At 33.7% G+C, this 71,639-nt stretch overlaps 6 protein-coding genes across 7 annotated transcripts in view; 4 read left to right on the top strand and 2 right to left on the bottom strand.

Moving 5' to 3' along the window:
• The window catches only part of LOC132609776 (RGG repeats nuclear RNA binding protein A-like), a 6,955-nt gene extending 2,076 nt beyond the window's left edge, over positions 1 to 4,879 (top strand). The window contains exons 2-7 of the mRNA XM_060323926.1: positions 243 to 576; positions 1,358 to 1,426; positions 1,528 to 1,660; positions 3,177 to 3,338; positions 3,419 to 3,466; positions 4,465 to 4,879. Coding sequence (XP_060179909.1) covers positions 243 to 576; positions 1,358 to 1,426; positions 1,528 to 1,660; positions 3,177 to 3,338; positions 3,419 to 3,466; positions 4,465 to 4,647 — 929 coding nt within the window. The 3' untranslated portion in view covers positions 4,648 to 4,879. The remainder of the gene's footprint in view (positions 1 to 242; positions 577 to 1,357; positions 1,427 to 1,527; positions 1,661 to 3,176; positions 3,339 to 3,418; positions 3,467 to 4,464) is intronic.
• A 23,390-nt stretch (positions 4,880 to 28,269) lies between these two features.
• On the top strand, positions 28,270 to 31,312 carry LOC132609774 (shikimate O-hydroxycinnamoyltransferase-like). Its single transcript, XM_060323924.1, has 2 exons — positions 28,270 to 28,775; positions 30,398 to 31,312. The coding sequence occupies exons 1-2, from the start codon at positions 28,305 to 28,307 to the stop codon at positions 31,022 to 31,024; spliced, it is 1,098 nt and encodes a 365-aa protein (XP_060179907.1). The 5' UTR covers positions 28,270 to 28,304; the 3' UTR covers positions 31,025 to 31,312.
• A 2,514-nt stretch (positions 31,313 to 33,826) lies between these two features.
• Positions 33,827 to 34,524, bottom strand: LOC132612290 (uncharacterized). Its single transcript, XM_060326587.1, has 3 exons — positions 34,419 to 34,524; positions 34,277 to 34,362; positions 33,827 to 34,144 (listed from the first exon to the last, which is right to left on the bottom strand). Exons 1-3 carry the CDS (start codon positions 34,522 to 34,524, stop codon positions 33,827 to 33,829), a joined length of 510 nt encoding a protein of 169 aa, XP_060182570.1.
• A 112-nt stretch (positions 34,525 to 34,636) lies between these two features.
• On the bottom strand, positions 34,637 to 36,015 carry LOC132612288 (uncharacterized). Its single transcript, XM_060326586.1, has 3 exons — positions 35,765 to 36,015; positions 35,465 to 35,585; positions 34,637 to 35,029 (listed from the first exon to the last, which is right to left on the bottom strand). Exons 1-3 carry the CDS (start codon positions 36,013 to 36,015, stop codon positions 34,637 to 34,639), a joined length of 765 nt encoding a protein of 254 aa, XP_060182569.1.
• A 6,468-nt stretch (positions 36,016 to 42,483) lies between these two features.
• On the top strand, positions 42,484 to 49,475 carry LOC132609773 (vesicle-associated protein 2-1-like). Of its 2 annotated transcripts, none has more exons than XM_060323922.1 (8): positions 42,484 to 42,621; positions 43,734 to 43,805; positions 45,080 to 45,150; positions 45,249 to 45,330; positions 46,035 to 46,144; positions 46,247 to 46,366; positions 48,032 to 48,106; positions 49,178 to 49,475. In XM_060323922.1, the coding sequence occupies exons 2-8, from the start codon at positions 43,748 to 43,750 to the stop codon at positions 49,331 to 49,333; spliced, it is 672 nt and encodes a 223-aa protein (XP_060179905.1). In that variant the 5' UTR covers positions 42,484 to 42,621; positions 43,734 to 43,747; the 3' UTR covers positions 49,334 to 49,475. The 2 variants fall into 2 exon arrangements, with proteins under 2 accessions (XP_060179905.1, XP_060179906.1); XM_060323923.1 differs by having other exon boundaries at positions 42,573 to 42,621; positions 43,706 to 43,805.
• A 1,923-nt stretch (positions 49,476 to 51,398) lies between these two features.
• Positions 51,399 to 58,874, top strand: LOC132609772 (bax inhibitor 1-like). Its single transcript, XM_060323921.1, has 6 exons — positions 51,399 to 51,619; positions 56,803 to 56,946; positions 57,077 to 57,168; positions 58,030 to 58,216; positions 58,313 to 58,468; positions 58,570 to 58,874. Exons 1-6 carry the CDS (start codon positions 51,509 to 51,511, stop codon positions 58,618 to 58,620), a joined length of 741 nt encoding a protein of 246 aa, XP_060179904.1. The 5' UTR covers positions 51,399 to 51,508; the 3' UTR covers positions 58,621 to 58,874.
• Positions 58,875 to 71,639: the final 12,765 nt, after the last annotated feature.

Below are 71,639 nucleotides of genomic sequence, written 5' to 3'. Positions count from 1 at the left end.
TGAGGCTATATAAATACATGGAATTAATGGTTGTTTCCTCAACATTTGTGGAATTATTTTTCCAGTCGGTTATTTAGTAAGTATATGATAGCTTGCAAGTGGATGGGAAGATAATGTCCTATGTGAATTAACTTCTAGGTCACGTATTGAGTTTCTCTTTACCTAATTCTGTGTTGTACTACGGATTGTTTTTCTAGTAGTATATCTTTCCTTTGCTTATTTGTCTGTTAATTTTTGAGTAGTGAGGGAAGCCAGGAGTGATGGCCAGCGAGGAGGAGGCCGCGGGGGTCCACGTGGTGGAGCCCGCGGAGGAGGGCGTGGTCGTGGACGTGGGTTTAACCAAGAATTTGCTGATGAAGAGAATACGTTTGGCAGCAACAGTGGATTCTCTGGGCGGTCCAGAGCTCCAGAAGATGGAGAGTCAGGAAAGGTCTCTGATAGGAGAGGTGGATATGGTGGACCCCGTGGGGGGTTCCGTGGAGGTCGTCGTGGTGGTTTCAATAACGGGGATTCTGCAGAAGGAGAAGGAGAACGGCCACGGAGAGTGTTTGATCGAAGAAGTGGAACTGGCCGTGGGTAAGTGATTCTGCTATTTTTGAAACGGAAAAGGGCCAAAATTACCCCTGAACTTTGAAAAATAGTTCATCCATGCCCTTCGTTATACTTTAGGGCCAATTATACCTTTACAGTTATACTATGGGGTCAATTATACCCTTCTGTCTAACTGTTGCCACGTGACATCATCCCAGCCCTTCAAAATTATTTTACCCTCAAATAATTTTTTACTCACTAATATAACTCAATCCGACCCGATTTTTTTTTCCAGCAAAAATAATACGGATAATTTTTCCAGAAAAATATAAAAATTATCGTATTATTTTTGCTGAAAAAAAAATTTCGGGTAGGATTGAGTTATTTAGTGAGTAAAAAATTATTTGAGGGTAAAATAATTTTGAAGGGCTGGGATGATGTCACGTGGCAACAGTTAGACAGAAGGGTATAATTGACCCCATAGTATAACTGTAAGGGTATAATTGGCCCTAAAGTATAACGAAGGGTATGGATGAACTATTTTTCAAAGTTCAGGGGTAATTTTGGCCCTTTTCCGTTTTTGAAATCGTACAAATGCATCTCATACGGTGTACTAACATTTTGGACCTCTCAAAGTATAAATATACATAATTAGTATATAGGTTTTGCATATTTTGGCTAGCGTCCGTAATTAATTTCGGCCGGATAAAACCCGTCACTATTCCCTTTGTCGGGCTGCTCAACAGGTCTAAGTTGTGCTTATCGTGGTTGTCTTTGTTTCTGAGGCATATGATGTGTATCTTAGTTGATCTGTTCTATTGTACAGGAATGAGTTTGTTAAACGAGAGGGTTCCGGTCGTGGGAATTGGGGAACTCCTGAAGATGATATTGCACCGTAAGACTGTCATCTCAATTTTTTGTTTCCTTATTCCCCTTGGCTTAATGTATTTTAATTTTTGCTTATAGTTTAATGTTGGTTTTTTAATCCAAATTAAGGGAGACTGAAGAGCCTGTTGTTGATGGCGAGAAGATTGTTGAGGCTGAGAAACAAGCTGGACAGGAAGATGCTGGAGACACCAATAAGGATTCTGCTGTTGCTGAGCCAGAAGAGAAGGAACCTGAGGAGAAGGTAACTGTCATTTTCTGTTGTAAACCGTTATTTGTTTTGGTTTGGTACCTTTTTGGTCCGTTAATTATTGATATATTTTAATTTTGATCCATGTGATATTTGATTGGGCACATGTTGCCTTCGGTTAATTGGAACGTGCACTTTTTGGTCCCTTTGCTTGTTTATCATTACAAATTTACCATAATTATTAGTCGCTGTATCACCTAATTACCCATATGTTACGTTTGTACTGTTACTCAATGTTTGACGGTAATATAGTTCTAAAAGTACTTCAAATACAATGTACTTCTTACATTTAAGGATTAAAAACACGCATTTCGATTAATTGACTGTGTCAAATGTGTTCCGTCAGATATCACAAGGACCAAAATCAAAATGTACCTATAATTTGGGGACCAAAATTGCTATTATCCCGTTATTGTTCCCTCCCTCTTTTCCAACTGCCAAATGGCCTTGCAGTCAGTGTGAAATAGCAGGGAAAGCAAACTTGGGGAAGTACAATGTGTAGACCTTGAAGTTTCTGTTCACTGCTTTTCCATTTGGGATCACCATTTATTTTGGTTGGATTTAATCTCTTGTTCTTGACTAAATTGTTATAACCATTCACTGGTCTGGTTGATTTCTTTTACTACTCACAGTTTCTTTCTAAATGGAGTCACACTGTTATCAATGTTACCTGCAGCAGATATTTCTATGAACTAGCTATGAACTTGAACTGCCCTTTTTTTCTGGTAGACCAGATACTTCTTAACCTTGATTCATAACAACCTTTTGGTAGCTACTCCCTTCTTCCCAATCAGTGTTATCAAAGGCGCGCTTCTTAAGCCCTGAAGCGAGGCTCAAACATGTTGAGCGCTTCGCCTCGCTTTGTGTGCGCTTTAGTGTCGTCATCAAGGCTCTAAGACATACTTTTCCTTGCCTATTAGCCTCTCTTGATGAGGTGACACTAGATGATTGATATTTCACTTTATGGTAATATTTTTACAATCTCTCTGTCCATATATTTGTTATTCATACTTATTATTATTAATCTTGGGATAAACATACATATGTATGTATTTTTGCACAATTGCGCTTTTTTCAATTAAAGCCCATGCTTTATTTGCGCGTTGCGCTTAAAGGCCCAACTGACCTTAGAGCTTTTTTGCGCTTTTTCGCTTTTGATAACACTGTTCCCAATTTATGTAAAGTTGTTTGTCTGGGCACACAGTTTAAGAATGAAAGCAAGACTTTTGAAACTTGTGGTTTAAAACAAGCCATAGATATTTGTGTGGCCTCGACTCATCTCATTAGGGGTAAAATGGGATGTTTAATGTTAAATTATTACTAAATGTAGAAAGGTGCCGTTCTTTATGGTACTGACTAGAAAGGAAAGAATGTCACATAAATTGGGACAGAGGGAGTATTTACTTACACTGTTGTAGCTAGTGTTATTTGCACGATTTCAGTTATTATTCATATGTATCTATGATCATTATCCGGAACTAACTAGTATTCATCTCTCCTTGTTTTGTAGGAGATGACCCTAGAGGAGTATGAGAAGGTAATGGAAGAGAAGAGGAAGGCTTTGTTGGCTCTAAAGCAAGAGGAGAGAAAGGTTAATTTGGACAAAGAACTTGAATCCATGCAGCTTCTCTCAAACAAGAAGAAGAATGATGATGAGATCTTCATCAAATTGGTCAGTATTTATTTTAGTTCTTGTATTAAGAACTTGATTGCCAGTATATTCATCATGCTTGTATTTTTTTGTCTGGGCAGGGTTCTGATAAAGATAAGAGAAAAGAGGCAGTGGAGAAAACCAAAAAGGTACTTCAGTTTTTTTTTTTTTTTGAAAGTGCTATATTGGTATTATAGCATATGGAGACATGATTTCTTATTCATCTCTTGGGGATCCCTTCCATTTCATATACATACTGTTATATGTGCATGTCTTTTTTATTTGTCAAAAGTTATGTACCTATTAGATTCTTTTCTTTAGCGAGAGCAATCTATTCTACCACCTGGAATGATAGAGATTTTTTTATTTTTTATTTTGAACTTCAAGAATTTCCAGGAAATAAAATTGCAGTAAACGCATTTTAAGAAAATCATTAAATGCTTCTGTAGACAGGAATCTGTCTGTTATGTGGGGTGCTTAAGTCTAGATTAATATATTGTTACTCCGTTCATCCAAATTTATGTAAAGGTGTTTGACTGGGCACAAGGTTTTAAGAATAAAAGGAAAACTTTTGAAACTTGTGGTCTATAATAAGCCATAGATATTTTTGTGGCTATAAATCATCTCATTAAGGTTAAAATGAGAAGTTTAAAGTTAAATTGTTACTAAATATATAAATGTTTCATTCTTTTCCGGACTGACTAAAAAGAAAAGAGAGTCGCATAAATTGGGACGGCGGGAGTAATGGAAGTGCCTCTTAACTTGGTTGTCAGGGGGCATAAGTGGATAGGGAAGTAATATTTTCTATACAGTTGTGCAGGTGCAAGTATTATAATTATTCACAATATTGTGTATGCAGTTATGCAGGTTCAGTACTATTAATTTCCCTAATATTTATGCAAGTGTCAGTATTATAATGTCCCCCAATATTGTGTTTACAGTCTTGTAGTGTCTGAATTATAGTTGGTTGTTTCACCGCAATATCATTTAATTTTGAAAATCATTGCATACTGGTTTCTTTGTCACATGAAGAGCATGAAAGTATAGTAGGACTCCTAAAGTACAATATCTGGAGACAAGATGTTAATCTGCAAATGAATTTAATTATTGCTTCGATTGTGAGGTTGATACATTTGATAACTTGCAGTCTCAAAGCATAAACGAGTTTCTGAAGCCTGCTGAAGGAGAAAGTTACTACCGACCTGGTGGTCGTGGTAGGGGACGTGGCCGTGGAAGAGGCAGTTTTGGTGGTGGTGATGGTAGAAACTACAGTGTTTCCGCCCCATCCATTGAAGATGTTGGCCAATTCCCCTCCTTGGCTGCCAAGTGAGGGAGTAATTCTTGCTGTCTGAGCCGTGTTCCCTTTTCCGTCATTTATGATATTTGGGCTTTTTGATGATAGCAGAATATTTCCCGTAACCTTTGGGCATTCCTGTATTAGATTTGTTTTGAAAAACTTTATCATTGTTCTTTAGAGTGTAAATTTAGATGTTTTTGGTGAAGGTGTAATGCCCTTGGGTTTTTGTTGACCTTTTTTACATGCATGAAAACCCTTACCTTCATATTTAGTTGTCAGAAATCTGGTTTTATGTTTCTTGTTTACTCGTCAAATCAGTTTTGGTTAGTTATGTTTATTTTTCATAATTTTTTTTTTGTTGGTTACACTTCTCCTGTTATTACAGCGTATAATTCGTTCTCCCTCCTAATTTATGTGGCACCATTTAACTATGCACGGAGTTAAATGAAATTTATGGTTCAAAACAAGTTTCAGATAAATGTGTAGCTGTAAACTATCTCATAAAATTAAATTATTTCTAAATAAAGAAAAATTACATTCTTGTGGGACAAATTAAAAATGAAAGTGTGTCACATAAATTGAGAAAAAGGAAGTTATGCTATTGTATAGAATCTCAAAATTTTGAATATCGAATTGAAACTGATCCAAATGGAGTAACTCCATTAAGAGGATTCATATAGTTGATTCTAGCTAGTTTGAAATTGAGACGGTAATTCTACCTTTTTCCTCTTATGCGTTGCTATTGTGTAGGATAAATATCGATCTGCCCGAGCTAATAGTTGATGGATGCTAGTTTCTACATTTGTAACATTGTGGTTATTGGTGTTGAATGTTGATCATGGTGTAATAACATTATTTATTAACTTCGGAGCAAATGAGAAACATGTTACAAGAATGGGTCACGAAAAAGCCTCTTTTTTGTGTGTGTGTGTGTTTCTGGTAGTTGTAAGAATTCAAAATTGTCAAAGGAAGAATATGTGGTCCTTTTGTTATCAGTAACACGTGTTTTTTCTAGCAGGAACTTAGAGCAAACGTGAAGAGTAATATCTGCAAGTGATTAGCAAAATCAAACTAATTGGACAATCATTAGCCATTATAGAACACAAGCAGGATCCATATGATGATTAAAAAAATAGAGCAAACATGATAAGCAGTATCCATCACGAGGGTTGCAACTTGCAAGTCTACCTTGAAAATGTGCATAGTTCGGGTGAGATTCAATGCAGATCTAATTTATGAATCGTCGGATCTACTCGGCTCTGAGGGACTGTCACAATCACTATCTTCTCGAGAATTCTATATCCCTTATCAACATATGGACAGGGGCGGACCCAATGTGTTGGGTGGGGGGACACGTGCCCCCACTCCCAACTTTGAAAAAAACCCTATATATATATATACCTTGAAAAACTATGATATATTTTAAAAGGACCCTCAAACACAATTCCAAAAGTAGTTCAGTTGGTAGGAGTGCCCCTGTGTGCTCACTGGTCACCACTCGAGATCAAATCTCGGCTCCAACACAATTGTTTTCACCTATATACTTATATTTTCGCTACTGCTATGCTATTAGTGATCGGTTTGACGCGATATTATCCCTCAATTGTCATTAAATTTTTTGTTGCCGTGTATGTTAAGATAATGGTGCCTCAGCTATCTATTAATTTTTGATTCAGTTGTTGGTATCTAATTGGTCCGGAGAGACCATCACAATTTATCTTCTGGAGAATTCTAAATTCTTTGTCAACCCATCTCTTAATTTTTGATTTACTCATTAAATCTAAGCAGCCCAGAGAGACCATCACAACTTCTCTCTTCTCGAGAATCCTATATCCTTTGTCAATGTATGGACAACTCTCTCTTCACATTGTTTATGATTGACCTTGATGGGTAATTAAAGTCGAAATCCAACCACACATGCAATTTAAGTTTGGCCTCAATGGAAAATTAAAATGAACACCTAATCATGCATCTTCATAGACGAAGAACTATGATATCACCTTTTTTGTTCTGGGGCCACTGAGTGTCCTCAAGAGAACACTACAACTTATCTCTTCCCTAAAATCTTATACTCCTAATCCGTGTATGGATAGCTATCTCTGGAGCGCAAATTCAACCTTGATGAATATGCCAAAATTTATCACACATCTTCATAGACGAAGAATTACGATATACTAACTTCTTTAATTATGGGTGACAGAGGAATCATACCATTTTTACTAGTCTAAATTAAAATTTTTGACAGCTAAAGTCAATCTAGGATGGCAGTTCAAAGAAATGAAGGCAGGCAAATATTAGCTTAACCAATAATACTCCTAGTTTTTCTAAAAATGTGTATGGTCCAAAACATAAAAAGAATGTTTAATTTGGGAAATACATTAACAAAATATAAAAAAAGAACAAATAATGCTGAATTTATTTTCTTCACATCTAACCACTTGAGATCATTTTTTCTCACACAAAGTTGTCCTCTCAAATTGAGTAGCAACTACACTTTTGGTTGACAGGTTGCAGAGGCGAATCTAGAATTTCATGAGGATGGGATCACCATTGCTTTAAGATAAGATATAAAATTTTATAGTGACATCGACTTCTTGTTGTAGATTATCCGATGCAGTTTTTATTTTTATTTTTGGGACTTGGTATAATTATAAATAAAGGAAAAAAAAAGTCATCTGATACAATATAAAATAAAAACACATTTTTTACTTGGTTAATAATATAAAAAGGAAGGTCAAAAGGCAGCTTTAGAAAATAATAGATATATTAGATATATTTTCAGAATTATACACATAATATATCGAGTCTAGTCGAATGATCATGTGTTCACATGACCCAAAATTTATGCATAAATTCGCCTCTCACAAGTTGTCCATAATTCTGTACAGAATGGGTGATAGTAATAATGTTTTGTCTGACCAAACCAAATTTATTATCTCCCGTCAATGATATTTGTCGTTTTGACAAAATTCAATTTGTTTAAAATATGTGCAGATTCAGAATTTAGAGTTTATGAATTCTAACGACCCTCACAAAATTCATAAATCATTTATTTTATTGGTTCATAATTTATTATATATAGATGTTCCGTGAATTTCTGAATACATATATAAAATACGAGTCAAAGCTATTCGGTTCAGTTGAACCAGTACCAAGCATTTATTAATGTTCTTTTCAAGTCACCCCTTAGCGCGTGTTAATTGAATGAGATATTTATGATAGAGGATTAGTCTGGACAAGTATTTCAACATCTATGCTGTTAAATGTCTTTTTTAAAAGCGTGCAATTTTTTTAAAAGATAGATTAGATAATATTAGGGGTTGTTGTACCTAGAAGACAAGACAACTTAAGGGTTTAGCTAAATCCAATAGGTCAGGACAAACATGTACTCCCTCCTTTCACTTTTAATTATCACATTTGAGTTTTTACAGTATTTAAAAAATAATAATTAAAATAAGTATTTTATCACGATAAGCCTATTAAATGATGTATAATTGTATTGAAGTTGAAAAAATGATTTGAAATGAGTAATAAATACTAAGAGTAAAATAATAATTTTTTTATGTCTTATCTTTATATGTAAAAATTAACGAGTAAAAATGAAAATCTATAAAGAAAATAGTGGACAAGTAAAAGTGAACGGAGGGAGTATTTATGTTATGAAATTCACTAATTAAATATAGTATGTTTGTCCTAAATCATGTGCTTCCTCCGTTCTTTTTTACTTGTCGCATTTTGACTTTTCACGCTGTCTAAAAAAATAATTAAGATAGGTATTGTACCACAATACCTCTATTAAATGGTGTATAATTGTATTGGAGTTGAGAAAATGATTTGAAATGAGTAATAAATGTTAAGGGTAAAATAGGATTTTTTTTTGTCTTACCCTGATATATGAAAATTGACAAGTAAAAAATAAAAATCTATAAAGAAAATAGTGGACAAGTAAAAGTGAACGGAAGGAGTATTTGTTTTATGGAAGTCACTAATTAAATATGTATAAATTTTAAATTTAAAAGCATACTATTATTAACACATGAAGTCATCGTTGTAGAATTCAGAACCGATAAAGTTCAATTCCTGAATCCGTCTTTGAATAATATTAATATGAAGTGAAAGTGTCTTTTTTAAGGATGCACAAACGTTTAAAAGACAACTAGGGGTAGCAAAATTAGCGCATGAGAATATGATCTTCCTAGCACGTCTATCCCTTTGTCTCGCTCAAATTCAATTTAATCCGTCCATTTTAACCTGCTCAAATTTAATCGAACCCGCTTATTTGAGGTCTCTTGATCCCTCATTCCACTAATCCGTTGTTACTGATTCATTCAAGGCATAGGCTCTCCACTTCTTTGTCTTATTAGCACAGGTGTTCGTCAATGATGAAAGCCGCTGAACTTCAGACTCGGGTAGAGTTTCAAGTTTAAGGTTTTCACTTCCACGTCCCAGCTCGTCGAAGCCACCTATCGATTGAAATTTCCCTCCTCACCCGGAGGCTATAATCCTTGAGCGAATTGTTAGATTTCCGCTCCTGTGTCGTAGGACTTGTAGCTCGGCAGTCCACCGGGTGGGTTTGTTTATCCTTTCAGTTTCAAGTCACTAGTGCCCAAATTTTCTATCTCTGCCAGCTCGTAACCTTGCTCCTGATTATTCATATTCACGACTTATTCATAACAAGGCTCTAACTTACTAATCAAGGAATGGAATTCTCTGCTCCGAGCAGATAACATGCATAAGAAGGAATAATAATATCTTAAGAGGACCAATCATATTTCCCATCAGCAAAGCAGCACATTAACTGCATGCAGTTGGCAAGACTTTTTTTGGTAGTTCACATCAATAATTGGTTTTCTGCAAGTCCTATTTACTGTTTGGGTTAAAAATACATCTTTAGTCATTAAAGTTTTCAAATTTATCGCTATTTTAACGGAAATCCTCAACATAATTCGATTTCATTTTTAAATCCACTTTATTTAAATCCAACTCAACTAAATAAAAAACTTATATGGGTTACCTATTCCTATGCCTAGTGGCTCCAGATGTAAGACTCGAGAACAAATTGATCGCATATAGTTTTTTATCTAGTTGGGTCGGGTTTAAATAGAGCAAGATTAAAAATAAAATCTGGTTATATTGGATATTTCCGTTAAGACAGGGGTAGATTTAAAAACTTTAATGACAAGAGGAATATTTTTGATCCAAATTTGTAATGAAAGATATTTTTAGCTCTTTTCCCAAAATAGAGAGATCTTTTTTACCCTCTACCCACTAATATTCACATTCAACTGTCTCCAACCATATACTTAATTACATATTTAAAACAAAACAAAAAAAAGTAGTACTGCAGGGGAATTGATTGTTCGTTGGACCCTTCTAGTACAAAGGAAGGTGAATTTTAAAGAGGATTGCATGCTAAAGCTTTGACTCTTAGTAAATCATATTTTTTGATTGGTGAACAATTTATTTTGGAATTAGAACATCGGGATTAAATATTAATGAAATTATTCAGTGGATTAGCAATTTCAGAATTGTTATCTCACATTAAATATGGTATAAAAATAATACAACAATTATGGTATGAATAATCTCGTGATTGCTAATTCCGAAATCAAAATGTGAGATAAAATAATCTAGTATTTTATACGAGAATTTTTATCCCGTATTTCACAAACCAAACGATTCCAGAAAGTAAGAGCTGGTGTCAAATATCACACTTTACATCATCAGATAATGAAGTAATTTTATCCAGAAACCTCCGTAGCCCACCCTCGCCCGTTAGGAAAATCAAGTGAATGATCTTAACGATCATTTAAAAAGTAGTACTTTACTAACCTGACGACTCAAATCAAGGTCGAAGTCCATCTCCTTTTTACTAGAAAATAATAAAAATGAGCACAAATAGGAATATACTAGTAGATCAAAGCTTCAATAGTTAATAGAAAAAAGGATCAAATTTACCTTTTTACTTTTTGAAAAAAGTTTAAATTTGGCTTCTATTATACTATTCGGATAAATAAAACTGATATTATCTGAAGGTTTAAATATAACGGATTCAAAATAGAGATTGATTCAGAATTTGAAGTTTATGAGATGTGGATGTTAGGTGTGGAATTGGCCAAACAAGTCAATTCTTTTGTTCACATAGTCGTGATGTAAGCGCTTACCTCATAATAGTCGTGATGTAAGCGCTTACCTCATCATAGGAAATTCATTCCTATAAATAGGTAGCTTATGGTTCATTTGTAAGAGATCATTAAGATCATTTGCTATACACATCCCAAGAGAGAAAAAATCTAAGAGAAATACTCTTAGTGAAAGGCCTAAGTAAGAGAAGGTCTTTGAGAGAATTTTCTGTGGTAAAATTCTTGAGTGTAATTGGGATTGGGGTTGTGAGGTTGAGTGTTGTAAACACTTGTAATATTTCTTCTTTAATAAGATCTGCAGCAGCAACGTGGACGTAGCTCTCACATTGAGGGTGAACCACTATAAATCTGTGTGTGCTATTTATTCTTCGCTTATATCACGGCGTAAGTAGGTTCTGTCTAAGGAGGTTGGTATTTAAGTGGTCCAGCTGTGACCCTCCAATCTTTCCTGGGAACCTGCTTACAAAGGTCGGATTTGGGATTTAAATCCTAACAACTGGTATCAGAGCAACAGGTTGTGTTGTGATTTAGAAACGATGGGAGGCGAAGATGGTACGACGCACGGCATCGGTAAATTCGATGGTACAGATTTTGCGTTCTGGAGAATGCAAATTGAAGATTATTTATATGGCAGAAAGCTTCATGAACCTCTGAGTCCGAAACCAGAGGAGATGAAGCAAGCAGATTGGGATCTCCTCGACAGACAAGTTCTGGGAGTCATTCGACTGACGCTGTCGAAGAACGTTGCTCACAACGTGGCAAAGGAGAAGACCACCGCAGATATGATGAAGGTATTGTCTGACATGTATGAGAAACCTTCGGCAAATAATAAGGTATTTCTCATGAAGAAACTATTTCATCTAAAGATGATGGAAAATGCTCATGTTGCTGCACACATAAATGAATTCAATACCATTGTAAATCAATTGTCATCGGTAAAAATTGATTTCGATGATGAAGTACAAGCTCTAATTTTGTTGGCATCCCTACCAAATAGTTGGGAGCCAATGAGAGCAGCGGTTAGTAATTCTGTCGGCAGTGACAAACTAAAGTTCAACGATGTTAGGGATCGTATCCTTGCTGAGGAGGTGCGCATGACAGATTCGGGAGAGGCATCGACGAGTTCTGCTTTTAATGTTGAAAACAGAAGCAGAAATTATGACAGAAACTACAACCGAAATAGGGGCAGATCGAAGTCAAGGAATGGCAGGGGTCAATCCAGACCAGGACGAACATTTGAGTGTTGGAACTGTGGAAAACCAGGTCACTTCAAGAAGAACTGCAGGGCGCCAAAGAAGGAGGACAACAAGGGGGCTGGAATCAATGCTGCTACGGAAGACATTGGTGATGCGTTGTTGCTATCGGTTGACAGCCCGATAGACTCTTGGGTGCTTGACTCAGGAGCATCCTTTCATACCACCCCACATCATGATATAATGACAAACTACGTGGCTGGGAATCTCGACAAAGTTTATTTAGCCGATGGAGAGCCGCTAGATGTTGTTGGCACGGGAGACATTAATTTGAAGATGTCAAATGGATCCTCGTGGAAGATTAAAAAAGTTAGACATGTTCCAAAGCTGATGCGAAACCTGATCTCAGTAGGTCAGCTTGATGATGAGGGATATGATCTCAACTTTGGTAATGGGTCTTGGAAGGTGGCGAAAGGTGCTATGGTAGTTGGCCGAGGAAAGAAGATTGGCACTCTCTACATGACGACTAGCTGTCGTGATACTGTTGCTGTGGTTGACAACACAAAGAAGACAGATTTGTGGCATTGTCGGTTAGGACATATCAGCCAGAAGGGGATGAAGCTGTTGGTGACAAATGGCTTAATTCCGGAGCTGAAGACGGTGGACCTTCATACGTGTGAGAGTTGCATTCTCGGAAAACAAAAGCGAGTAAGCTTCTCAAATGCAGGCAGGGAGTTGAAGGTCGAGAAGTTGGAATTGGTGCACACAGACGTGTGGGGACCTACCACTATCCCCTCCCTTGGAGGATCACACTACTACGTGACCTTCATTGATGATTCAACCAGGAAGGTATGGGTTTATTTTATGAAAAATAAATCCGATGTGTTTAGTGTATTCAAAAGATGGAAAGCCATGGTCGAGAATGAAACAAACCTCAAGTTGAAGTGTTTGAGGTCCGACAACGGCGGAGAATACATTGATGGTGATTTCAAACGGTACTGTGCCGATAATGGGATCAAGATGATGAAGACTATTCCTGGAACGCCGCAACAAAATGGAATAGCCGAAAGAATGAACCGAACGTTGAACGAGCGTGCTCGGAGTATGAGAATACACTCTGGACTGCCCAAGACATTCTGGGCAGATGCAGTCAATACCGCGGCCTTCTTAATTAACCGAGGACCGTCAGTTCCCTTGGATTTCAGAATTCCAGAAGAAGTCTGGAGTGGCAAGAAGGTAAATCTTTCATTTCTGAAAGTGTTCGGTTGCTTATCATATGTTCATAATGATGATACGGCTAGAAGCAAGCTTGATCCAAAATCAAAGAAGTGTTACTTTATTGGCTATGGTGACACCGAGCTTGGGTACCGATTTTGGGATGAACAAAATCGGAAGATCATCCGAAGCAGGAATGTTGTCTTTAACGAAGAGGTACTGTACAAAGACAAGCTGCAAAAGAATTCAGAATGTCAGGACAAGGAATCGGAAATAGTCGATTTGAGGGACTTTCCGGCACCTGAGCCGCAGCCAGGTACAACCGAGGCAGAGGAACAAACAATCCGAGAAGGTGCTGATGAAAGTGCTGATTCTGAAACAAATGAACAGACGCCAATCACAGAGCTGCGTAGATCATCCAGGATCAGGAAGCCGCTTCACAGGTACTCTCCATCCCTCAACTACATTCTACTCACTGATAGAGGGGAGCCGGAATGTTATGAAGAAGCAATGCAAGTCGATGAATCGACTAAGTGGGAGCTGGCAATGAAGGATGAAATGGATTCACTATCGGCAAATCATACATGGGAATTATCCGAGTTGCCAAAGGATAAAAAGGCATTGCAAAACAAATGGGTTTATCGGATAAAGGAAGAACCCAATGGAAGCAAGCGTTATAAAGCAAGGCTGGTTGCAAAGGGATTTCAACAGAAAGAAGGCATTGACTATACGGAGATCTTCTCTCCCGTAGTCAAGATGGTGACTATCAGAACTGTTCTTGGGCTGGTAGCAAAGGAAAATCTACATCTGCAACAGATGGACGTGAAAACTGCATTTCTTCACGGTGATCTAGACGAGGAAATCTACATGCGACGGCCGGAGGGATTCAAAATCAAAGGAAAGGAGAATCTGGTGTGCAAACTTCAAAAGAGTCTGTACGGACTAAAACAGGCTCCAAGACAGTGGTATTTAAAGTTTGACAGCTTTATGAAGAAAGCTGATTTTTCAAGGTGCGAGGCAGATCACTGCTGTTACTTCAAAAAATTTGAAGACTCGTACATGATACTGCTACTCTATGTCGACGACATGCTAATCGTAGGAGCAAACCTACAGGAGATTGATCGGTTGAAAAAAGGGTTATCGGAAGAGTTTGCAATGAAGGATTTGGGAGCTGCAAAGCAAATCCTTGGGATGAGAATCGACCGAAGCAAGGAGGGCATCAAACTCTCACAAGAAGAATATGTGAGGAAAGTTATCAAAAGGTTCAACATGCATGATGCCAAGACAGTCAGCACTCCGTTGGCTGGACACTTTCGGTTGTCAAAGGATCAGTCGCCGACAACCGAGGATGAGAAGAAGCAGATGGACAAGATACCTTATGCATCTGCAATCGGTAGTCTTATGTATGCAATGATATGTACAAGGCCAGACATTGCACATGCAGTGGGAGTTGTCAGCCGATTTATGAGCAATCCGGGAAAGCAACACTGGGAGGCTGTGAAGTGGATATTCAGATATCTGAAAGGCAGCTCGAGTTCAGCTCTGTATTTCCGAAAATCAAAAACAGGATTGCAAGAGTATGTTGATGCTGACAACGGTGGTGATATTGATAGCAGAAAGAGCACATCCGGGTATGTTTACACCTTCGGAGGTACTGCAATCTCTTGGGTTTCCAAGTTGCAAAAGATAGTAGCTCTCTCTAGTTGTGAGGCTGAGTACGTTGCTGTGACGGAGGCCACAAAGGAAATGATGTGGCTACAATCTTTTCTGCGGGAATTGGATCAGGACCACGAGGGAAGTGTGCTATATTGTGATAGCCAAAGTGCCATTCATTTGGCAAAGAACCCGGTTTACCATGCTCGAACGAAGCACATACAACTCCGGTACCATTTCATTAGATCAGCTTTGGAAGATGGAGCGCTGGTGCTTGAGAAGATCGCAGGGAGTCAGAATCCAGCAGACATGCTGACAAAGGCTGTGACGATAGACAAACTGAAGCTATGCTCAACTTCAGTTGGCCTGCACGAAGTATGAAAGTAGGAAAGAGCTGCTGCATCGATCAAAGTGTGAAGAGAAATTAAAATTAGTCTTCAAGTGGGAGATTTGTTAGGTGTGGAATTGGCCAAACAAGTCAATTCTTTTGTTCACATAGTCGTGATGTAAGCGCTTACCTCATAATAGTCGTGATGTAAGCGCTTACCTCATCATAGGAAATTCATTCCTATAAATAGGTAGCTTATGGTTCATTTGTAAGAGATCATTAAGATCATTTGCTATACACATCCCAAGAGAGAAAAAATCTAAGAGAAATACTCTTAGTGAAAGGCCTAAGTAAGAGAAGGTCTTTGAGAGAATTTTCTGTGGTAAAATTCTTGAGTGTAATTGGGATTGGGGTTGTGAGGTTGAGTGTTGTAAACACTTGTAATATTTCTTCTTTAATAAGATTTGCAGCAGCAACGTGGACGTAGCTCTCACATTGAGGGTGAACCACTATAAATCTGTGTGTGCTATTTATTCTTCGCTTATATCACGGCGTAAGTAGGTTCTGTCTAAGGAGGTTGGTATTTAAGTGGTCCAGCTGTGACCCTCCAATCTTTCCTGGGAACCTGCTTACAAAGGTCGGATTTGGGATTTAAATCCTAACAGTGGATTCAAAATTTATGAGTTCAAAAGTTTATTATATGACATATTAAGTAGATTTCTCAACAAATACATCCGATTTAGACCAAAATTACTGAATTTTGTCCAACGCGTATTTTCTATGCTAGCTTCGCCCGACTGTGAAACATGGAAAACGATTCTGACAATTTAGTTTTGGCCAGTAATCAGTACAATTCAAAATTTTAAAATAGTCATGCATGATGCAACTTAAAGATCATGAATAAATATACAGCTAATGCAAATTATGGTTGTACTAGAGAAACATTGAATTAAATGTTATAGGTGCATCATTTTTAGAGCCACCTCCAATAGCTATGTTCCCTTAGAAGACAACTAATGTTTCTTTAGGATCGAATGGACAACAAGTGACTCTATATAGAAAACATAGCTATTGGAGGTGGCTCTAAAAATGGAGCACCGATCGATAACATTTGATTCAATGTTTCTCTGGTACACCTATAATTTGAATGTACTTTTGTTAAAAAAAATATATATTGCATATATATATTGAGTATAACGAGTTTTTTTTTAATTATCAGTATAATACTATAATATAACTTGTTACATCATATTACTTATTATTAATTTTAGGTTACTAATTAATATTATTAAATTACGTTACATGCAATTACTTTTTACGTGATCTAATTATATAAAGTTTTTTTTATAGTAACGGTACATACAACTTAAACTCTATAAAAAAAAAAAAGATAAAAATTGATCATAGATAACTAGTAGGAACAACAATTAGCTTTGTTCGTGATTATATTAGGAGTACGGGGTGTACAAAGAAAATCTACAAACCGCACAAAATTGATAATCCGAACTAAATCGAGAAAAAAACCCGACTAGTGATTTGGTATTCGAAAAAAAAATCCGATCATAATTGGTTTGATTTGGTAAACACGTCCTTGCGTAAGATATGAAGAAGATTTTGAATATGACTTAAAACTTCTGAAATACTCCTAGACACACTTTTCGAGGCAATGACTTAAAAGCAAGTTTTTGGCAAGTACACCCTAGTCTGGTGATCATTTCGGTCACCGGATATCTCATTTACTTCCTTTTTTTTAGTCATCTCTTGGAATTCATGGAAGACTACATTTATTTTGCGGTGGGTTTTAAGTCTTATGAGGTTATGAGAACAAATGGCTCAGCAGAAACTTGGTACGAATGGACAGAGAGAAGCAAAAATTTCAATAGGAGAACAACTTTTAGAAGGAACTATATGGATTGGGAAGACCTTGAAAGAGACATCTAAGGCGAATGGAAACTTGGTAAGGAGATGGAAGAGAAAAGACAGACTTTTTGAGATATTTTGTTCAAGAAATCTCAACATATTTGGTAGGTACATCAGCATCATCAATGTACAAGGCAGGAGGAGGTCAGTAATAATCATCCCAGAATTGATGTTCAACTCAGGGTAGGTTTTCATAGCAGACAAGTTGGAGAGGTTCATTAATAGCCAAGTTCAGAAGGAGGTATCAGTTCAACCGAGACTGGCTTAGAAGAATTTCAAATATGCAGGCAGTTAAGATTTTTAAATAGTCCAGCAGGGAGGTGAAGGGAGTTAATGTTATTCCAGCAGTGAAGGGGGGGGGGGGGGGATTTTATGCATTAATGAAGAAACAGACTCTGAGAGTGAAACTCTTAATAGATGTCTTCTGGGCTCCTTCTCTGAATATGCTATAGAAAAGCCTATACTTTCAGAAATCAGAAGATGGGCATGCAATATTTGGAAGCAGACACATGGCCTGAATGTTTCTGAAATGGGTAACAATATTTTTCTCTTTGAATTTGCATCTAAAGCCACAGTAGAGCAAGTGATGAAAGGTGTTTGGGTTTGGAAAAAGACACAATGTAAACTTCAATGGTGAAGCCCGACTGTTGGAGCCATTCATCATGATGAGAGACCTGAAACAATGTGGATTAGGATTGTCAGTGTTTCATTGCATATATGGTCACAAAAAGTCTTCAAGGCAATCGGTGATTTTTGTGGCGGATCGGTGGAGACAGAGAAAGAAAATCATCTTCATAATCATCTAAAATGGGCCAGAATCAGGGTCCATGGTGATAGCAGTAAGATTCCGAAGGAAGTCAAGATTGAAAAAGGTGGAATTCTTTTCACGATCCAAATTTGGGTTGAATAACCGGCGACATTCATTATCGGCGAAAAAGAAGGAGGGCATGCTTGTCCAGCAGGTATTGAGTTTTAATCCAAAGGTTAAAAGGGTGGAGGAGTACGACTGTAGCAGAGCAGAGTCTGTTCAGCCGACACAGGCACGTGAGTTTGCATTGATAGGATCTGAAGCAGTGGTACCTGGAAGCGAAGTGGGCTTCGACATTTTAAGTGAAAGAAACCAAGTTGAATTGGGCCTAATAAAGTTGGGCCAGAGTTTAGTAGAAGTTAGTGAATCCTCAAGTTACAAAATTAATGAGGCATGTGAAAAGCAAGCTGATTTGGGCCTAATAAAGTTGGGCCAGGGTTTAGTAGAAGTCAGTGAATCCTCAAGTTATAAAATTATTGAGGCACGTAAGAAGCATGAGGGACAAAATTTTAAGCACAAAATGGGGCTAAAAGCTACTGACGAGTCTCTTAAAATATTAAAAGACTTGGCATCAAAATTTCTCGAATCCTTCAAGCAGTGGGAAGAAAGACTGGAGTTATCACAAGATAGAGTCTATGCGACTACTGCAAATCCAAGAAGAAAATCCATACAATCAGTCGAGACAGTGAAAGTGAAGGATGTTGCAAAAAATATATGCCACGCATTGATGATAAACCTCGAAAATAACAAAAATCAATCGAACCCAAATTCTCAAGACATGCAGATACAACAAATTCATGAAGCGGAGCCAATAGTTATGCAAAATCAGGGAGATCACGTAACCGAGATTGAAACTTCAAATTGGGTTAATGGTAATATTCTGGAATTGAGTAATAATTATGGAGCTGCTTTTGAAGGATGTGAGGAGGCAACTAGAGCTCTTCTAACTAAATTAGATGACAGAAAGGAATTTATGGAGAAACAAGAGCAGATAGAAAAGGTGAAGACACCTAAAAGTAGAGGTATTGGGAAGAATGAACTGAAAAATCTAGCTTCAGATTTAAATGAAGAAATTAGAGGAGTCAGGAGCAGGGGGAGAGTTCAAAATTTGATTTATCAATGAAAGTCAATTTAATTTCATGGAATATGAGGGGGCTTAACAACATCTATAAAAGACAGCTTGTTAAGAGTCTTATGCAAGAGTAGAGGGCTGATGTTTACTGTTTTCAAGAGACAAAGTTGGAAAAATATGTGGAGGCATATGTTAAACAATTATGGTCTTATAAGTGGATGAGAGGTGATTTTATTGAGGTTGTAGGAAGTAGAGGTGGTATCTTGATTATATGGGATAGCAAACTTTGGGTTGGGAAACAAGTGGATGTAGGAATTTTTTTTGTTTCCTATAGATTCGATTCTGTGCACCATTCTTTCAGTTGATATCTTACAGGTGTGTATGCTCCTCACACTAGATATGACAAACTGGACTGTTGGGAAGAAATTGCAGAAATGCGAGGACTATCTGGTGGTCCTTTGATCACATGTGGATATTTTAATACTAATAGAACTATGGTGGAGAGAAGGGGTTGCAATAGAATTATAAATATAATGTCTGATTTTTCCGGATGGATTGAAGAGATGAAACTGCATGATCCCCATCTCAATGGAGACAAATTCACTTGGTTCAGAGGATTAAACCATGTGCTTCCAGATTGGACAGATTTTTATACTCAATGGAATAAGATGAAACTTTCAAAAACATCAGGCAGAAAATCCTTCAAAGAACAGTATCTGATCATAGTCCAATAATTTTGGAATGTGGTAACTGGGAGAGGAAAAACTCATATTTTAAATTTGAGAACTGGTGGCTTGAGGAAGACAGTTTTATTGATCAGATAAGAAACTGATGGAGTGAATTTGAAGTTGAGGGATGGCCAGACTACAAGTGGAGCATCAAACTTAAAATGTTGAAAAACAAAATTAAAGTTTGGAGCAAAGAGAAATTTGGAGAGCTAGCCAATAAAAAGAGCAATTTGCTATATGAACTGGCAGATCTGGATTTAGTGCAAGAAACCATACTTTTAAATGAGGAAGAACTAATGGTAAGGGCCGCTATCATGGTGGAATTAGAGGAGTTAGCGAAAAAAGAAGAGTCCAGCTGGAGGCAGAAATCAAGAGCTCTATGGTTACAACAAGGAGACAGAAATACAAGATATTTCCAAAGGATAGCAACTACTCATAAGAGGTATATACCATTGACAGGCTGGTGATTAGAGGAAGAGAAGTAAAAGAAGCAGAAGAGATCAAGGTGGCCATGGTTGAATTCTATGATAAACTTTATTTAGAATTTGAAGCATGGAAACCATCTTTTGAACATAATGACTGCCCAAAGATTACAGAGGAAGAGCAAGATTGGATACAGAGACCGTTTACAGAATCTGAAGTTTTGCAAGTAGTTACTTAGTGTTCAGTGGACAAAGCACCAGGTCCTGATGGCTTTACCTTGGGATTTTATAAGGTTGCTGGGAGATTTTGAAAGGTGATATTATGCAAACCACCGACAACTTTCATCAAAATGAGATCTTTGAGAAGTCCTTTATTTCCACTTTCATAGCTCTAATTCCTAAGAAGTTTGGAGCTGAAGAAATTAAAGGACTTCAGACCTATAAGTTTGATAGGGAGCATCTACAAGATTATCTCCAAATTAATCACAGGGAGAATGAAGACTGTCACGGAGAAGCTAGTGGATGTACATCAAATGGCATTTTTGCAGGGTAGACAAATCATGGATGCAGCTCTACTTGCTAATGAGTTGGTGGATTCCAGAGTTAAATAGAAAAATCTTGAAATTTTGTGCAAGCTTGATATTGAAAAGGCTTATGACCATGTCAACTGGGCCTACATGCTGAACATTCTGAGGAACATAGGTTTTGGAGAAAAATTGATCAATTGGATAAAAAGTATCCAGTGTGAGTTCCTATGTTCTAATTAATGGAAGTCCTGAAGTGTTTTATCCAATCTGGCAGGGGTTTGAGGCAGGGGAATCCCCTGTCACCTTTCCTATTCTTATTAGCCATGGAGGGGATAAATTACATGATCAGAAAAAACTAATGAATGGATAAAAGGGTTTGGAACCCAAACCAATAGGGGTGAAGACATGGAAATTACCCACTTATTATATGCTAATGACTGTTTGGTGTTTTGTGAGGATAAGGTTTAAAAAATCAGACACCTTAGGGCAATATTGACCATCTTTGAAGCCATTTTAGGTCTCCATGTTAACTGGAATAAGAGCTTCTTACATCCAGTGAATCAGGTGACTGATCTACAGTTTCTGGCAAGTAACTTGGGCTGTCAAACTGAGTCACTGCCCACAAAGTACTTGGGAATGCCTCTGGCTGCTAACCACAAGGCATAAGAGATATGGAATGATGTGTTAGAAAGGTGCGAAGAGAAATTGACAAGATGGAAGAGTCAATATTTATCTCTTGGGGGTAGATTGACTTTGATAAATTTAGTCTTGGATGCCTTACCTACTTATATGATGTCTTAGCTTCCTATTCCTAGGGGCATAGAGAAGAAGATTAACAAAGTAAGAAGGGAGTTTTTATGGCATGGTAACAAAGACAAAAAAGGTTATAACTTAGTGGAGTGAGAGATTGTGACACTCAGCAAGCAACATGGTGGCATGGGGATTAAGAATATCAGACTTCATAACCAGAGTCTACTCCAAAAGTGGTTGTGGAGGTTTTATAAGGAAGGCAGATCTCTCTGGAGGAAATACATAGCTCAAAAATATGGTTTATTGAATCAGTGGACAACAAATGAAGTAAATACAACTTACGAATGCAGCGTTTGGAAGACTATTAGGAGAATATGGAATGAATGCAGTGAAAATTTGAGCATAAAGATGGGGGATGGGACAAAAACTTCCTTCTGGGAAGATCATTGGATTGGGCACTGTAATCTTAAAACTTTATTCCAGGACTTACATATTCTCAGTCTCCAAAAAATGACAAAATGTCCCAAATATGAACAACACAAGGGTGGAATCTTTTGTCTAGAAGGGAATTAAATGATTGGGAAATAGGGAGAGTCACAGATTTGCTTTCGGTACTCAATTTCTTCATAGGACCACTAATGTTTCAGATAAACTAGTTTGGAAACTATGCAGCAAAGGGAATTTCACTGTTAAATCAATCTATTGGGAGAAGAACAAAGTTGTAAATCCATCTCTGGTTTGGCCATGGAAACTTATTTGGAAAGTTAAAATTCCATATAAGGTTTCTACTTTTGTTTGGTTAATTTTAAAGCGAGCTTGTCTAACACAAGAGGCTCTACAAAGAAGAGGTCTTTAGATATGCTCAAGATGCCTACTTTGTGGGAAAGATGCAGAAACAAATGAGCATTTATTCCTACATTGTCAGATAACTGCACATCTGTGGCACATGTTCTTTTGTATCCTAGGGGTGAAGTGGGTGTTACTAAGATCAACTCTAGAAGTCCTATGCAACTGGGAAGGAATTGGAAGAAGGAAGACAAAGGAAGATTGGTGGTAGTCCATTCCAGCTTGTATTTGGGGGTGATGTGGCGTGATTTTACGCCACAATTGACGCTTTTCGGCTATAAGTTTTACTTGTTTTTAAGCAAGTCTATGTTATTTTACGTGATTTTTAGTATGTTTCAGGTAATACGGGGTCCCTAGAGCCAAAGTGTGGAAAACAAGCAAAAAAGCTGCAAAACTGGAAACAAACTGAAGGTTCTGGAAAATTTCGTGGAAAATGACTCTGCGCGTTCGCGCAGGTAACCCACGCGACCGCGCCCACGCGCGTTATTAAGTCCACGCGTTCGCGTAGAAAGGACACGCCACCGCGCTGAAGGAATCGCGTGATTCTATGCGTTCGCGCAGAAACGTGGCGCGTTCGCGTAGAAGGAAATTCTGCCCAGTTCGACCAGAACTTGGGTTTTGACGATTTCTTCCATTCCAGTTCATATAAATAGAAAATTAGGGCAAAACATCAGATATCTTTGGCTCAACACAAGTCCTTGGAGGCTAGGATTTCACACCAACACATTGGAGGAGAAGATTGGAAGCACTTTAATGAGATATTCTTAATCCTTTCTTCAATTTCTTGTTTTGTATTGAATATTTATGTGTGTAGTATTTCATTTCAATACTTGAATCTCGTTTATGGAAGTATTCTTGATTAAAGTTTGGATTGAATCTCTTGTTTTGCTTATGTGTTGAATGATTTTATTCCTAATGAAGTGAGTTATTGTTTCTTTAATTAATCTCATTTTGAATGATTCTTAAGGGAGTAGCTAACCCTAAGACTTGCCCATTTATTTCGGTTTAAACTTGGAAGAGGCAAATTCGGGATTGGGAAAGATTAATTAACAAGAATTTGGGGCGTTAACCCTCATCTAATGGAAATCGACCTAGGAATAGGCGACACCACTTGTAGCCATATTCGGGTGTTCTTAATGCTCCTAATTGCTTTAGGGATATTCAATTAGGTAGTCTAGTTGGTCTTCGGAAGAAGCTAATTTAGAGTCATTATCCGAGGTTAAGTAATATAAACTCACCATTATTTGTAAATCATGAAGTACATTGGATCGTTACTTGAGCGTAGTTTCCCTTGTATTCATGCTTGTGGTCATTGATCATTTTACTTGCTTTCTAGGTTAGTTTACATTTTTGCATTAGCTATAATTTTCTCTCAAACAAAACCAAAATATTATCCATCGTTTGGCTTTAGCTATCATTGGTGAAAATTCCTACTTTTCCTAATCGCCTACATATTGTTCTCTGTGGGATTCGACCCCGACTCATAGTTGGGTAAATATATTTGCATACGACCGTGCCCATTCTAATTAATAGGGTGGATTTGGACGTTATCAGGGGGTCAATTTGGAAGGAAAGAAACTCAAGACAATTTGAAGATAAAGCTAACTCCATCAAGATATTTAAAATGAAGTGTCTTAGTTTCTTTTATTTTTGGTGTAAACAAGATATAGTGGGGGAAGTAGGTGATTTGATAGATTTTCTAGGCAATGTGTAAATTGTAACTAGCACCATTACCTCCTGGCCACTGTTTTTTGGCTTTACCTGTAAAGTTTCACATCAGCATTCAAAAAAATGTTGATACTTTTGGATGGAATACAAATGTTATCTTATTTGAATAAAAAAAATTGGTTTGATTTGTTAAACTAAAAAAAATCAAACCGAACCAAACCAACCCGACATTACATGTGTATAATTTAAAAAAAAATATTTTATACAAAAATTTATTTGAAATGTTATTTATAAATATTTCATCGTTTGGTCTTTCAATTATTATTTCAAACTTGAACTTAAAATCTTGAATGGTCAAATAAGTTTGTTAGTGTATAGATGTTAGTAACTCAAATAAAACCCAAATCAAAATAAAAACGCTAATAAAAGATCAACTTCTTGTTGTTTGAATAATCATTCACAATCACACAAAAATCCATTCACTCTTTCAATCTGTTTTGGGTCTTTCTTTACCAAAAAAAAAATCTACTGCCATGTTGAGAAAGAAAAAAAGCTAAACCACATTGGCCATATAGGTTACATCAGGCCTTTAACCTTTCAAAATATAAAATATACCAAAGGGTAAATTGAAACAATTACATTAATTACTGCAAAAATTGGCTTTAACCTTTCAAAAAGAAAAATATTGAACTCATGCGAGCACCCTAGGGAAACATGACACACCTGATCCTATGCGATTTCATTATCTTTTTTTTTTTAATTATAATGTCATCACTCATCTCACATTTATGTTATTTTCTTAAAATACACCTTATTAGATAGTTGTATTACAATGACTAACGAAATATTTGAAACGCAAATTATATGTTTTGTATGAAGACTTTACCAAAAGAATCCGAAAAACCCAAAGTTGAAAACTTGGCTTCTGGTGGTTTGGTTTATAAATTCAAAAACCCGACACAATTGGTTTGGTCTGGTTTGGTGCTTGAGAAACCCGAACCAACTCGGTCCATGTACACCCCTAAGAGATTTGCACAAATAGGCTTACGCTTGAGTTTTGATCACAAATTTTGTCGAATTTCAAATTGATTAGCGGAACTTGTTTCGTCACAAATCCTTACGGATTGTTGCCTAATCCTTACGAATCACTAGTTTCTTTTACCACAAATCCTGACAAATATTCAAGATTGATACAAATCCTGATGGGTCGCTATAACTTGCAGTGTAAAAAATTCACAAACACGTTCTTGCTTCAAAATTGGTTCAAATTAATGACTGCAAATTTGATGTACAACCTTCTAAACCCAATTCTAGGAGTGTCAATGGTACAATGGTACAGTTCGGATGGTTATTTTATAAAAAATTTACCATACCAATTTTTTGGATATTTCATTTTGTAGAACCAAAATTAGACTTTCCGAAACCATCCCATCATCTCGATTTTTTTCGGTATCGGTACGGTTCGGTTAATTTTTTTTTTTAAACAAAACAACATCACGTCATAGTCACTAGTAAAAGTTAAAGACACGATATCATGCATATTTCAATAGGACATTAGACATTTTTACTTTTTAAAAGGTGATGAATCAAGAAAACATGAAAGACGACAAGAATAAAGATTGATCCCACTATTTTACGGTAGTGTAAAACATTGTCAAGCAAAGACTCAAAGTATAATTTATATCGCACGAGGGAACAAAAATCAATCAAGATGGACTCAAGAACTGAGACTACTAAGATTAATTATCCAATAAGAGAAATTTAAAATCATATGAGAGGAAATATATTTAATACTTTGTAACTTTCTATCCAAGATCGTTGGAATACCTTGTAGCTTGCAAGCTAGTTACTACTCGAGACGCTAGAACTAATTTAATTTCAATCGGAGTTGTATAATAGGTTTCAATGTTGGAACTTTTGGTGTTAATTATTTCATTATCCCGAACCCAAGACAAAATTTTTAATATTTTATTATATTTAAATCTAATATATAGAATATATTTTACACATATAAATTAATTCGGTAAGGTTCGGTATTTTTTCGGTTTATTTTTATAAAATTAAAAACAAATCCAATTATTTGGTACGATTACAAATTTTCATAAAAACCGTCGGTTTTAATAAAGAAAACCTAGAAATCGGTTCGGTTCGGTCAGTTACGTCGATTTTTTGAGAACCATTGACACCCCTACCCAATTCCAATAATTTCCGGCGGTTAAATTCAACTTAAACCTTCAAAAATCAATAGACGCACCTCGCTTTCTTCAACTCTTTTTTTTTCTTTTTCAAATTCAACATTAGTATTCTTTAAACAAGCAATAAATATTCAATTTTCTATGACATATATTTTATTATTTTTTAAATTTTAATGGTATGCTCTTAATTTAATAGAAGAATAAGAAAGAAAAGAAAAAGTAGCTGTCTGGCTGCTAAAATTGTTAAAATTTTGTTAATAGAGCCATGCATTAAATTATTATAAATAGATACCGTTTGGGAGGACACTCAACATAAATGCGTGATATATATTCCGACAAAAGATATTAAAATTTCACCACAACGTCTTAAATGATGTTAGGTGTGCGGTATCAGTAGACTAATAATATTTGCCATAATCTTATTCAGAGATCCAATTTATGACATGAAAGCGACAGATCACCTGCAATGTTATCATCCACTTTTCTTCTTCTTCTTGTGTTCCTTGTAGTATTCATTTTCAAGAAAGATCTAGAGGTTGTTCATTTATGTATTAAAGATTTTAGGTATGAATTTATTGTCCAAGTCATTGAAGAATTATGACAGTCCCCAAAGCTTGAGACATACACCACAAAAAAATTAGTTTCGGAGGTTAAAAGTTACAATTCGCGAAGGTTTTAGTCTCTGCTAGTTACTAAAAGAGGCTAAAATCTCCGTGAATTGCAACTTTCAACATTCACAAATTATCCCTTTTTTTGTAGTGATACTAATTACTCCGTCCGTCCAGAATAAGTGTCATCTTAAAAAAAAAAATTGTCCCAAAATATGTGTCGTCTCAGGAATTCAAGACAAAAATTGACAAGTGTTTCCAACTATGACTTTCACATTAAAGAAGTAGTCTTTTTTAATACTCCCTCTACCCCAATTTATGTGGCACTTTTCGCTTCTCGAGATTCAAACTGCATGAACTTTGACTAACATTTTAAGATGTATTTTTCCTCGTCTTTTTTAATACTCCCTCTGCCCCAATTTATGTGGCACTTTTCGCTTCTCGAGATTCAAACTGCATGAACTTTAACTGACATTTTAAGATGTATTTTTCCTCTAATTGATATGAGAAAAGTTGCAAATTATAGTACTTCTCAAGTAGTTTTCGAATATATAAATTTTAATGTTAAAATATTGAGATAATCTTATCTAATTTAGCTTCAAAGTTTAGTCAAATTGACTCTCGAAAAACAAAAAGTGCCACATAAATTGGGATGAAGGGAGTATTAATCAATTCTAAAAAAAATCTAATAAATAGGGATAGTTTATTAAAGTTCACATTGTATTTATTAATTTCTTAATGAATATGATTTTTGTTAAGATAACACTTATTTTTGTGACAGAGGAAGTATCCCTACAAATACTTACTAATAGTTCACTAAGTATTCTTCAATATTCAACAAACTCTTCTCGGAGCAGAAACAACATAAATTGAAGGAGCAAATCGCTGAATTTATTGAATTAAGCCAGAAGTGTAATCAAGATTTTTAGTTTATATGAGCCACAATTTTTTAGTAGCTCTCTAGGTTATAAATAGATTATTTATACATACTAACTAAACTTTTCAACATATATACAATATTTGAGTTAGAGCAATCAAATTTTGCCACCTCGTAATTATAACGGCGGCTCCGTTGCGTGACAAAATTGTAAAAACCATATGTATTAATTATTTTGGGTTAAAATAACCATATGTATTAATTTCTGTGGGCTCAACAGTTAAGACTTTGGTTAGGTATATGAAATATCAGAATATTTGACTTGTTCAAACAAAAAGGAACAAGAAATTATATGGTCAAAGTAAGGTAAGAAAAAAATATAAATAATAGATAAAGAAAAGATTACGAAAAAACGACTTAGATCGAGCCTCACGTATGTCTTGCACGTAGCAAGGCAAATTTACCACACAAATAAAATGGAAGAAAAATTGTTTTTAATTAATGAGAAACTCTTCCTTTTGAGATACTATTCACGTTTTACGGAACAAATATGAGTACTATTATCTTGTCTTGTCTTCGTAAATAAGGAAAAACAAGACTAATCATTTATTAGCTATTCTATTTTGGTTGTGGGGGTGGGTGTGAGTGGGGGGAGGTGTTCCAATTTACCTATATAAAGCCTAGCAACGTCACACATATAGTGACAAGTTCAAGTTTTTTTTTTTTAAAAAAAAAACATGGCAACTTGCAATGGAAATGGAGCTGCAAATATTTCCTCCAAGTTGCAAGTTGAAGCAATCCAAACTGTGATACCATTGAAGATAACCGATCCACGGTTCTCCAGGCGAATCTCGCTATCCAAAAATCTCTGCTCGGACGATTTACAAAGGCGGTTTCACATGGTTTTATACTATAACAAGGTGTCAGAGACGGATTCAGGATGGATAGTTGCGGGTTGGTTTAAGGAGTCACTAGGAAGTGCAATAGTTGAAAGTCCAATATTTGCTGGAAGATTAAGAAAATTAGAGGATGATAATTTGGAATTGGTTTCAAATGATTCTGGTGTTAGAATGCTTGAGGCTAATTATCCAATGAATATGGATGATTTTATTGAACTCAAGAAGAAGGAAAATGTGGAAAATGAGCTTGTTTTTTGGGAGGATATTCATGAAACAAGTCCTCAGTTTTCTCCTCTTTTCTATGTCCAGGTATGCTCAAGACTTGACTTAGCATAGTGATTAGATTCTTGTTCATATATGTATAAGTTTCTGTTTCATAATTTACTTTATCTTTAAAACAGCTTCTCTGCCCCACATAGGTAGTAGGGGTAAGATATGTATCATTTTACTCTCTCCAAACTTCACTTATAAAATTATATTGAGTATGCTATTGCTGTGATTTACACTCAGTTTGAAGAAGTTTTTTCACTAATAAAATGTGCTTGCTATGAAGGAAATTATACTTTTGAAAAATAAGTGATTTTCTTACTTATCTTTTGATACTCGGTAAGTACAGTCTTGAGAGCATTTAAACGCAATCAAAGACAGAGCTAGAATTTTTAGTTTATGTGTTCTAAATTATATTTTTCCCTCTACTGGAATTATTTATGCATATTAAATGAATCTTTTAATATAAAGACAGAGTTTGAGTCAACGTTACTGAGTTCTGGCGTAGTCCGTAACTACCACCATGGCCGCCCATGTACGTAATCTAGGAAAAAAGTACTATGGGAGTAGGGGTCAGGGTGGGTGGTGAGTTGGCTGTCGGTGGTGGGGTGGGCATCAAGGGTGGGGGTTGGAGGTGTTAAGGGTGGGAGGAGACAATTAACTTAAAATACCATTTATGAAACTTGTTTTTCTTACTTTCATTTTGGAAATCATTTTTCCTGATTTTTAAGAAACTTATTTTCTTAGAGCAAATACTTTCCGAAATATTTTGACCAACTAAACCAGGGAAGATTGAAAAATATTTTTGAGAGTGTGTTTTTCTCTATAGTAAACACACTCGTAGTGCATTTTGACATGTTATAGCTAGTAATTTACCTTAATTTTCGAGTTGCTAATTTCATTTTGAGATCTCTTTCATTTTCTATGACTAGTTACCTATAACAATCCCTTAATAACCTGACAATATTCAAATTCTTTAATACGCTGAATATGTAGTAAGTTAACCATAATATGTAAGGAAATTCTTGTAAGGCAGTTTACTAGTATTTCTTTGACCAAATTTCTAAGTTTTGCTTATTCTGTTTGGAAAATAGTAATTTGTATTTGGCTTATTAATTTAAAAAGTACTTTTGTCAATATTAGATGATTAATTTATGTTTAACAAAAGCTCCAGAATGACTTCTAGGGAAAAACTACTTTTTCAGTTTCTAAAAAATAGCTGGTGCAACTATTCAAAACCACTTATATTTTTCCTAAACGCTTGGACGACAAACAATTCAGCTCTCTAAATTAAGAACTTTTATATAAAAAAAGAATTGACTTCCTAGAAGCTTTGGCGAAACAAGCTATAAATGTCTTTTCTATAACTCTTTCTTGAGGCGAACCCACTATTTGAACATTATGATTCGAGTTCGGGATTCTGGCACAACTCATTTGATTTAGTGGTTTCGAAATAGATTAATTGTAGTTATTTATTAATTTTTATCATGTATAGGGCTGATCCAAAATTACAAGTTCATCATCAAAATTGTTGGGTTAAGATGACATGCACTAGATCCACATGTGACTTCCATAATAGTAGTGTCATACAAATTGTAATAAAAGAGGGAGGAGCTTAGGTGATAAACTTTTCAATGTTAAGTTTTCCACTGGCTCATTTTCAGGTGACAAATTTCAAGTGTGGAGGATACTCAATTGGGATAAGTTGCAGCCTATTTCTAGCAGACCCTTTTGTCATGACAAGTTTCTTGAAAATGTGGTCCAAAATTCACAACAACCTTGTGTCACAAATTGACTCACCAAAAATACCAGCATTTTACACTCCAAATTACACAAAAATTGGCTCTTCACCCAATCTCTCTATTACTAGCCCAAAAACAATAAACCAAATCACTCAAACTCTAATTTTCAAGAATCCCAAAAACCCCTTGAAAATGAACAATGAATTCCTCAAGAATCTTGCATCAAAATGTGTTGGAGAAACAGAGGGAAAAATTGGTAAAAAAATTTCTTCAAATTTCACTTTTTTAGTGAATGAGAATTTTGAAAATGTAAAGGTGGAAAATTATTCAAGAGAGGAGATAATTAAGGGGGAAAGTGGATTATCTATAATGTCAGGAAATTGGGATGATTTGGGAGCTGATCAAGTGAGATTTAATGAAGGAAATAAGGCTGTTCATGTTTCATGTTGGATTATTATTGGAGAAAATGATCAAGATCTTGTGATGATTACTCCAACTCCTAATGAAGACAGCTCTGAACTAAACATTATAATTACAGTGTCTAATTAGATTCTTGAGATTGAGGTTAATGAAAAAGTTGTACTAATTTACCCCACCAAGAAAAAAGAAAAAAAAGAGAGAACTCTTTGCTTTTTTGTTTCATTGCTATTTTGGGTTTTTGGTAGACATTATATTGCTTTTCTCTTCTGAAGTTGCTTTAAAGAAATTGGTTGTACTATTTAGTTATCAAATATTTTGTCATGTATATTCTCTACTCCACAAAGATAGGGGTAAGATCTGGATATGTTATCGTTGTTGTTTGTATTCTTCAAAATGAATTATTTTCTTTTGATAATATTTTGAAGTCCAAGCTTTTGTGTATCTCACAAAGAATGTACATAGTTGTCAAGCACACTAGGAAAAATGTTAATAATAACAATATCTCTAGTAAAGGGTTTTATAGAGAATTATAATTTACTCGCATCCGACGTTTACATCAAATGATGTTTTCAGTGGCAGACATGTAAGTAATGCGCAGGTATTGGATGTGAAAAAACAATTAAAAATGGTAACTAATATCCTCCAGTAGACTAAGAATAAAAGGAGAAGTTCACCTAAAGAGGAACCGCATTTGCTTAGCTAATTGGTGAGACAATTTACAATAAGAATTGTTCAAATTTGCTTTATCATATGACCTTTCTTTGGAGCTCTCAAAGAATCCCAAGTTACAATACAACGTAGCTCTCAACATATTATATACCAATCTACTATATTGTAGTGGTATAAGTAATTAAGCATATGCTTGGTGAGCAATGAAGCACTACAACGACCAAAATACGTCAATTTGGACCATGACAAATGAGTTTAAGATTAAATCAAGCTCATTTAAGGGAGAAATGTTTATTGTCAGGATTTCTCAATTTTTAGGTTTAAACCGGACCTCTGGTTAAGAATGGATGAGTCACATCCATCCAATCATACCTTTTGATAGTATGAGTTCGAATTACAATACCTTCGAACCGGTCTATAACTCGCTAAATATGTTAAGGCAAAAGAACTATTCAATTCGTTAATTTGACGCTATTTGGCTTGATACAAGTTTGAGTTTTTTTTTTTTTTGGTTACATCAAAGTTAAAAAATGGAGAGAGTGAGAAGCGCACGCGCTCACAAAATGTTCTTGAGAGGAAGGAAGAAGATTGTAAAGAGGAAGTCGAAGAAGAGAGTTAATTGGACATATCATCATCTGCGTGTTAACTTATGCAACAAATTTAAATGGTTAGTATATATATATATATATATATATATATATATGAAATTAGATAGATGGAGCTCAATTAGTAAGAAGGACAAATATGATGAGATGATTGGTGAAGATTCTTTGCTTGAAAGTCTAACAAAGAGCAACTAAAACGAAATTGAGCATTTCAGGAGTAAATCTAAACTTTCCTCCATATATTTTTAAGAGTAAGTTTTAGCAGTGTTGTCAAAGGCATTCTTTTTGGCTGGGCACCGGATAAGGTGAGCTAAAAATGCACCGAGGTAAAGTAGTAGAGTTCATGTATTATGGGATGGAAGTCTCGAATATTTGATTATGAGTAAGTCTCAATCATCCATACGTCCATTACATCATTTGGGGCTTAGGCCCATAAAACTTTCCCAAATTGAAAATAAAATTACAAAATATGTCATTTTTAATACCTAGATACTTAAAAGGTAGCTCGTTGTAAATTCTCAAGCCAAATAAAATCTAAAGGCGAAGGCCTTTTTTAATTGTAAGCTCTAATTTCATAATTGCATTTTTTTGTCGTTTATTAAACAAGTGAGTAGCCTTTGTCTCTTTGTCCGTTAAGTGAATATGTGTGATGCATCTTCTCATCTTTCACTTTTAATTTTGAAAAACAAATATTATTATAATATTTGTGCACATATTAGCATATTAATACACACATATACATTTCTCCACTAATTTATAGTTTTCTTGAATTTTATATTTTTATATGTGATTTAATTTTTTGTGATTTATCTGCATAATAAATTTATCTGCTTATTTTATTGATTTATTATCCACCGAATTTATGTCTCACCCCAAACATATGGTCTTACTTCATGTCCACGCCTTTTAAAACAATTCCTTATATGTGATTTAATTTTTTGTGATTTATCTGCATAATAAATTTATCTGCTTATCTTATTGATTTATTATCCACCGAATTTATGTCTCACCCCAAACATATGGTCTTACTTCATGTCCACGCCTTTTAAAACAATTCCTTTAGTATCCATTTATAAAATACTATCAAATTTAACCTCGCACGGTTGTGAATGATATTTTATTTTATTTTTAATATAAAAATTATAGATGTATTGAAAAAAGAAAAATTACAACAAATTTGTTATCATAGATGAGTCTAATGACGATATAGTTATTAACTCCTACATGCATATAGCTTAAAGCATTTAATTTGTTTCTACCAAAGAAATTAGAATGAAGTTTACTATCTAAACTTTATCTAATTAAGAATGATAAGGAGTATAAATGAGAAGGTAAAATTAAAATTTGTAAGTATCATCTCACAGCTAGAGGCGAATTCAGGATTTTATGAGGATGGGTTTACCATTGCTTTAAGATAAGATATAATTTTTTTATGGGGACATCGACTTCCCGAACAAAAGATAATTAATTACATTTTTTTAAGAAGTAAGTTGTTTTATAATTACAATGGCATCAAAGAGATGCATAGTTATAAAAGAAGAGGAAATATCAACTCATACGAAGATAACAAAAACCTATCATAAGTCTAAAGAGCTAACAAATCCAAGGGTCTATCATAAGACTCAAGTTAAATCCAAAAAACTAAACAACCCTTCTATTACAATTGTATTCGACGAGGCTTCATCCTTTGAAAACGATCCATAATAGCATCATTGCTTATAGTTGCATATACTTTATGCTCTATCTTACAAACTAGCCAACCATTTAAAAATTCTTTACCAATGCGATTGCGCAGATCATTTTTTATGAGCTTCATTATGGAAAATGCTCTTTCCACACTTGCAGTAGCAACATGTAAAATCAATGTCAGCTTCACAAGTAAATAAACAAGAGACCAAGTTTGATCCAATTTAGTTTTTGCCATCACAATAGCAAGATCCTTAATCCACTTCAAGTTGAGAAACTTGCTATCACGCTGTCAAGCATAGACAATGGAACTATTAAGCTGGTAACTGAGATCTCGAAGTTGGTTATCACCAAACTCACTTATGTAATACCCGGCCAACTTCATTATCCTGTTCTTGTCAAAATTAGCAAATGAATCAACGGGATTCAAACTAGCCATACCAAGGAGTAAGTCACTAGTCACAACATCAAAACGATTATTGAGCTCCTGAAGTTGCAAATCAATAACTGCATAAAATACTTCACATGAAAGTGATGTAAATATGAAACTCCGGGCCTCTTACACTTCGATCTTGGATAGTCATCATCCATTTTGGGAATCAAAATTTCATGTTTTCCACAAAATGAATAAACGTCATCCATTAAAGACTCCAATTCACTTTCTCTCATTTTTTGCAATTATCTTTGCAAGGTTAAGCAAACTCCATAGCAGTGACAATATCTTAATCTTACTTTTGTAAAGATTTGTTCAATGCAATTGTAAAAAGCAACATCTTGAACATCAAATGCAAAATAAGACAAATTCAAATTCCTGAATGTTATCCAAAAGATTTCCTGCTACAAGTCTATCAAGCTTGAGTGGAGAATCTTCTTTCATATCTTTAAGCACATTAGCAATTGAAGAAAATATAATCATGAAATTTTTCAAGGTCTTAAAATGAGATCCCCAACGAGTATCACCCGGTCGTTGGAGACCACGTTCTTGATTTAATCCTTGCCCAGTAAAAATTTCTCCGGCTTTAAGCAATTCTTCCAACTTCTCCACTTGGTGTTGTCGAAGTAATTCCCTACGCTTAAAAGATGTTCCAATAGTATTCAATACATTAGTGACAACATAAAATAAATTTTTCACATCGAAGTGTTTTCTAGACAGAACGACAAGTGGTAATTCCAACTAATGAGCAAAATAGTGAATACAATATGTAGATGGAGCATCTTGCAAAATCAAAGATTTTAGGCCTTTTTTTTCTTCTTGCATATTACTAGCTCCATCGTAACCTTGTTCACGTAATTTTGATAAACATAGCGAGTGATCCTCAAGTAAAGAATAAATTGCTTTCTGTAATGATCTTGCAGATGTATCACTCACATGGACAATGCCCAAAAAGCTCTCTATCAACTCTCCACTTTTGTCAACATATCGCAAGACTAGGACCATTTTCTCTTTATGTGAGATGTCCTTTGATTCATCAACTAATATACCAAAATAAAAACCATCCAAGTCTTTGATGATAGCTTTAATTGTTTATTTAGCACAAGAATCCACGATATGCTTTAGAATTGTCGAACAAATCATCATATCATTTTTTGGAGCAAGTTGTAATATTACCTTTTCCATATCTGGACGGTTGCTTCCATGAAATTCCAAAAGTTCAAGAAAAAGATCTTTGTATTCGGAATCTTCACTCTCATCATGACCACGAAATGATAATGCATTTCTTAGGAGAAACCTTACCACATTAATCGAGGCATTTAAGCGAATTCGATAATCAATCTTGTCTTTCTCATTGAGATTGGAAAAAGAAACTCAAATCGATTGACGTTGATTTTTCAAATCTAGAATCCTATTAAAACATTTATTATGAGTACTAGTTACTTCACCAACTTGTGATTTTAAGTCTCGACGGACCATGGTTCCCTCCTAAAATCATCATCTACAAATGCTCTCCCCGCATTACCACGACTTTCAAATTCATTCTTGAACAAATAACAATACAAACAAAATGCAGCATCGTCTTTTATGTTATATTCCAACCAACTAGAATATGGAGGCTTATACCAATCAGGATTAAATTGACGCATCTTGTCCCCAAACTTAGTTTTAGGAAATACTATCAGTTCCGATTGATAAGGCCCCATCTCAATATCATATCTCCTCATTTTATCTCGAATATTAGGATTGAACTGAAAAATGGGTATTACTTTCTTTGGGATCACGTTCAAGAGAGCCCAACTCAAGACTACAATCAACATTTGAAGGAGGGGGTGAAAGTGTCTCACTTTGAATTTCCGGAGCTATACGCGAACTAACGGATGGACGGCTACTAGAACTTGGTTGTCCAATGTACAACTTAGTCACGTATTAATCCATTTTGATTCCTGCAAATTTAATAACTATTCAACTTAGTCACAAATTTATCTCTTACAAATTCATAATAAAATAGGGGAATCACACCTCTTTCACATTAAAATATAAGGGTATCACACCCTTCCAAATTTGTAATAACATAGAGTAATCACACCTCTTTCGCATTCAAAAGTAAGGGAATCACACCATTCTAAATTTGTAGTAAAATAGAGGAATCACACCCCTTTCGCATAAAAAATAAGGGAATCAAATCCTTCTAAATTTATAATAAAATAGAGGAATCACACCCCTTTCACATTCAAATATAAGGGAATCACATCCTTCCACATTTATAATAAATTAGAGGAATCACACCCCTTTCGCATTCAAAATTATAGAGAAATGTTCATTACCGTCTATCAAGCTCGAAATTTAGTGCAAATACGATTCACGAGGTCCAAAACTTTACGGCTGCAGTGCATATGGTACTTCTCCTTCGAAGAAAAATGATGACTCCAACCTAAAAATGAAAATTTTTCAAATTCCTTAAAATCCATAAACCCCAAAATTCAAAAGAACCAAGAAAATAAGCTTTCAAAAGTCAAAACCCATAAACCCCAAAATTTAAAAACTCAAAAAAACCAATAAAGTTCAGAAACCCAAATTCAAAAATCAATAAAAAGACCAAAAGGGTGTTCGAAATTCGAATTCAAGACTTACCGGATACCTTGTTGTTCTGAGATATTTTGTTTTGGGATTAGAGAATAATATTATAATAGAGAATAAATATGGGAATGGAGAATAGATTTTGCCTTTTCAAACTTGGGACTTAATTTTACTTGATGGATTTTGGTGGGTTCATTGTTGGCGTGCAGCTTAGCTATCAACTATGAGTTTCTAAGTTTCTTGATTGTCATGACTCATGAGTTCATCATTGCAGTGCAGCCATGGAGGTTTTTTTTTTTTTTTTTTTACACTTTTTGGGACATCGTATAATTAGAAATAAAAGAAAGAAAAGTATATGATGCACTACGAAGTAAAAACACTTTTTTACTTGAGTAATAATATAAAAAAGGAAGGTAAAAAGGTAGCTTTAGAAAATAATAGCAAAAATTAAAAAAGCTGCCCAAGTTTGGGATTGAACCCATGACCTTGAGAATATAAAAATAACATTTGACCAGTGCTCCACTTAACCTATTATGATCATATATTCGCTTAGTTAATATTAGATATATTTTCAGAATTATTCATATAATATATCGAGATTAGTCGAGTGACCATATGTTCACGTGACTCAAAATTTACACACAAATTCGCCCCTGCTTCCAGCTACTAACTATCATTCAAATAAAAATATTTAAATTGTTATTAGTTTTACACTTGAGAAGATATAATTTTATATAAATGAACAAAAAGTTTTTCTTGACCAACAAAAAGTTTCTATAGGCAATAAACACCAACAATAGTCACACCAGCAAGAAGCTTCTTTAGTTTCTCAACAAATTTCTCGTAGCCAAATTTTGGATGTCCTGGAACATTGTATTGCATGTTGCTTCGATAAGGACCTTCTTCCATGTCTGCTCATCCATCAACATGCCTCGACAATCATGTTGTGACCTATTACATTCATGACCATTGCTACAATCACTTCTCAGCCATAAAACTGCATATCACTACAAATGCTATAATTTTATGAAAAATTTGCGTTTGCATTCGCAAAAAGTAGCATCATTGGTCTGACACAGAGGCGGATGGAGCACTGTAACTTGAGGTTCAATTGAACTCCAAGCTTTCGATGCGGGTTGTAAATCTATGTGTAAAAATTTACTAAAATTACAATAAATAGTAGATATGAACCCATAACTTTAGAAATACAATGGTTTACTGCTAAAAATTTAAGATGTTGAACCCTTAGAATTTAAATCCTAGATCCGCCTCTGGTCTGACCAAATGGGTTTGTCGGGCTGAATTTGGTCAAACCAAAAAAAGTTCGGAATATTTGATAGATAATACGATTGATACTTTGAACCTTTTTTTCCATAATATTTGATAGATAATATGATAGATAGTTTGAACCGCTTACAATGATATGTTAAGTTGCTTATGATATAAAATAAAGTACAAAAGTTGATTCAAGTAATCAAAGAAATAAAGTAGAGTTATGGAACAAAGAAGATCAAAATCACATAAACAATTTACGAAGCAAAGAGTGGGGAAAGAAAAGCAAATACCTTATTATCTTCTCATTAATACTAATTTATTTATTTCCTTAAAACGTTTACTCATTTATTCCTTTCTTTGAAACAAATTTACTAATTGATTGGTGAGCGTTACTGATTTTTTACGACTCCTTTGCACCTCTTCGACATCTCTCTGACTCTCTATATTCCTTCCTTCCTTATATACTTTCTTATTCTTCAAGAGAGGAAGGAAGGAATATAGAGAGTCAGAGAATATAGAGAGTCGACACCTCTCTGACTCTCTCTATTCCTTCCTTCCTTATATATTTTTTTTATTCTTCAAGAGAGGAAGGAAGGAATATAGAGAGTTAGAGAGATATCGAAGAAGTGCAAAGGAGTCGTACAAAATCAGTAACGCTCACTAATCAATTAGTAAATTTGTTTCAAAGAAAGGAATAAATGAGTAAACGTTTTAAGCAAAGGAATAAATGAAAGAAGATAAATGAGGTATTTTTTTCTTTACATATTTATTTAGACAGAAAATAAGGAAAGAATCTCAAAAAAATGAGGAAATAAATATGAATCATGCTTATGAGAGGTGCCACATCAACATCTTTTTTCCCTGTTGTATATGTATATATAGATTACTACTACATAATTAAATATTCGGAAAAGGGCCAAAATTACCCCTGAACTTTGGGAAATAGTTTATCCATACCCTTCGTTATACTTTAGGGTCAATTATACCCTTACCGTTATACTATGGAGTCAATTATACCCTTATGTCTAACAGCTGCCACGTCGCATCATCCCAGCCCTTCAAAATTATTTTTCCCTCAAATAATTTTTTACCCACTAAAATAACCCAACCCAACCCGAATTTTGTTTTCCAGCCTAGGGGTAATGGGTTGGGTCCGTATCACTTTGGTTGGAAAAAAAATCGGGTCTATTTGGATTATTTTAGTGGGTAAAAAATTATTTGAGGAGAAAATAATTTTGAAGGGTTGGGATGATGTCACGTGGCAGCTGTTAGACATAAGGGTATAATTGGCATCATAGTATAACGGTAAGGGTATAATTGGCCCTAAAGTATAACGAAGGGTATGAATAAACTATTTTTTAAAGTTCAAGGGTAATTTTGACCCTTTTCCGTTAAATATTACGGGATTTATGTCTTTCCCCAAAAAAATAGTCTTACTCCATGTCTACAACCTATAAATTAATCCTTTAGTATCAAATCACTTTCTTATCCAATAAAACTAATAAAAAATACATAACTTTCATTAATAAGAAAGGAAAAATTGCAAAATAAACTAATGAAATGTTACCTAATTTTGGGTACGACCATTATTCCAACCTTAAGTGAACATCAATGATACATCTAATTATATAAACAATTAATAATAAAGACTGCGATAGACTCGTAAGCATTCATTCATCCTTAATCCGAGGTTACGATTCGAGCCTTGGCGACGAAATCATCTTTATAACTAAATGCTTTGCCTTCCAATATGAGATTTTCTTGTACTAACTCGAACTTAGTCTGACCCTAACGTAGAAATTGAGCACCGAGTGAAAGAAATAAAAAAAATTATAGAAATAATGATCAAAAATACATCTGGACTATCATTATAGAAATCCAACCATGCCTCTTGATAGTACGAGTTCGAATTACAATACATTCGAACCACTCTATATCTCGCTAAATATGTAAAGGCAAAAGAACCATTCAATTCTTTAATTTGATGCTATTTGGCTCGATACAAGTTTGAGTTTTTTTTTTTTTTTGGTTACATCAAAGTTAAAAAATGGAGAAAGAGATAGAGAAACGCACGCGCTCAAGAAATGTTCTTGAGAGGAAGGAAGAAGATTGTAAAGAGGAAGTCCAAGAAGAGAGTTAATTGCTCGTATCATCATCTACGTATGTGTTAACTATGCAACAAATTTAAATGGTTAGTATATATATAGATGAAATTAGATAGATGGAGCTCAATTAGTAAGAAGGACAAATATGATGACACGATTGGTGAAGATTCCTTGGTTGGAAGTCTAACAAAGAACAAACTAAAACGAAATTGAGTATCTCAGGAGTAAATCTAAACTTTCCTCCATATATTTTTAATAATAACTTTTAGTTGTTATAAAATGAAGCTAAAAGAGTCACAATATTAAAGGATGAAAATCATAAAAATAGAATGACAAAAGAGGAGAGATTTTTACTATTCTTCCAAAATGTGTTACAAGTGTATTTCATATGAAAACTTATGTCTCTATTTATAGTGATACATATGCATTCAATATATGAGAAAATGGAGGAATCATTAAGATGGTGGAGGAAAATGGAGGAACCATTAAGATAGTGGAGGAAAATGGAGGAACCATTAAGATGGTGGAGGAGAAGCATTATATTTGTGTATTGGACATCCATAATATATTTCATAGTAGTGTTGTTAAAGGCATTCTTTTTGGCTAGGCACTTGGATAAGGCTAGCTAAAAACGCACCGAGGTAAACTAGTAGAGTTCATGTATTATGGGACGTAAATCCCGAATATTTGATTGGGCGTAAGTCTCAATCATCGATGCGTCTGTTACTTCATTTGGGGCTTAGGCCCATAAAACTTTCCCAAATTGAAATTAAAATTACAAAATATGTCATTTTTTAATACCTAGATACTTAAAAGTTAGCTCGTTGTAAATTTTCAAGCCAAATAAAATCTAAAGGCAAAAACCTTTTTTAATCGTAAGCTCTAATTTCATAATTGCATTTTTTTGTCGTTTATTAAATAAGTGAGTACCCTTAGCCTCTTTGTCTGTAAAGTGAATATGTGTGATGCATCTTTTCGTCTTTCACTTTTAATTTTGAAAAACAAATATCATTTGTGCACATATTAGCATATTCATACACATATATACATTTCTCCACTAATTTTATAGTTTTCTTGAATTTTACATGTTTATATGTGATTTAATTTTTTGTGATTTATTTGCTTATCTTATTAATTTATTATCCTCCGAATTACCGTCTCGCCCCAAACAAATGGTCTTACTTCATGTCCATACCTTTTAAAACAATTCCTTTAGTATCAATTTATAAAATATTACTACTACATAATTAAATATCTACGGGGTTTAGGTCTTGCCCCAAACAAATAGTCTTACTCCATGTCCACAACCATTAAAAGAATTCTTTAGTATCAAATCACTTTCTTATCCAATAAACTAATAAAAATACAAAACTTTTATTTATGAGAAAGGAAAAATTGCAAAATAAACTAATGAAATGTTACCTAATTTTGGGTACGACCATTATTCCAGCCTTAAGCGAACATCAATGACACGTCTAATTATATAAATAACTAATAATAAAGACTGCGATAGACTCATAAGCATTCGTTCATCCTTAATCTGAGGTTACGGTTCGAGCCTTGGCTATGGCATCATCTTTATAGCTGAGTGTTTTTCCTTCCAATATGAGATTTTCTTGTACTAACTCGAACTTAGTCTGATCCTAACGTAGAAATTGAGCACCGAGTGAAAGAAATTAAAACAAATTATAGACATAATGATCAAAAACACATCTGGACTAATCATTTCATTTTCTCGCAAGTTTCACATCTCAATTATTCGTTGTTCCTTTTACCTTGGCTTAATGCTTAATGATAGACAAACTTAAGGACGAGTTGAGGGGTTTAATAGGAACAACACTTATTTAAGGTGCCAAAATAAAGAGAAAAAAAAGGGGCAAGTTTAGGAGGTTGCATATGCATTAAGCCTTTTACCTTCCTAAACTATTATTCTCTTTGTATTAAAACATACCTAGATGATGAGTTGGCCAAATATTTGTCTCCTATCAACAACAGACGCGTGGAGGTCAACTCGACCGACAGTGACAATTCAGGTACGAAAAGAGAACAGCTGATAGTCGAGATGTGTTTTAATGGTGATAGTTCAGTTACGAAATATAAACACCTGATAATTCAGGTTGCGAAAAAGTGACGGTTCAAATACATTTTCGTCCATTATCTCAAAAATAAATAAATTTTATATAAAGAGCTTAGAAGCCAGTTGTGATGACAGATAAGCTATACCCCACTCCCCCATAACTACCCTTTTGACTCGGGACCTCTCTTTCTCTCTCCCCTTTGCCACGTGTCACCTCTATAAATTATCTTCACAACTGAAAATTTTCATTTTTCGCTCTCTCTCTAAACTCGAATTATCAAAACAATATTTTTGAGGTAAATCCAATTTTTCTCAACTCCAAATTTCATTCAAATTGATTTGATTTTGAGTTTTTTTTTTCATCCTTACGCAATTCTCTAATCATCAATTTTTCTTAATTAAGGTTCGAAAAGAAATTGTGTTTTTTTTTGTTTATTTGTTTCTGGCGATTGATATATGTTTTGTTCGTTTTGAGACGCATTGTTGTTATTGATTTTGTTTTAGATTTTATGTAATAATTTATTTCGCAACGGAAAGTTTCGATTTTTTATTTTTTTTTGTCTCTGCTCGAAATATATTGAAGCAAATTTTGAGGTAATGTATTTTTCTCAACTCCAAATTTCATTAATTATATAAGCGCTAGGGTTTGTGATTTTGCTATAGATTATTGTAGTAATTTATTTGAGTAAAATTGATCATGTTTCTGTTTCATAACGGAAAATTTCACTTTTTTGAGGTAATGCATTTTTCTCAACTTCGAATTTTATTCAAATTTCTCTGTCACTTTAATTTGATTTTGAGTTTCTTTTTTAATTTTTTTTTTAAATGTTTTTTCTTTTGTTGTGATTGATATATATTTTGTTAATTTTGAGATGCATTGTTGTGATTAGTGAAACAGCCTCTTGCAGAAATGCAAGCTAAGGCTGCGCACAATAGACCCGTGTGGTCCGGCCCTTTCCCCGATCCCGCGCATAGCAGGAGCTTAGTGCACCGGGCTGCTTTTTTTTTTTTTATTGTTGTGATTATTATAAGCGTTAGGGTTTTTTCATAGTAATTGATTTTTGCAATGATTTTTTTTTTAAATGTCTCTGTTCGAAATATATCGAAGCAATTTTTGAGGTAATGCATTTTATTGTTGTGTTTTCTATTTGTTTCTCGCGATTGATGTATGTTTTGTTCGTTATTAGATGCATTTTATGTGATCAACATAGGCGTTACGGTTTGTGATTTTCGTAGTTAATTGATTAGATTTTGGTGTCACAAACGAAATTTCAATTTTTTATCTCTCTCTATCGCATTTTGTTACCGTTTGTTTGTTCTTAGTATGTTTATTCTATGTGTTTTTTCGTAGTAGTAATTGATTTGATATATTTTCTGTAGTGATCTATTTGATTGATTGATTGATCAGGTCGCGGTTTCACCATGAGTGGTGGTACGAATCAGTTGATATCTGTTAATCCTCCGGAACTCAGGTTCCAATGTAATTTCTCTATCTCTGTTATTGATTTGTTATTTAGACGATAAGAATTCTTGTTGGTGACGTCGGGTAGTGGTGGAAGAAGAAGGGATAGTGTAATGAATTGACAATACGAGGTTAACGGAGGAAGGGGGAAAATTTGAGCCACTTTTATAACATTAAGGGCATATATGCAGGGGCGGAGCCAAGTGATGGTCAGGGTGTTCACCTGAACCCCCTTCGGCGAAAAATTACCATGTATACACAAGGTTAAAATCATTTTTTTATCTACAAATAGTAGATGTTGAATCCCCTTGGCTTCCTCATTTCTTACTCTTTTATATTTTTGAACCCCCTTAGTTGAAATCCTGGCTCAGCCACTGCATATATGGACCGATAGTATAACATTAAGGGCATATGTGGACTGATAGTCTAACGAAGGGTAATATTAAACCTATTTCAATAGTAGAGGGGCAAATATGACCCTTTTCCCATAATTGTTATGGTTTGGGTTTACGAGTTAAGATGTGTAATTAGATGAAATGGAATTAAAATAGGGCGAAATGATTTTGTTTTCATTTGATTTTATTCAACATTGACCAAAAAATGAACTCTCTGGAAAACTTGTGAGAAAAGTTTCCGAAAATATTTTTTGGAAAAGAAAAAGAAGTTTTTGCAAAAAGAAAAGTTATTGGATAATTGTAGTTTTTTTTTTTTTTTGGTTGAGGAATTTGATTGTTTTCTAGGGAAAAGCACATTTCTTTGGAAAACACTCTCAAACCACTTTTTCAGAAAAAGAAATGTTTTTGCAAAAACTTATTAAACAACCATGTTTTTGCAAAAAAAAAAAATCATATTTTGCAAAAAAAATCATAAGATTTCAAATTTTTCTCACGGTAAAATTCTATCTAGTAGTCCACCTATATATTGGGATTTCTGTCCATAGGTTTTCCTGTGATAAGGAAACTTGTAGTTTGATTTGCTTAATTGAAAGTGACTGCCTATTTCTTGAGTAATTTTGATAACTCTGATACACACGTTGCTTAACGTAATGGAGAGAAGAACAAACAGACGTTGTGAAATAATCTCTTTGTACAACATTAAGGATATGTTTGAGAAGTGGATATGGTGAATGAACTATTCAAAGTCATATTCTTTATCCTGTTTCAATTTATATGACAATGTTACTATTGGAGAATCAAGCATCTTGGTCTTCGCCAAAAATTGTATCACATGCTTTTTGAATATTTTTACCTGTCATACAAACTCATGGTTGGTTCTGGTATTTCCTGTCTCAGTTGAGTTGGATAAACAAAGCTACTGTGATCTTAAAGTCACAAACAGCACGGATCAATGTGTTGCTTTTAAGGTCTGCTTCACCTCAATTGGAAGAAATTCCATTAATCATTCATTTCTTTTTTAAGGACTATCATAACTCATTTCCATGACCTTTTTTTTTTTTGATAGATGAAAACTACTTCTCCAAAGAAGTACTTTGTCCGACCAAACACTGGTATTATACAGCCCTGGGATTCAGGTTTCCTTCGAGGTGCCTTTCTTGAGCTTGAAGTTCTTTGCAATTCATAGAACTATTCTATATTAAAAATATATAGTATAACTTGTTGTAGCAGAATATGGACAACACTGTTGGCCTAACATTTCCTACAGAGACTGAATCAAAGCATACCACAAGACTGAAAATAAAGTGTGATTATCCCAATAGATCATATATAGCTAGAGATATGCACAAATGTCAAGTGTTGTCTTAGATTTATTTACTTAATTTGTTGATTGTCTCTCCTAACTTAGGTTGACTACGAACATCAATCTTTCAGGATTATGACGAAGAGATAATTTAATGGCTTAAAGTGTCACCCTGCACAAATTTTCTTTTATATTGTATTGATTTTCACTTGTGTTACCATTGTGGGATCACTATACTAATTAACCAATAAAAAGAGAAGGAAATCTAGGATTTTTTCACATACATTTTGTGCAATTTGTAGTCATCTGTAACTTGGGAAACATTGTATGATACCTCTCACTTTGATCAGATCAGTGAAGTTGGTTAATAAGGGATGTCAACTAGACACACCTTCTCTTACTATCTATTTCCTTCTTCTGTCATGTTATTTGTTAGTGCATCAAAATTGCCTACTCAATCATCTATATTTCTATTCCTGAGATCGTTATCTTTTCAGTGGGGCAGATTGTCATTTTATATTGATCTTTACATTTGTGATGTGTCTGTAGTCACCCTTCAAGCGCAAAAGGAGTACCCGCCAGATATGCAATGCAAGGACAAATTCCTCCTACAGAGCACAATTGTGAATAATGATATTGATAAACTTCCTCCAGATACTGTAAGAATTTTTTCTGGAGAGAATCTTCTTCCTATTTTGTGATATTATTATTATTATTATTGTTTTTATAAATGTTATATTAATTTATCTTGATATATCCAGTTTAATAAGGATGGGGGAAGAACTGTAGAAGAGTGCAAACTTAGGGTTGTTTACATATCTCCAAATTCATCTCCTGGACATTCTGAAGATGTGTTTAAACAAAGCTCTGATTTCACCTCTGTAAGTTCTAACTTTGCTCACATTTTGTTCTACCACTTCAAGTGCTTATTTGAACCTCGCCTTTCCTGCGAAGGATATATAGATGTGTTCCCATACGAATGCTAAATTTCTTAGGAGATGATGACTAGTGGCTGAGATTTATACGCATGCAGTAATATTCTCTTAGTTTTGGAAAACTTGGCTTGTGTGTTTTTATTCACCGATAAACTTCTTATATTTGCCTTTATTCACCGATAAACTTCTTATATTTGCCTTTCTACTTTTCTCAGCCAGAGACTGCTCGTTTTTGTGATATGAGTTGTGCTTATGGTTGGATGTTGGTGTCTCGCTTTCTTCAATTGATGGTGGCAGTGAGGCAGTGATAAGATGTTCTTAAGTAGTTAAGTTATTTCTTGATGGGAATTTAAGGAATAATACTAATGAAAAGCAAAGAGAGCAGTGAGAAGAAACTAGAATAAGGTCCTTGCTGTAAGAGTATGATGGGGGTTACAGTTTTGGAAGAGCAGATATGTACCATGTGACATGATTTAAAGGAGCATACACAAACTCAATGCTTCATCCACTGGGGGAAATTGTCCTGAATCATGCCTATTTTTCGCTCATAATAATTCCTAAGGGACATTTCTAACATAAGAAAAAGATATCTAAGATGATTTCTGTTTTCTCCTTAGGTTTAGGTGTTTAATTCTATTATACCCTCACACGATAAGAATAAGAATCGAAAGAGAACTTTGTCACAAAACGCGTAGTGAAGATAGAGTAGTGTATTTTGAATTGTCTAATAGGATGTCAAGGGCTTCTAAAGAATATGGATGTTAAACTTCCTGTAAGGTTGTGTTCCTTGTTCCTGAGGGGCCGATTATGAGCAATTCCCTTCCTTTTCTTCTTGTGGATCTACACCTTTAGAACACTTCCTATAATACCATACAGAGATGTCCATATAAGACACATTTGGTAGTAAAAGAAGCACTAAAGGGCCATGTTTGAAGCAGGATTTCTTTTGGGACAGTTATCTAAGAGTTCACAGTCACTAGAAAGTCCATGTACTCCGCTTAGTTACTCTCTCTCTCTCTCTCTCTCTCTGTGTCTCGTTTGCAACAAGCTTTATATCCTCTCCGAAGTCTGGCCAAACATGTAGAGTGTGTGTCTTGAGTTACTTTACAGAAGCACCGATTGCTTTATTTCAGCACTTATGCAATACAAAACCTTAAAAAGTAGATTGAAGTGACTTTTCTAAAGCAGTAATTACCTGATATCCTGATTTAGCGATAAGATTCTGAAAAGTGATGGTTTTGCTTCTCACTTTTTAAGGCAAATATGAAATAACATAGCTTAGAGTCTGTTAATTTTAAGCTCTCAATTTAAGCTCTGGCTATCTGTAATGGCATAGTATTCAAAGCTCCCCATTTCATAGTCGGTGATTGAATATTCTGCGAGACTTGAGAAAATATCTAGCCTGTGTGCATGTGTCTGCATCTTTTAAACTTTCCTAATCAAAATTGCATATTCTAAGTGCTGCGTGTGAGACTTGGGGAAAATTTCTGCTTACATGCTATTTCCTGTTCTGCAATGATCAAGTCCAGCTGTGTACACAAAGATAGAGGATAGACTAGCCGCGAATTGCCAACTTTAATGCTAAACTCTTCCATTTTGATGATGGTATAGAATCAAGCATTGCAGCGTATCAAAGATGAAAGAGATGCAGCTGTCCGACAAACACAACAGCTACTACAGGAACTGGTTAGTTAGCTTATTTATGTTTTCCCTTTAATGTGTATAGTTGCAACTTAATTCATAGATGAGCATATGCTTGTCTAAATCAGTAAATAGTAGAACATAAGCTGCCTCAATCTGCCGACATTAACCAGTTGGAGCAATCCTCATTAATACATGATAAGTGGTTAATAATATATTCAAATTCATATATTATACTCAGTAATTGGTCATGTAAGCCGCCTTATATTGCAGTTCTTTGGATTTAAAATGGTAAAAATGACACACTAGTTTCTGGGAGAGAAAATCTGGAAGTTTGCACTTTTAGCAGGGAAAGCATGATAAGTCTGGTTTATAGGAAATTTCTTTATTAGGAGCAGGCAGCAATTATGTAAACAAGAACAGGATAGGATATCAAGCTGGCCACTAATATATTAAGGTATACAATAGTAAACAAGTATCCAACCTTTCGGAATTTCTCGTCTTTCGGTGAGCAAGAATGACAATGACTTGATTTGTTTGATAAATTACTTGCTTCAATTTTGAACTCGTATCATCTTCAACTAAAGGCCCGGATGTGGTGCAAAATAGGAAATTGTTCCTACATCATGGACGGGTGAGGGTAAAGAAGCTAGTCCAAGAGAGTCGGGTTCGGATGGGTAATTGGAACATAAGCTCTTTGACAAGAAAATGATGAATCAGTGGGTAATTTAATTTTTTGATATATAATAATGGACTGATATGAACTTAAATGGAGCTACATGGATAGTGAGGATTATCCCAAACTAGAGGCAGCTCCTGGATTTAAATTTAATGGGTTCAACTTTTAAGATTTTTAGCATTGAATTCTTTGTAATGTTAAAATTATGAGTCCAAATCTAATATCTGTTGAGATTGAAGTAGATTATTACATATATATGTATATTATATATATAACTAATAACCCGTAGCCGAAAGTTATTAGTTCAGATGAACCCGTAGCCTTATCAGCCCATGATCCCAACTTCCCCGGGTTGAGGTGTAGTCGTCGTTGTTGTATCGACTTCTACACATATCTTTGGCCACCATTCTCATATTTTCTGTTTCTCTAACTTGCAGGAAATTATGAAGAGACGAAGAAATCGGAATGATCCAGGCTTCTCTCTAAGGTTTGCAATTGTTGTGGGAGTCATCGGCCTAATGGTTGGCTTTCTGCTGAAACTGCTGTCTTCACCATCAGAGAATAGCTCTGAGTTTCTTCATTCTCCAAATTAATTGTATAATTTTCTAGTGCTAATGAAGCCGGAAGAGAAGAGCTTTCTTAGCTCTATTAACTTTGTGTAAATTGATCAACTTATAATTGTTTGATAATCCTTTCTCATCATTTGTTTTGTATATATACAATCTCTTTGCTGGAGATAGATAAGCAGCCTTTCATGTTCTCAGTTGATCGGGACTCTAATAATGAGAAAGTTCTATTACAAGAGTTTAGACTAATGTCACTTTATATTTTTGTTATAATGGCGGTATTTAAGTCAGCTTGCATGCAATTCGACTTGTTCATTAGATGTATCTTACCTCCACTACTACAATACATAAGGGTCTACCGGATATCTCTTGCCTTTCATCAATATAGGTACTGAGAAAGTCTATGCACCAAGGCTTTAGGCATGTGAGAAGAAATCGCTCAGTGTTTTATCTTTGTCGGGATTTAAAACCGTTGAAACCTCATATCTCATGGTCTTTGATGTATCGAATATCGTAAATGTGTGTCACCTACAGGCTACAACCGGCACACAATCCGTCCTTTAAGCCGCACAACCCCATCATAATGGATATAGAGAATCATAAAGCCGACTCCAGCTAGTTTGAAATTAAGATATAATCAATTCATCTAATTTAGGTAAAAAAAAAAAAAAAAACTTATGTTCTCCAATTGGCAACATGGGTTGCTCAGATGGTAAGAATTCTCCATCTCCAACTCTAAGATTGTGTGTTCAAGTCATTAAAAGTGGAAGCTCCTATAAAGAGGTGAAAAAAAAATTAAATATTTAAGAAATATAAAAAATAGAACTCTATAAAATATAATAGGAGTGGAGACTAAGTAAAATCAGATGCAACAAACAGGACAAAGGGAGAAGATTGGGGTAGCCAATGGACGGTATCGACTATAGTGGATGATTAAGATTCCTCTCCCCGTAATTAAAAGTCTCGAGTTTAAATTTTGGATAGAGAGAACTTCGTGTTACACCAAACTAATTATACTATCATAGTTAAGTAATTTAATGAAGTTAAATATGCGTTAATTAACATGATTAGATAACATAAGTGTATGTGCACATGTTATGTATTATTTTGGTGTAAATATTCTATGGAGATAAATTTTAACCAGAGTCTTTATCCCCTCGGTAAACCAACTCGCACAAATTCGAATCTGTCAGACCACTAAATTCATGTTTTTCCATACAAATTTCACTTTTTTTTTTAAGAAATTAAAAAAAAAAAAAAATCAAAACAGCGTTAGGTTGGACATTGTAGTGATTCTTTGAATTCTTTTTGGAAAAGTGATTTTGACAGTTCTTCAAGTGAAAATACTTTCGCTCCAGAAAACTTTAACCTTTTTTTAAAGTTAACAACTTTTACTTAGATAGGGAATGGTTAAATAAGAAAATGGGGATGTAAATGTAAATAAAGAAAGTAAATGAAGCTCGATAGCTTCTAGCATGTTTGGCAAGCTTCTAAAATTAGCTTATTTTGAAAAATATTTTTTTAAGCATTTTTCAAAAAAAAAAATTTGATGAAAAATAATTTGTGTTTGGTCAATTAATTTTAAAAGCACTTTTGAGCAGCAATTAGTGTTTCCCCAAGCCTTCACTAAAAAGTGCTTCTAAGTATACTTTTCTCAAAAGTATTTTTCAAAAAAATACTTTTGGGCAAAAACTATTTTTTTTAGCTTATGAAAAACTGTTTCTGCTACTCTTCAAAAAACACTTATTTTCTCATAAAAGTTTGACCAAACACCTCACTTTTTTTAAAAAAAAACACTAAGGAAACGTTTGGTATGACGTATAAGCGAAAATAATCCTGAGATAAAAATTTAGTACCACGTTATCACTTGTTTGATTGTTAATCCTGGGATAAATTATTCCAGCATTAAAAATAGTATCGGGATAATTTATATCCATCAGAGGATAAAATAATAATCTTGAAATAACTTATTCCAAGTTAAAATAGAAAAATTGACTAAAATAACCCTGAGGACAAATTGTAGGCATTTTAGGCTAAATAGGGTGGATGGTATTTTTTTTTTTTTTTGTAAACAAACACCTTCTTTCTTAAAAATTAGGTAATGCATTCTAAAGCATAATATCTTCAACGCCTTAGAAAAGTCAGTTGAAAAAACAAAACTGTGTGTGTTGGCGTATTGAAGAAGGAAGATAAGAGAGAAAAATGGAGTCGTTCTTCAATTGGCAAACGTCGTCGTCTCGCAATAGGTGGAATTACGATTCCTTGAAGAATTTCCGTCAAATCTCTCCCCTTGTTCAAACTCATCTCAAAAAGGTCCAAACTATTTTAATTTTTTTTTTTGGTCAGTTATAGGATTATTTAGTATCTGTAAAATTTTCATCATAATTATAATTATACTGTTTTAGCGATAATGTTGATTTTTCACTTTATTATGCATTCTGAATGTAGAAATTATTAATTGAGATTTTGAGAGAATGTTGAATTTATTCTGCGAATCTGAAAATTTTGATCATGATTGTACTATTTTTGCAATAATTAGTGAAAGGAAGGTGTTTATGTTATTATTAATTTTAGATTTTTAGAGATTGTTGAATTTTTTTGGCGAATCTGAAAATTTTGATCATAATTGTACTATTTTTGCAATAAATTAGTGAAAGGAAGGTGTTTATGTTATTATTAATTTGAGATTTGAGAGAATGTTGAATTTATTTGGCGAATCTGAAAATTTTGATCATAATTGTATTATTTTTGCAATAATTAGTGAAATTGAGAAGGTGTTTATGTTATTATTAATTTGAGATTTGAGAGAATGTTGAATTTATTTGGCGAATCTGAAAATTTTGATCATAATTGTACTATTTTTGCAATAAATTAGTGAAAGGAAGGTGTTTATGTTATTATTAATTTGAGATTTGAGAGAATGTTGAATTTATTTGGCGAATCTGAAAATTTTGATCATAATTGTACTATTTTTGCAATAAATTAGTGAAAGGAAGGTGTTTATGTTATTATTAATTTGAGATTTGAGAGAATGTTGAATTTTTTTGGCGAATCTGAAAATTTTGATCATGATTGTACTATTTTTGCAATAATTAGTGAAAGGAAGGTGTTTATGTTATTATTAATTTTAGATTTTTAGAGATTGTTGAATTTTTTTGGCGAATCTGAAAATTTTGATCATAATTGTACTATTTTTGCAATAAATTAGTGAAAGGAAGGTGTTTATGTTATTATTAATTTGAGATTTGAGAGAATGTTGAATTTATTTGGCGAATCTGAAAATTTTGATCATAATTGTACTATTTTTGCAATAAATTAGTGAAAGGAAGGTGTTTATGTTATTATTAATTTGAGATTTGAGAGAATGTTGAATTTATTTGGCGAATCTGAAAATTTTGATCATCATTGTACTATTTTTGCAATAAATTAGTGAAAGGAAGGTGTTTATGTTATTATTAATTTGAGATTTGAGAGAATGTTGAATTTTTTTGGCGAATCTGAAAATTTTGATCATGATTGTACTATTTTTGCAATAATTAGTGAAATTGAGAAGGTGTTTATGTTATTATTAATTTGAGATTTGAGAGAATGTTGAATTTATTTGGCGAATCTGAAAATTTTGATCATAATTGTACTATTTTTGCAATAAATTAGTGAAAGGAAGGTGTTTATGTTATTATTAATTTGAGATTTGAGAGAATGTTGATTTTTTTTGGCGAATCTGAAAATTTTGATCATAATTGTACTATTTTTGCAATAAATTAGTGAAATTGAGAAGGTGTTTATGTTATTATTAATTTGAGATTTGAGAGAATGTTGAATTTATTTGGCGAATCTGAAAATTTTGATCATAATTGTACTATTTTTGCAATAAATTAGTGAAAGGAAGGTGTTTATGTTATTATTAATTTGAGATTTGAGAGAATGTTGAATTTATTTGGCGAATCTGAAAATTTTGATCATAATTGTACTATTTTTGCAATAAATTAGTGAAAGGAAGGTGTTTATGTTATTATTAATTTGAGATTTGAGAGAATGTTGAATTTTTTTGGCGAATCTGAAAATTTTGATCATGATTGTACTATTTTTGCAATAATTAGTGAAATTGAGAAGGTGTTTATGTTATTATTAATTTGAGATTTGAGAGAATGTTGAATTTATTTGGCGAATCTGAAAATTTTGATCATAATTGTACTATTTTTGCAATAAATTAGTGAAAGGAAGGTGTTTATGTTATTATTAATTTGAGATTTGAGAGAATGTTGAATTTTTTTGGCGAATCTGAAAATTTTGATCATAATTGTACTATTTTTGCAATAAATTAGTGAAATTGAGAAGGTGTTTATGTTATTATTAATTTGAGATTTGAGAGAATGTTGAATTTATTTGGCGAATCTGAAAATTTTGATCATAATTGTACTATTTTTGCAATAAATTAGTGAAAGGAAGGTGTTTATGTTATTATTAATTTGAGATTTGAGAGAATGTTGAATTTTTTTGGCGAATCTGAAAATTTTGATCATAATTGTACTATTTTTGCAATAAATTAGTGAAATTGAGAAGGTGTTTTTGTTATTATTAATTTGAGATTTGAGAGAATGTTGAATTTTTTTGGCGAATCTGAAAATTTTGATCATGATTGTACTATTTTTGCAATAATTAGTGAAATTGAGAAGGTGTTTATGTTATTATTAATTTGAGATTTGAGAGAATGTTGAATTTATTTGGCGAATCTGAAAATTTTGATCATAATTGTACTATTTTTGCAATAAATTAGTGAAAGGAAGGTGTTTATGTTATTATTAATTTGAGATTTGAGAGAATGTTGAATTTTTTTGGCGAATCTGAAAATTTTGATCATAATTGTACTATTTTTGCAATAAATTAGTGAAATTGAGAAGGTGTTTATGTTATTATTAATTTGAGATTTGAGAGAATGTTGAATTTATTTGGCGAATCTGAAAATTTTGATCATAATTGTACTATTTTTGCAATAAATTAGTGAAAGGAAGGTGTTTATGTTATTATTAATTTGAGATTTGAGAGAATGTTGAATTTATTTGGCGAATCTGAAAATTTTGATCATCATTGTACTATTTTTGCAATAAATTAGTGAAAGGAAGGTGTTTATGTTATTATTAATTTGAGATTTGAGAGAATGTTGAATTTTTTTGGCGAATCTGAAAATTTTGATCATGATTGTACTATTTTTGCAATAATTAGTGAAATTGAGAAGGTGTTTATGTTATTATTAATTTGAGATTTGAGAGAATGTTGAATTTATTTGGCGAATCTGAAAATTTTGATCATAATTGTACTATTTTTGCAATAAATTAGTGAAAGGAAGGTGTTTATGTTATTATTAATTTGAGATTTGAGAGAATGTTGAATTTTTTTGGCGAATCTGAAAATTTTGATCATAATTGTACTATTTTTGCAATAAATTAGTGAAATTGAGAAGGTGTTTATGTTATTATTAATTTGAGATTTGAGAGAATGTTGAATTTATTTGGCGAATCTGAAAATTTTGATCATAATTGTACTATTTTTGCAATAAATTAGTGAAAGGAAGGTGTTTATGTTATTATTAATTTGAGATTTGAGAGAATGTTGAATTTATTTGGCGAATCTGAAAATTTTGATCATAATTGTATTATTTTTGCAATAATTAGTGAAATTGAGAAGGTGTTTATGTTATTATTAATTTGAGATCTGAGAGTCGTTAAGGTTTATAGGATTGTTCTGCTCTATCATGTATAGTATCTGTAAAATTTCATCGTAATTGTTCCTTTTTTTGCAATAATGTCAGACCTGTTGTTTGAAATTGGAAGGACTTTGTTTATGTGGTTATTAGTGAAAGGAATGGTTATATTATTAATTGAGATTTGAGAGAATGTTGAATTTGTTGATTTTATTTGATGAATCTGAGTTCAATTTCATGATTTATATGATCATTCTGCCATATCGAGTATAGTATCTGCGAAATTTCATCGCGATTGTTCCATTTTTTGCAATAATGTCAGACCTGTTGTTTTTTTGCTTTAGTTGACTTAGAAATTGGAAGGAATTTGTTTATGTGGTTATTAGTGAAAGGACTGGTTATATTAGTAACTGAGATTTGAGAGAATGTTGAATTTTTTTATTATATTTGATGAATCTGAGTTTTGATTTCATGATTTATATGATCATTCTGCTATATCGAATACAGTATTTGTCAAATTTCAGCGATTATGTCAACCTGTTGTTTTCGCTTTATTAGAACTTGAAATTGATCACTATGCTCTATCGATTGTAGTTTCTGTAATATTTCATCATAATTATACTACTATATTTTGCGATAATGTCAGACCTGTTGTTTTTCGCTTTATTAGAGCTTTGTGAATGTAGAAATTGGAACAAAGACTTTTTTTCGTCGGTTATAGGATCATTCTGCTCTATCGAGTATTGTATCTGTGAAATTTCATTGTAATTGTACTATATTTTTGCGATGATTAGTGAAAGGACGGTGTTTATGTTATTAATTTGAGATCTGAGAGTCGTTAAGGTATAATTGTTTTATCCTTTTAGGTTATAGGATCATTCTGCTCTGTCGAGTATATATCTATTAAATTTCATCATAATTATACTCCCTCCGTCCCAATTTAAGTGTCTTACTTTCCTTTTTGGTTTGTCCCAAAAAGAGTGCCTCTTTTTATATTTAGTAAGTTGACAATTTAAACATCCTACATGGCAAGTTTATAACCACAAGATTCAAATAACTTTTTGCTACTTTACGCATCTTTAATTTAAGGTCACAAGATTCAAATTTATTTCTTAAACTTAGTGTCAAGTCAAATTAAGACACTTAAAATGGGACGGAGGGAGTATTATTTTGCAATAATCTCGACCTTTTGGTTTTCGTTTTATTAGAGGTTGGAATTGATTATGCTTTGCGAATGTAGAAATTGGAAGGAAAGGACGAATTATATTATTGATTGAGATCTGAATGAATGTTGAATTTGTTGAATGTGTTTGATGAATCTGAATTCAATTATTTTGCGCTGTGTTTCTCTCGGATTTCTTAATTATTTGTTGAGAACGGCGGGAATTGTAGCTTTTGATTTTTTCGCCTAGAAAGCAAAGCAAAATTAAGTAAAAATAAAATTAGGAGAATTTTTGTGGAAGTTATATCCTTGTTGAATTGTGTTAAGTGCCGCATGTAAAAATATGTGACATTCTTATGTGTTTCTTCGCCTTCGCGTGCTTGGCTTATTCATTCTTTAAAGTTAAAGCCAGATGTTTCATTTTGCAACAATCATTCTCTATAGGTTTGTCAAGGTACTTTTGATGCCAATTTAAGAAATGATTCTATTTTTGCATTGAAGTGTATTGATGTGGCTTAATTTGGTCAAATCTTCTTATCTTTTTTCCAGTTTCTTCTGGTGTTGGATTGTACCGTAGGGTTTTAATATGGCTTCAGAATGGTATCCTGAACATCATTTATATCTTGATTGCAGGTCTACCTTTCATTATGCTGTGCTTTAGTAGCCGCAGCTGCTGGAGCTTACCTTCACATTGTTTGGAACATTGGTGGTCTCCTTACAACACTGGGATGCGTGGGAAGCATCGTATGGCTGATGTCAACTCCTCAGTATGAAGAGGTACTCCTTTAAAAAAAAAAAAAATCCGATAGAGCCATTTGTTCCTGATATGTCTTTCAGTTTGTGTGATTCTCTAGTTTATCTGTTTAGTTGATGTTAACTTCATATATTTGTTAATTGTGGTGAGCAGCAAAAGAGGATGGCACTTCTGATGGCAGCTGCACTATTTAAAGGAGCATGTATTGGTCCTCTGATTGAATTGGCTATTGACTTTGACCCAAGGTTTGTTGGTGCTTCATTATTTTGTCTATTAGGTTGTTCATGTCATAATCAGTTGCTGCTGTTTCTAGTTTGTAGCCCTAGTCTTTTTGCTGTATATTTAAAGTTAACTATTTCATTTAGTAATGCAAGCTCCTCCGCTATTAGCTTATAACTTTTTGGTTTGCTAGTGGAACATCTCTATCATTTGCCTTTATGTATAGCATATGGCCTCTAAATTTTGAATGACTATTTTGAGCCTCGTTATTATCACTTTCCATAGGTGTAGGATATGGTCTCATTGTCATAATTTTAAGCTTGCTGATTTAGACCATCTTAAACTATTAAAAAAGAATAATGCTGGTTTAGTCTTTTTGTTGAAGGAAATATAAAAACACACTAAGGTTTTTCACCTTTCTCATACAAACAAGTAATAGGAAATAAGCCAATTCCACAGGCTATGCTTGCCTATGTTCAAGGGGGGTTCGGCACGGGCCTCTACCTTGAGGACTACACCATGCCTCCCAAATCCTACTGAAGAGTGACCATGCCCAGTCTAATACAAAAGGTTAGGTGATTAGATATGTAATAGAACCAACTAATTACATTTGTTCCTATCGAGTAACAAGAATTGAATGAAAAACAATACGTTGAAGGTCTGGACTTTAATCAAGTTTTGGGTGGGCTGTGGCACCAGCCAAGTTTCCATGTCTATCTGTTCTTCCATTTTTATTAATTTGCTATCTCAATTCTGGGTAGCGTTTGAACTCATGCTTGTGTATCTGGTAGTTTAGAATTGTTATTTCTTGAGACTAACTAGTTAACAGCTTCAGAGTCTTGATTGTTAACAAACTGCTTCTGATCCTTACATTTCTTGTATTGCAGCATTGTGATTGGTGCTTTTGTTGGTTGTGCTGTGGCATTTGGTTGCTTCTCAGCTGCTGCCATGGTGGCAAGGCGCAGAGAGTACTTGTACCTTGGAGGTCTTCTTTCATCTGGTCTGTCTATGCTGTTCTGGTTGCACTTTGCATCCTCCATTTTTGGTGGTTCTGTGGCCCTTTTCAAGTTTGAGGTATGAACTCAACTTTCTTTGTGTTGTCTCATAGCCTTACCTTGGCAGGAAATTCGAAGGAGACTATTTTGGTTCTTAATGCGTGTTTCCTCGCAGGTTTACTTTGGGCTCTTGGTGTTTGTGGGCTATATTGTTGTCGACACCCAGGATATAATTGAGAAGGCACACACTGGGGATTTGGACTACGTGAAGCATGCTCTGACCCTCTTTACAGATTTTGTTGCTGTTTTTGTGCGAATATTAATCATAATGGTGAGCGACTATTTCAATCATTGTATTGATAACATGTTTTCCTACCTCCCCTTTTTATATCGTTATTCTGACTCCTTTTTCAATCTGTTTTCTTTTTCCAGTTGAAGAATGCATCTGACAAGGAGGAAAAGAAGAAAAAGAGGAGAAACTAAATAGGTTCAAGCAGCAGTTATTCACAAACTTCGTAATTCTAGAATCTGGCATTTTCTTGTTCATAAGCTTCTGTTGACCTTTGACAACGTATGTCGTTAATAGTTTGTACGCTTCAGTTTAGGCTGTGAAGCTCTGTTGTGCTGCCTGCCAATGTGTGGTTATGTTGGTACATAGATGGTTTTGTTATGGAAGCATAACATCACATAACAACATGTTTACAATATATTGATAACACGCCAGTCACTTCTCGTTCTCTCTCTGTGCTGCAAACCTATGTTGCTCGGATTCTTCAAAATTGCCGATGGGTGTGTCAGATTCTCCAAAAATAATCCATTTTTAGAGAATTCAACACCGGTGCTGCAGAATTGTTAGTGGAGCAACATAGTTGCGTGCTTTTTTGCTTTGTTAGTTTTTTGGTGACAGACATAGGTGATTTGCCTGGTATATCAGACCATTATATTTCTTTTTTAACATTTAATTTTTCATATTGATGCCATGAAAGTGTGCATTGTTGTGACGTATGTCCTTTAACCTGGGAAATTTACTGTTTACTGTTTTCTTCATACCATATTTGCGCCGAAAAAAAAATGTTGGAGGTGCATCGAAATTTTCTTAACATATGATCGAAATTTTCTTACATATGAGCATCTCTATCGTCATAAGCTTTTCTGATCCTCATATTGACACTAGTAATGAACAAACTTGACGGAGATTTTTTTTTTTTTTTTTTTTTTAAGTTTACCTGGAGAATGCAACCTCCTAGACCAACATTCCTTCAAAAGTTGATGGATATGCATATAAGCAGCCACTGGCCTGCATTTTCATACCATTCAAGGTGAATAAAATTGAAAAGAAAGTTTCTTTTTGATATACACATACACTATAACAAAAAAGGAGCTACTATATATTATACGACAACTTTTACAAAAACTATATAAGTATATTATATGTGTCGTATCTATATGACCGCCAAAAGTTATGGGGAGTGGTCAGTATCGCAACATTCTTAACTAGATGTCTTGGGTTCGAGTCGTAAAAATGAATTTGCTCTCGATAAGGAGCGCTTTACCCTAGAGTGGGACTCTCTAGCGTGAGTCTAACTCACTCGAGTCCTAAAGCAGATACCCAACACTGGATAAGAGAAAAACAAAAAACTGCTTACATCTTCTTCTTTATTTTCCCTTGTCATACTTCGTCAGTATTGGGCTTTTCTTCATTGCCTCATGTTATTTCTACTATTATATAATTAATAAAAGCTAAATAGAATCTATATAGTTTCTGATTTTTTGTTTGAGGCATTCCAAAAAAAAAAAAAAAGAGTTAGGACCAATTTAAGACAACATTTACCATGAAAATGATATCATAATATGCCAAACTATTGTCAATCACAACAAAATGACCTTTAATTCTTGCCATATACTTGATACCCGTTCTCTTTTTAAAAAATTACTTTTATAATCTTTTGGGTTCTTATTTCTTTTAGTACCAAGCTCGAAATAAATGAATAAATCTAACATAAATCTAATAAACAAAATTATTGGAAAGAGGAATGGATATCTTATCTTATCCTATATTTATAGAGGGAAAATATTTAAAGAGCTATGGGTGATAATCTCTTTAAAGAACATAAAGATAAGAAAGGAGGAGAGTTCTATTACAACATCTTCTACCATTTTCCCCCTCTTTTTAATCATATTATTCTTTTATCAATTAATTTTAAAAGAATAACATCTTTTTATATTTAAAGATTAAATTAATTTTAAACTTCTCATTACGTCCTTAATGATATGCTTTGATTAGCACATAAAATTTAAAGCATATTCAAGACCGTAAATTCTAAAAAAAATCTTTGCATTTTTAAATTTTGTGATCAGTCAAATATTGACAAATAAATTGAAATAAATGGAATATTTCTCAGATTAGTTATTTGTGACATTGCTAAATTTCCACAAGTGGGGAACAAAAGAAAAAGAAGAAGTGGTACATAATTTATTAGTAAGTTTAGTAAAACCTTGTACTTTGTGTTGATATGTCTTTGGCATAATATTCTTTTGGTCTCATGTTAGACAAATATGCGTCTAATCAGTTTGTGATTTGTGATCTTGATTAGTCCCCACCACAACCTTATGTTTATTGGTTTTCAATTTCAATTTTCCTTTTTAGCAACACACTAATTAAGAAACTAAAAGAGCACTTGTTTTATCCTAATCACTAATATTTTCCTCTTTCCATTGCTTCGTTTTTCTTGGGTAGATTTAAGCAGACCAGTTCGTTCGTGTACATTGACGGCGCAAAATATTGTTTTTATTTACACACACTTATAAAGTAATCACAAATAAAAATTATGAGAAATATTAATAGATATCTCTTTAAAATGATAAACGTCTACTTTCACATAATTAAACTATATTAATATCGTACAAAATTTTAGGTAATCGGTGTGTAAAGCTTAAATTCTTTTAATAATTTACACCTAATATTTTTTCCTCACCTATTTTTTGTCTTTTGTGTCTTTCGATAAGTTACTATCATATGTTGATAAAATAATCTTGAATATTTAGTATATAAATTTTAATACAATATCTTAATATTCAAATATAAAAATCTTAATACACTTTTTAATATTAAAATATACATTTAGATTCGGATGTCTTAACTTAATTAATTAAAACAAACGGGGCGTTAATGAAGAAAAAGAAAGAAAGAGATGTTTAATCGATGAAAGCAAATTCCTCTTACTAAAACTACGACTCAATCCAAGGGTGTTTGTGGTTAATTTTGAAAATGATTCTTCTTTCTTTAGCCTTTGGGATTAAGCAATCGTGTTTATTTCAAATATTGGTGGGGTAACCCAACCCCCCCCCCCCCTTTTTTTTTTTTAATTTCAATTTGTGGTGTGAACATGTTTACATACACGTCATGAGGCATTAAAATTGTACCTTCATGACTTTTTTATGCTCAAACTCTTGTTGCTGTTAGGTCGAGATCAGAGGCGGAGTCAGGATTCGAAGCTTGTGGGTTCGGAGTTCTAATTCTTTAAAGTTATTGGATTCTAAATTAATAATTTGTACATATTTGACAAAAAGTTTAATACAAATATATTATTCGGACGAAAGCTACTGGATTCGGCCGAACCCAAGCCCGAAGGGCTGGCTCCGCCCCTGGTCAAGATTCCAAAATCTACTTATTTTAGAAAGTAATATTTGTCAAAAATGGTTTTTGGAAAAATATTGTTGGAGATTAGCAGTTTGTGTTTAGCTTATTAATTTGAAAAATAATTTTGTCAATATTAGAGTAACAATTTGTGTTTGATCAAGAGTGCAAACGTGTTTTTTAGGAAAGCTATTTTTCAACTTTTACGAAACAATTTTTGATACTATACTTATTTTTTTGTCCTAAAAGTTTTGGCCAAACAGATCAACAACAACAACAACAACAACAACAACAACAACAACAACCCAGTGAAATCCCACATCGTAGGGTCTTGGGAAGGTAGAGTGTACGCAGACCTGACTCCTACCAAGGTAGGACGGCTGTTTCCGAAAGACCCCCGGCTCAATAAAAGCATAAAAAGAAGTCAGATACGGTTAGATAAGGTTAAGAGATTCGGATAAGAGATTTAAAGCGATATGGAAATGAAATAATGCAAGCGACACAGATAATACAGGATAATCAGAGTACAGAAAATAACCGATAATAGCATAAATCAGAGCAGATGACACAGGATAACCAAAGCACAGGAAATAACACATAATAGCAGAAATCGGAGCACAAGAAATTATATTGCAATAATGCGACTACTAATAAGAATGGATAACGAGACTATCTACTAGCCTTCTACCCTAATTTGGGTCCTCCAAACCCTCATATCTAAGGTCATGTCCTCGGTAAGCTGTAATTGCGCCATGTCGTGTCTAATTACCTCTCCTCAATACTTCTTCGGCCTACCCCTACCTCGTCTGAAACCATCCATGGCCAACCTCTCACACCTCCGCACTGGGGCATCTGTATCTCTCCTCTTCACATGCCCAAACCATCTCAATCTCGCTTCTCGCATCTTATCTTCCACCGAGGCCACCCCCACCTTATCCCGAATATCCTCATTCCTAATCCTGTCACTCCTGGTGTGGCCACACATCCATCTCAACATTCTCATCTCGGCAACTTTCATCTTTTGAACGTGAGAGATCTTAACTGGCCAACACTCCGCCCCATACAGCATAGTCGGTCTAACCACCACTTTGTAGAACTTGCCCTTAAGTTTTGGTGGCACCTTTTTGTCACATAGCACTCCGGAAGCAAGCCTCCATTTCATCCACCCTGCCCCAATACGATGTGTGACATCATCGTCAATCTCCCCGCTGCCTTGCACAATAGACCCAAGGTACTTGAAACTACTTTTCTTCTGGATGGCCTGGGTACCAAGCCTTACTTCCAAGTCAGCCTCCTGAGTTGCTTCACTGAACTTACACTCCAAGTACTCTGTCTTGGTCCTACTCAGCGTAAACCCTTTAGACTCCAGAGTATGTCTCCAACACTCCAGCTTAGCGTTAACTCCGCTACGAGTCTCGTCAATCAGGACTATGTCGTCCGCGAAAAGCATACACCATGGCACCTCACCTTGAATTTGCCGTGTCAATCCATCCATCACCAAGGCAAATAAAAACGGACTAAGAGCTAATCCTTGATGCAACCCCATCACAACTGGAAAGTGCTCTGAGTCTCCTCCTACTGTCCTCACCCTGGTTTTGGCTCCCTCATACATGTCCTTGATCACCCTAATGTACGCCACAGGTACACTTTTAGCCTCCAAGCATTTCCATAGGATCTGTCTTGGAACTTTGTCATAAGCCTTTTCTAGGTCGATGAATACCATGTGTAAGTCCCTCTTCCTCTCTCTATACTGCTCCACCAACCTTCTCATAAGATGGATGACTTCTGTAGTTGAACGTCCCGGCATAAATCCGAACTGGTTTTCTGAAATAGACACACCTCTCCTCACCCTCATCTCCACCACCCTTTCCCACACTTTCATAGTATGGCTTAGCAGCTTGATACCTCTATAGTTGTTGCAACTCTGGATATCTCCCTTATTCTTATATAGAGGGATCATTACACTCGCCCTCCATTCCTCAGGCATCAATGTCGTCTTAAAGATGACATTAAACAACCTAGTCAGCCACTCCAAACCTTCCGGGGCCGCGCTCTTCCAAAATTCCCCCGGAATCTCATCAGGTCCGGTTGCTCTTCCCCTGCGCATCCTACGAACAGTACCCTTAACCTCGTCAACCTTAATACTCCTGCAATAGCCAAAGTCGCGACGCCTTTCTGTATGTTCTAAATCACCCAACACAATGTCTCTGTCCCCTTCTATATTCAAGAGTTTGGAGAAGTATGACTGCCATCTCCGTCTAATGACAGTTTCCTCTAGCAATACTTTGCCATGCTCGTCCTTGATGCATTTTACTTGATCCACATCACGTGCCTTTCTCTCCCTTGCCTTGGCTAGCCTGAACAATTTTTGTTCCCCTCCTTTCTCTTCTAGGTCAGCATACATGCGTTCAAAAGTTGCCGTTTTTGCCGTCGAAACCGCCAACTTCGCCTCCTTCCTCGCCATCTTATAAAGTTCTGTATTCGTCCACTTCTCCACCTCATCCTTGCTTTCTATCAACTTCGCATACGCCACCTTCTTTGCTTCCACCTTCCCTTGAACTTCTCCATTCCACCACCAGTCCCCTCGATGCTGACCACGACTACCTGTCGAGACCCCCAACACTTCCCTTGCTACCACCCTAGATCAACTATCTAAAATAAATATTTTTTACTTTTGCAGAAGTTCAGGTTATAAGTATATGCTTCATTTTTTGATATGCACTTTATTCTTTAATCTTTCATGCATGATTTTCACCCTAACTTATTTATTTCCTTCAAAAAATAAATAAATGAGGAAATAGGATATTTCAAATAACAAAAGTGGACGAGTCAGATATAGACGAGTTGAAAATGAATTATTAAAAATATAAATAAAAGATTGAATCTACCCACATTTAATACGGAATTTCATCCATCTTATTTGTAAATTTTCTTAACTAGAGATTCTAAACTTCTTAATTAGTCATTTGAAACGAGAGAAGAAAATTAATATTAAAATTTAAAACATAAAATGTAAAACAAATACCATGAATCTTCAATATGTGCACTAAGCAATGTAGATGACAAGAGCTCTAATAGTCAAACTACTAAAGTTCTTCAAACTCTTAGGTTGTATAGCTACTCTAGCTATTATGAAATTGTTGACAAATAGTAACTGAAATGACAGAATTTTTTTATCATAAAAGATTTTTTCAATTGGGTTTTTCCTAAACAGAGACTGAAGCTGATTCAAAATTGATGTTAACGAATACAAATTAATTTATTATACTCTTGAGTACCAAATCAAAATCACTAATATATTGACAATATTTCGAATAACTCCTCATTTTTTAGTCCAACCCAACCAGTCATAAATTATTAAAAAGATGGGCACTCTTTTGAACTATATATTTTCAATCAGGTTCAATGCTTAATTAATTAAAAAAATGGATGAGACAAACTAGTATAACATATCTATCAATGTGAATGAAAATGAGACATCAACAAAATAGAAATGATATAGAGAAAACTAATAATGCCACCCACATATAGTATCTTACATGACCTCATTCATTTGGATTGCATATTTACATATAAGGTAAAATGGAGCTTATTCTAATGCTAGGATCATATAAGAATATTCAAGCCATCTTTTCTTGGAAATAGTAACACATAATTATATGCTATAAATCTAAACTAACTTAGGATTATAGTGAAGTTTCAAGTAAATCTATCTTGACCAATTAGAAAGCGTCATTCCTATCTTTGTTGTATCATTAAAAAATCAATATAGATTATATCTATTGCTATGTGTCTTTTCTTTCATCTGCACTTAAACAATTATCGTAAGTAACCTTTAGGAATTATTGAATTTCGTTTCACCATCCAATCAATTACAAACCAGAAATAATAATGAACTAATGAAATTATACGATTTTTTTGTATTTTTCATTTTACACTTTTTTGTGGCTATACTGACTCAAACTTAGCGTGTGAATCCCAAAAGATTTTAAGTTTTTGGAGATAATTTTAGTGATTATTAAATTATATTCTATGACATAAGTGCTGATGTTGTGGAGACAATGCCCATGATCCATTCGTTCACAACTCTTGGCCACGTTCATTATGTAAAAGTAATTGTATTCTATTTCTTTCTTTCTTTTTTGGTTCTATTTCTCAACAAAAACGAATGCAAAATTTAAACTTAATAAGTTCGAAATCTAATTGGATATGAACCCATCTATATATAGTTAGAACTGAGAAATCAATCAATAAGCTTATAAGTCCATATATATAGCTAAAAAAGAAGAAGAAAAGTGTGAAAAATAAAAGCAAATTTAAAGATTCAAAAGGAGGACGAAAAATAAAAACAAATTTATAAGAGAATGTGATGTATATGCTAAAGCACAAAATAGTGCAAGCCATATTACTCGTAATATTATTTGAATTTTAAGAATGAAAAACTTTTCAGTAAGAAATATTTTATTCTCGACAATTTTTTTTTTATCCCTTTATACTCGCCATAAATTTAAATTAACCGGCATAGTTAATTTTAGATATAAGTTAAAAAAGGTTGTTTGCTATCATTATCGACTTATTCATTTTCTCAGTTTATCCCTTACCCCCCAAAAGAAAAATAAATGATAATAATAATTATCATTAATATAATCTTTTTTTTTTTTGCTTAAAACATTAATATAATCATCATGTAAGTACGTGAACCCAACAATGACCTAACAAGTAGTGGCTTATGTCTCTGCAGACCAAATTGGACACTTTTTCCAATCTTGTTTTTTCTCCCTTTGTTTTTCCCTGTCTTGTGAGCTTCCCTCTCTATTTTTATTCTTGTCATTTTTTTGTTGTTGTTGTTGTTGTATGTTTACGGTTATGTAAATTTAGATAATACCATTAAATACTTTATGACAATAAGTTTAAATTTAGTATAAACACTTCTTTAAAAAAAAAAAAAAAAGTTTCACTATATAATAAAAGTTAAGTTGTCAACAACAGATGAACCCACACTGGTGTATAAATATAGTTGTTGGATATTTGGTATGATTTTGCGGTAACTTTTACAAGTTTTTAGTTATATGATCCCCTTACGCATTATATCAAATAAAAAGTACCTCAGATTACTACAAAATCTTTATAGGCTTTTTTTAATTCAAAATTGTTAATTGATCATAGCCGATTATTTACTCGAGGGTGAGAAGATTTAGAAGGCGTTTGGCCATGAAACCAAATATTTTTCACTTTATTTGGAGTTTTGAATTTGGAGTTGAAGATGGAATTGTGTTTGGTTATGATTTTTTGCAAAAAATATTTGATTGTTTGAATATATTGAAATTGAAAAAAGTGAAAACAAATTAAATGTTTTTCGAATTCTAATTACAACTTCAAGTTGTATTTGAAATTTTCACGGTCAAACGTTAATTTTCAAATAAAGTGAAATAATTTTCCGGAAAAAAGTGAAAAATTCTCGTGACCAAACGGGCTCATAGATTTTAACTTCTTATTTTAATTTTCTTTTTTTGAAGTGGGGTTTGAGGTGTTCTCAAATCAGTTGATGACACTATTGTTGAATCCCATATGATGTGTTATAAGTGAAAATGACCAATACCATGATAGGTGGGTGATTTTGGTGCCACGTGGCACCACAGAAAAAAAGTACACTTAAGGCATTAGGCATACATTTAATTTGTAAAGATTTATTTCTTTAATAGATAAAATAATTTCTTGTACAATTACCTATTTCTTCATTTAAATTTATCTTCCAAAATCCTGTATAAATGAAGCTTTAATAATTTGAAACATGGCAATTAGATTGGACATATTATCTTCCCATTTAAATTACCATATATTTTGTACTTTACTCTAAACAAATACTTTTGATTGCTAAAAATATAATATTAGTAGTAATATGTATCACCTTACTTAATTTCATATTTAATACACTCATGCCTATTGATTAATGCACTCTCCAACTCATGACATTTATAGTAACGCAATAGACTGAATTATGATCAATGGTGAACATTACTGAAAATTGGAAATAAACAAATCTTAAAATTTTATTTAGTTGGCTTTGTTGGGATTAAACCGTATATAGATGCACGCATTTTAATGAACTAGATGGCCTATGCCCGTGCTGCGCACGGGCCCAATACTTCGGATTATAGTGTATTTATGTATATGTAGTTGTGTTTAGATAATGATAATATATATATATACTATGTTCAAAATACGATTAATATAACATTGTAGTTTGTACTCCGTATCTAGAACTTTATTTTATTTGTGTTTGCTACGAAAATTTATTAATACTTTTTAAAAGAGAAGACTTGTTTAAAAGAAACTATTTTCCTCTCTTTGAGATAAAACAATAGCAATATTTAAGCATCAGTTGATACTTTCAATTTTAATTCGATTAATTTAACGGTGTAAAATACTTATTATTTTTTTTATCAAATTTTCATTTAGATAATTCTAATTCAAATGTTGGGTCAAATGAGTTAGTAATAGTTTCACATGATAATATTAAGGCTTAAACATGACTTGGCTCTGCTTGGTTAAACATGATAGTGCAATCAGCCAACTTTTTATCTGGTTGCTTATCTGAGTTAAAATGGACGAGTCATGATTCGGTCCTTTATTAAATTAATTTTACATGTTTAAAACGAAATAAAGTAGAAATTAATTTTTTCCTTATTCTAAAGAGTTCATCATTATTGATTTAATTGTTTGATTTTCTAAGTATTTATTTTTTAACATCGTTTGTTTTATTAATATGGGATTCACATTTTTTTTAATATTGCTTGATTCTGTTAATATGGGGTCCACTTTTTTTTCCCGTGAGTTTGGATGTGGTCAGTTCCACTTTTTTTTCTTCCTTTTTTTGTTAAAGGGACAACGGATGATGAAGCATGGGTCTAAACTCATGCTTTATATAGTTTTTTTTTTATATTGCTTGGTGTCGTTTAGTATGGGGCCCACCCTTTTGAACATTATTAGTTTGCATTATTTTTATGTATATATATATATATATATATACTATGTTCAAAACACGATTGATATAACATTGTAATTTGTGCTCCGTATCTAAAACTTTATTATATTAGTGTTTGCTAAGAATACAAAGTCTGCACTTTTTTTTTTTGACATTGTTTATTTTTTTAATATGGGATTCATTTTTTTATATATTGCTTGATTTTGTCAATATGGGATACTACGTGCAAAACACGATTAATATAACATTGTAGTTTGTGCTCCGTATTTAAAACTTTATTATATTAGTGTTTGCTATGAATACGCATCGTGTTTAATATGGGGCCCACATTTTTTTTTAACATTGTTTGTTTTTTAAATATGGGATCCACTTTTTTTTTTTTAATACTGGATGTTGTTTAATATGGGATCCACAATTTTTTTTAATACTGGATGTTGTTGAATATGTGGCCCACAATTTTTTTTTACAATGTTAATATGAGGCCCCATTTTTTATTTTTTATTTTTTATGTTGGTGGGGGGGGGGGGGGGGCGCTCCACATACGGACGACGAAAGAAGCACCAACCGGTGCTTCTAATATAGTAGAAATATGTACCCAAAGAGAGTCATTATAATAAAACCGAACAAAAATGAGAACACTTACTAGGTACATGCCATGTCATAGTGGGACCCTATTATAGAATCTCTTTGGATTAGATCAAGATTGAAAAATGTGGTTTCGGTATGTTATTAATTAGAGATTTCAGGATCCGGTTCGAGTTTTAGAATTGAGTCATTTTTTTTTGTAAGGATGTAGCATTTAGGTTCTACGATGGATTCGCCTTTAGTAAGGAGGGTTTTACCTTCAAAGTGAGATTTTTCGGTGCAAAATTTAAATTAGTCGAGTGGAGTGATAGAGACAAGAATTTCACTAAGAGAAGCAAACTATAAAGAAGTAAATACTCGAAAGAGCTAAGGAAAATCAATGTATAATATATATACATAATTTTATTTTACATATCTACATATTGTGATTTTTCAGCGAAGAAATATCAATTGAGACCCTCTAAACAAAGAGGTCTTTCGAGGAAGGAGACATACTAATTCCAAAAGGATAAAAATAAAAATCAATCAACATCATGTCATCATAATGCTTAAAAAAAAGAATATATTAATATGTATATATAATGTTTTAAAAAACTAAAAATGAAAATTAGTAGAAGAATATGATAAGTAGTCGAGAAAAGCTTTATAGAAACTCTTATTATTTCTTTTTGGATTATAGAAGCGGGTCTACTCTTTAAATCAAATTATAGAGTAACATGATTCTAATTTAATGTAGCCAAGTATTTAAAGAAAGGCGTGACACTATATATAAAACTATACTAAATTGGGATCGTGGAAAGGAAAGGGTAAAAGTGGAAAGAATGCACATGTTAGAGTTCACAAACAAACAAAAAAGAAGAAGTCTAAAGTCAACAAGAATAATAATTATTAAAAATAGTAATCTTCAAAGTTCAAACTCATGAAGTCCATATATATTAAAAAGAGAATAGTAGTTTATATGGATTCTCAATAAAATAGGACTTGGAACAATTCAAAAACATTTAAAGAGGAAGGGAGAAATTCTCATAAAAGACGTTTGGGCATGATTTAGTCGAGATTACAAAAAATTAAAATTCTTTTATCAAATTTAAAATTTTATTTTTCAAGTTTAAAGTCAAAATAATAAGACAATCTGATGAACAAATAATTATTTGAAAAAGACCTCAAATTATTATTTCAAATATTGAAAACTAAATTCTATTGCCGAATAAGCGAGCGAGGGACACTTTCTCTTTTAATGGAACTCAATGACAGAGACGCAACCCTAACTACGAATTCGACAGAATACAACAGCTTTGGCTCAAGCTCAGTATTTATGTTAAAATATTCATTTAATACACACAAATAATCTATTCTGAATTCATAAATTAAAAATTCTGGCTCAGCCTTTGATGGGCCCTGTATGTTCTACACGGTGTGAATATGTATCAGTAGGTCAAGTGAATACTAAATATGAGATGGTTACGCACACAGGAAAAAAGAAAATAGTGTACATTAAGTAATAGGAGTATATATTTACTTCATATACAAATTTACGTTAAGGAAAAAGGAAAAGCAATAGCAAAGCAAGATGAAACATTTACTTCATATACAAATTTACATTAGAGTACATTAAGCAAAAAGAAAAAAAGAAAAGAGAAGCAATAACAAAGAAAGTTTAAACATTCACTTCATATACAAATTTATATTAGAGTACATTAAATAATAATATAGTATAATATTTTCCTTTTGAGTATAAAGAAAAAAAGAAGAAGAGAAATGCAATAACAAAGAAAGATGAAACATTTACTTCAAATACAAATTTACATTAGAGTACATTCTGACCCGTTTGACCATGAAATTTTTCCACTTTTTTCCTTTTTTTCCATTTTATTTCGAAATCAGCGTTTGACAATGAAAAACACCTAAAACTTTTTTTTATTTTTTTCTTTATTTTTTCACTTTCAATGCATTCAAAGAATCAAATATTTTTTGCAAAAACTATAATCAAACACTATTCCATTCTTAACTCCAACTTCAAAATTCTAAATAAAATGAAAAATATTTAATTTTCATGGCCAAACGCCTACTAAGTAATAGTATAGTATAATATTTTCCTTTTGAGTATAAGAGAAAAAAAAAAAAGGAAAAGCAATAACAAAGAAAGTTGAAACTTTTGCTTCATATACAAATTTACATTTTAGAGCACATTAAGGACCTGTTTCGCCATGAAAAATTTTCACTTTGTTTTTCGTTTTTTTTTTACTTTATTTAAAAATCAACATTTCATAAGTTGTATTTGAAATTTGAAAAACA

The sequence above is a fragment of the Lycium barbarum genome, chromosome 9, assembly GCF_019175385.1.
Source record: "Lycium barbarum isolate Lr01 chromosome 9, ASM1917538v2, whole genome shotgun sequence".
In the NCBI taxonomy this organism is placed as follows: domain Eukaryota; kingdom Viridiplantae; phylum Streptophyta; class Magnoliopsida; order Solanales; family Solanaceae; genus Lycium; species Lycium barbarum.
This window is presented reverse-complemented; position numbering and strand designations above follow the sequence as displayed.

What these genes read in the sequence shown, in the direction of transcription:
- LOC132609774 (XM_060323924.1), top strand. Translation starts at nt 28,305, where the DNA reads ATGGCAACTTGCAATGGAAATGGAGCTGCAAATATTTCCTCCAAGTTG. An exon ending in CTCCTCTTTTCTATGTCCAG is followed by an intron (nt 28,776 to 30,397) that starts GTATGCTCAAGA and finishes GCTCATTTTCAG; the next exon opens with GTGACAAATTTCAAGTGTGG.
- LOC132612290 (XM_060326587.1), bottom strand. Translation starts at nt 34,524, where the DNA reads ATGAGAGAAAGTGAATTGGAGTCTTTAATGGATGACGTTTATTCATTT. An exon ending in TGACTATCCAAGATCGAAGT is followed by an intron (nt 34,363 to 34,418) that starts GTAAGAGGCCCG and finishes TATTTTATGCAG; the next exon opens with TTATTGATTTGCAACTTCAG. An exon ending in GTATGGCTAGTTTGAATCCC is followed by an intron (nt 34,145 to 34,276) that starts GTTGATTCATTT and finishes TATGCTTGACAG; the next exon opens with CGTGATAGCAAGTTTCTCAA.
- LOC132612288 (XM_060326586.1), bottom strand. Translation starts at nt 36,015, where the DNA reads ATGAGGAGATATGATATTGAGATGGGGCCTTATCAATCGGAACTGATA. An exon ending in GATTTTAGGAGGGAACCATG is followed by an intron (nt 35,586 to 35,764) that starts GTCCGTCGAGAC and finishes TAATGTGGTAAG; the next exon opens with GTTTCTCCTAAGAAATGCAT. An exon ending in ACCGTCCAGATATGGAAAAG is followed by an intron (nt 35,030 to 35,464) that starts GTAATATTACAA and finishes TTTGCTCATTAG; the next exon opens with TTGGAATTACCACTTGTCGT.
- LOC132609773 (XM_060323922.1), top strand. Translation starts at nt 43,748, where the DNA reads ATGAGTGGTGGTACGAATCAGTTGATATCTGTTAATCCTCCGGAACTC. An exon ending in ATAAACTTCCTCCAGATACT is followed by an intron (nt 46,145 to 46,246) that starts GTAAGAATTTTT and finishes TGATATATCCAG; the next exon opens with TTTAATAAGGATGGGGGAAG. An exon ending in AAAGCTCTGATTTCACCTCT is followed by an intron (nt 46,367 to 48,031) that starts GTAAGTTCTAAC and finishes ATGATGGTATAG; the next exon opens with AATCAAGCATTGCAGCGTAT.
- LOC132609772 (XM_060323921.1), top strand. Translation starts at nt 51,509, where the DNA reads ATGGAGTCGTTCTTCAATTGGCAAACGTCGTCGTCTCGCAATAGGTGG. An exon ending in GCTATTGACTTTGACCCAAG is followed by an intron (nt 57,169 to 58,029) that starts GTTTGTTGGTGC and finishes CTTGTATTGCAG; the next exon opens with CATTGTGATTGGTGCTTTTG. An exon ending in TGCGAATATTAATCATAATG is followed by an intron (nt 58,469 to 58,569) that starts GTGAGCGACTAT and finishes TTCTTTTTCCAG; the next exon opens with TTGAAGAATGCATCTGACAA.